This window comes from Panicum virgatum, chromosome 8N (assembly GCF_016808335.1).
Source record: "Panicum virgatum strain AP13 chromosome 8N, P.virgatum_v5, whole genome shotgun sequence".
In the NCBI taxonomy this organism is placed as follows: Eukaryota; Viridiplantae; Streptophyta; class Magnoliopsida; order Poales; family Poaceae; genus Panicum; species Panicum virgatum.
Window position 1 is genome coordinate 41598273 of NC_053152.1, and position 70533 is coordinate 41668805.

At 47.4% G+C, this 70533-nt stretch overlaps 5 protein-coding genes and 2 long non-coding RNA genes across 49 annotated transcripts in view; 4 read left to right on the forward strand and 3 right to left on the reverse strand.

The window, feature by feature from the left end:
* Nucleotides 1-868, reverse strand: part of LOC120685956 (protein ROOT HAIR DEFECTIVE 3 homolog 2-like) — a 6928-nt gene extending 6060 nt beyond the window's left edge. The window contains exons 1-3 of the mRNA XM_039968105.1: nt 697-868; nt 431-497; nt 210-312 (exon numbers count right to left, since the gene is read on the reverse strand). Of these exons, the coding sequence (XP_039824039.1) occupies nt 210-312; nt 431-497; nt 697-853 (327 nt within the window). The 5' untranslated portion in view covers nt 854-868. The remainder of the gene's footprint in view (nt 1-209; nt 313-430; nt 498-696) is intronic.
* A 4766-nt stretch (nt 869-5634) lies between these two features.
* LOC120685295 lies at nt 5635-9497 on the forward strand. Of its 42 annotated transcripts, none has more exons than XR_005679500.1 (7): nt 5638-6207; nt 6292-6382; nt 7447-7501; nt 7572-7636; nt 7810-7858; nt 8061-8155; nt 8857-9070. XR_005679500.1 is itself a non-coding variant. In XM_039967124.1 (6 exons), exons 2-6 carry the CDS (start codon nt 6298-6300, stop codon nt 8106-8108), a joined length of 333 nt encoding a protein of 110 aa, XP_039823058.1. In that variant the 5' UTR covers nt 5635-6207; nt 6292-6297; the 3' UTR covers nt 8109-8731. The 42 variants fall into 42 exon arrangements, 2 of the variants coding, with proteins under 2 accessions (XP_039823058.1, XP_039823059.1); XR_005679499.1 differs by having other exon boundaries at nt 5640-6207; nt 8068-8155; XM_039967124.1 differs by lacking the exon at nt 8857-9070 and having other exon boundaries at nt 5635-6207; nt 7779-7858; nt 8061-8731.
* A 6652-nt stretch (nt 9498-16149) lies between these two features.
* Nucleotides 16150-18421, forward strand: LOC120686089 (E3 ubiquitin-protein ligase SIRP1-like). The gene is made up of 2 exons (XM_039968248.1): nt 16150-16699; nt 17538-18421. Exons 1-2 carry the CDS (start codon nt 16461-16463, stop codon nt 17896-17898), a joined length of 600 nt encoding a protein of 199 aa, XP_039824182.1. The 5' UTR covers nt 16150-16460; the 3' UTR covers nt 17899-18421.
* A 19591-nt stretch (nt 18422-38012) lies between these two features.
* Nucleotides 38013-39623, forward strand: LOC120686364. The gene is made up of 4 exons (XM_039968565.1): nt 38013-38530; nt 38835-38936; nt 39032-39160; nt 39258-39623. Exons 1-4 carry the CDS (start codon nt 38299-38301, stop codon nt 39443-39445), a joined length of 651 nt encoding a protein of 216 aa, XP_039824499.1. The 5' UTR covers nt 38013-38298; the 3' UTR covers nt 39446-39623.
* Nucleotides 39624-39749: 126 nt separating this feature from the next.
* LOC120686363 (protein LIFEGUARD 4-like) lies at nt 39750-54225 on the reverse strand. The gene is made up of 4 exons (XM_039968564.1): nt 53807-54225; nt 53546-53659; nt 40417-40574; nt 39750-40306 (listed from the first exon to the last, which is right to left on the reverse strand). Exons 1-4 carry the CDS (start codon nt 54132-54134, stop codon nt 40109-40111), a joined length of 798 nt encoding a protein of 265 aa, XP_039824498.1. The 5' UTR covers nt 54135-54225; the 3' UTR covers nt 39750-40108.
* A 4038-nt stretch (nt 54226-58263) lies between these two features.
* On the forward strand, nt 58264-61372 carry LOC120686672. Of its 2 annotated transcripts, XR_005680306.1 has the most exons (5): nt 58264-58838; nt 58912-59082; nt 60217-60305; nt 60897-60950; nt 61023-61372. It is a non-coding gene; the product is annotated as an uncharacterized LOC120686672 (long non-coding RNA). The 2 variants fall into 2 exon arrangements; XR_005680305.1 differs by having other exon boundaries at nt 58264-59082.
* A 3222-nt stretch (nt 61373-64594) lies between these two features.
* On the reverse strand, nt 64595-66196 carry LOC120686266. The gene is made up of 3 exons (XR_005680113.1): nt 66031-66196; nt 65431-65574; nt 64595-64798 (listed from the first exon to the last, which is right to left on the reverse strand). It is a non-coding gene; the product is annotated as an uncharacterized LOC120686266 (long non-coding RNA).
* Nucleotides 66197-70533: the final 4337 nt, after the last annotated feature.

Below are 70533 nucleotides of genomic sequence, written 5' to 3' on the forward strand. Positions count from 1 at the left end.
GCAGGTTAAATGCTAATAGTACTACATAGGAATCCAGCTACTTAAAATTTGGAGATCCATCGGCAGGTAAGGTACAAGGAACACAAGAACATGCTATAGAGTAACGTACATCTACGCCATCAATTGCGCATGGAAATAAAAAAAGGATAAAACGGAACGAAAAAAAAATAAAACTCTGCTCGGGAGCATTTCTGCAGATAAAGTTTCACCTGCCCTCTTTCCCTCCCATCCGTCCCCTCCAGATCCAGGACAACAGTGAACGGCTCAATCCCAACGGCCTTGGAGATCCAAATCCCCTTGGTGGTCTGGTGCCTGCCGTCAACCAAACAACAGCGAACGAAAAGAAATTCAGCTGACGAACTCGACGATTTTGGCACGGCCAGCCGCGCAGTGCAGTATGTCTGTATCTGCGTTGGGGGTGGTCGGTTACCTTCCTTTCAAGGCATCCATCTCCCTGAAGTTCGTCCCGAAGAGATGGTTGAGCAAGGTGCTTTTCCCTGGCCGAGGAACAGAGCAGCCGTCAGCTAGAGGTTTTGAACTTAACAACTGCTTAAATCTTAAACAAAAAAAAAACTGGCTGAAACGAACGCAATCTGCGAAGCAGAGCTAGAGGGCTTGACGAAGTAACCGAAATCGAGACCGCCGCGATCACCCCCGGCGAGAAGGTGCGAGGGGAGGCGGGCTGGCGAGACGTACCGCTGCCCTGGGGCCCGAGGATGGAGACGACGGCGTAGGAGAGGCCGCGCCCGGGGAGCCCCGCGGCGGCGGCGAACCGCTCCACCGCGGCCGCGTCCATCTCGCCGCCCGCGCCCACCACCTGCGCCGCGTGGCACTCCCCGCCGCTCGCCTCCATCGCCCCGCTCGCCCGCCGCAGGCCCGAAGCAGAGCAGCGCAACGGCTAGAGAGAGAAGGAGAGAGCAGAGGAGAGAGAGACAGGTGTCGCGCCGCCGCCCGCCGCCGTTGGGGGTTTTTCTACGTGGTTTTACGGAAGGAATAACAGGGAGACGGCGGCGGATGGATTGCGACGGAAGGGTTGGAAAAAAGCCGAAAAGGGACACGACCGCACTGTCAAGGACCCCTCGAGTGGCTTCCGACTTCCGAGCCATCGGGTACGTGGCTACGCACGAGAATTCCGTTTGAATTGTTCGTTGGATCGTGACAAAAATTCACCGAATCATCGGTAACCAGGATTTTTCGAAACTTAAATTGGATAAAAATTGACCCTAGCAAAAAGAGACGTGCGATGGACTGAATTAATTTCAACTGGAATAAATACAAGGGATTGAGAGAGTTGATAGGTCCGTAGTATGACTTAACATGAGTGCTTAGCCTTGAAGAAGAAGATCACGTGCACTATAACAATCAAATTAACATAAATTACGGCTTCCATCCCTTTTGAAATAAAAAAAGTTACTAGCAAAATTCTGACCTCTTTATTAGTTGTTGACGCGAAATCCGGCTTTCCAAAAATTAGGGTTTTGCTAATTTTGATCGTCAACATTAGTCTTTAGGCTAGTGCAAGGGGGCTTATAATATTATTCTCAGTCCGATTGATTCATATCCTTTTAACCTAGCTTATTTATTTTACGATGACAAACCCACCGCTCATGCACATTTGGAAGCTGATCAGGTGTCCTGCATCAGTAATGATCCAAAGTAGATGCGGTTATGTAGCATGGATACCATTATTTCGTTGAGAAATTTTGAAACTTTCTTATGTGCCCTGCCTTACAGTCTTGCATCCAATGGATTTTCAAAGGCTTCAAAGGTTCATGTCATGTTCTTTAATATGTGCCATATTTGGATTCAGCACTACATATGATATTCTTTAGTTTGTAGGGAGCATCAGCATGATATTTTTTATGCTAAAAGTCTAAAACTTTCGGAGACCCACTTTTCAAGGAGCATCCAAAAACTAGTTTTTTTTTTGTGCGTGACTGTGTGTGAGAGATAACAATTCTCATGCTATTGATACTCAGGCTATCTAACGAGGCTTTGGTGGTGCTCTCGGCTGTTACGGCCCAATACTTTCGCGGGCCCTCTACTTCTCCGATGTGCTGATGCTGGGCTGTTCTGTTGCTCCAATGCTTGCCAAAAAGCGCCATGGTGAATTGTGAAATACAGTACAAGTACTAGGCTTGGTTTTTATGTGCTCTTTTGTGTTGACGTGAGATCTGCGTGTGATGTTCCCTAAAAAAGGAACTGCGTGAGATGCTAAAAAAAAAAGAGAAAAACCTTGCTACGTGATATATCATCCTATCTTAGTTTGCTATGAGCTGCGATATGCTGATACTGTGTACTTTTTTTGGCGAGAAAAGTTGAGGTTGGACATCCTTGTTTTGGCTCAAAATTTAGTTGAGGGCTTGTGCCCTTTGCTCACATGAGTCGCATCTACGTTGGCTCGGCCCTAAATACATACATATTGCATTTCTTTGAGAAGAAACCATTACCAAGTGCTACATACATATATTGCGACGCCGTTACCTCGTCAACGAACATGAAACGAAAGTCAGAATACAAAAACTAATTGTCGCAGATGTGCCCTTAGCAAAAGACGAGATGCAAGGGGGGCCACTAAAAAATAGAAGATGCAAGAGAGGGACGTTGTGATACTATATGGAGATCTTAACTAAAACACCAAACCCAATTACGTGAGATGGTGACATACATTTCGTGTCGTACTATCAAACGTCAAAATGATCATTAATTTCGAACATAGTGAGTGTATCCGAAGCATATATGAACATATCTCTGCTAGCTGATTTGGTTAAATAGCTCCGGAAGCACTCATCAAGTCCTGAATTTAATTTTTGCTAAGGTTATACAAATTTCCTCGCTGGTCAAAGACGATTTTCTCGAAAATCGAAGTCGTTTCCTCTTAATAAAAAATGGCAAACACCGTCGTACCCTCCGGCCGAGTTTTAAATCCGAAGCCTATTACTAAAGAGATAATTACCGAACACCATCTGTCATTGGACAGTCAACGCCGCGTACAGCGACGTAATGCTGTCCTGTAGCACGAGGACGGTTTTTGCTCGAGATTAAACCACCATGAATTAAATAATGAATACTCTAGAACAAACGAGAATTGCAGCCATGGGCAGTAAAAGAATCACAGCCGTGGACGAGGGCTTAAGAGCATTAATAATTGTAAGAAAAATGACCTCATTAGATTATTATTTGTGATTTTGGTGATTGAGTGACAACATAATCAATGAGACTAATAAAGTTTGTGAGATCACATTTATAGGATTTTTAGGTTCCATGAATGATGTCCAAACCATCTCCAAGACGTCCAATGCACTGTCGAGACGAGATGTCTAATACACCGTCGAGACGAGGTGTCCAACCCACCGTAGAGATATGCCGTGACAGTTGCAAGGGAGAATAGTTGCACCGGATGCACCCTTGTCACCGGTCTAACAAGTGACACCACATCAGCTGTCAGAGACCCAACGGTGTCAGACCCGGGACAGCGGGACTGCTTATAGACATAGAATATTCTAGAGTAAGGGATAGCTCATGGATGTACCTTACCTCTTTTGTAACTACTCGAATAGACATAGAACTAGCTGCAGTACAAAGGAAACTACCCAATTGTGTTGTAGTAGGACTCCAACTGTCCTCGGCTAGGACTTTCCATGTAACCCTGTCTCCCCGGATATATAAGGGCGGGCAGGGACCCCCTCCAAACAATCATCAACACCTAAGGCAATACAAACCACACAGGACGTAGGGTATTACGCAAACTCGCGGCCCGAACCTGTCTAAATATTTGTGTTCCTTGTACCATCGAGTTCTAGAGCAGTCGATCCCTACCTACAAACCCTACTGCTAAGGATATCCCTGAGCAGGCTTGGCGGTAAACACCGACAAACGGCTACCCCATGGCGCAGAGTGACCGGATGCACCGGTGCTATACCTTCGGATACACCGGTGCATGCGTAGAAAGTTGGGTAACGGCTCTAAACGGCTAGTTCGACTTGGAGGCCTATATATATGTGATCCCCCGGTCATTCGAAGTTTGCTGGAGTTTAAGGAAGTCATAGACACACTCAAGAACATCTCCAAGCCATCCAAGAGCTTAGTGTTCATATCTTTAGCCCTTAGCACACTTTGAGAGTGTTATGTAAAGGTTAGCTCTTTAGTGAGTGAGATTGCAAAGCCTTATGCCCATGTGCTGTGGTTCTTGAGTGAACCAAAAGAAGATTTCGGTGCGCCGGCACCTTGAAGCTTGGAAGGCTCGCCGGCACGTCATCGACCCTTCGACTTGGTGTGGAGCGGCGACGACAACCTTTGTGTGGGGGACGTGGAGACTTCCATCCTTTGTGGAGAAGCTCCTTAGTGGAACTCGGAATCAAGGTGACCGTGGTTGAGTCCGCGAAAGAGACTTGATGTCCTAGAAGCAATACTCTTAGTGAGTGCTTCAACAACGTGGATGTAGGTGTGCCTTTGTGGCTAACCGAACCACGGGATAAACACCTGCGTCGAGAGTTTGCTTTCTCCTATCTCTCTTTAAGCTTCCGCATTTCATACTAGCAATTTGTGTGCCTTTACTTTTATAGAGTACTTTCTTGATAGGAAAGGTTATAGATTGCTAAACTCTTTTGGGATATGAGTTTTCATACTAGAACAACCTTAGTTGCACATCTAGATAGCATGTTTTAGTTTAATATTGTGCAAATTAGTTGGAGCCATATGTTAAGGTTTTAACTTGCCTAATTCACCCCTCCCCCTGTTAGGCTAGAGCGCGGTCCGATCACGTTCAATAATACAGCCAACAAGCTGGCTGTAAGGATTCTTACAGTCTTCTTTCAGCCCACCTATATAATAGTTAGCTCTTCACAATTAATATATGGTCCACTTGTCTCTCTTATAGATTTTTTTGATTTTTGTGTCCAAGTCGGCTGTAAGTTTATAGCCCGCTTCTCTTCTCTTCTTTCCTCCACCTCATTATTTAGCCGGTTTACAGCCAACTATAATATTTGCTCTAAAAACAAAGGTATCCTGCCGTCTTCGCAGCTGCGAAGACTGACTTGCCCCTTGTTTAGATGCAAAATTTAAAATTCCAAAACTATCACATCGAATGAGAATCTTACATATATGGAGTATTAAATCTAGACGAAATAAAAAACTAATTGTATAGTTTGTTTGTAAATTACGAAACGAATCTATTGAGCCTAATTAGACCATGATTAGACACTAAATTGCTACAGTAACAATTACAGTAAATATGCACTAATGATATATTAATTAGTCTTAATAAATTCGTCTCGAAGTTTACAGACGAGTTTTGCAATTAGTACTGTGATTAGTCTATATTTAATACTTTAAATATAAAAAAAATTCTCTTTCAAAAACTTCACAACATGCATCCATCCTATAAGGGAAGGATTAAACATCGCTAAGTCCACCCAGAAATTTGCACCATGCAGAGACAGTCAGAACATTGTGTACCCACGAATTTGTACCCAGGAAGACACCTCCATTGACATCTATGGCTACGATCTAATCTCCTGATGCTTCAACGCTTTGGATCATCCGGCTTCAACGCAACGCAACGCGCGCCTCCCTCCCCCGTGCCCCGCGCGCCTACCACCATCGGCCGCGGTTCGAATCCCACCGACGCGGTTAAAACGAAAACGAAAAAAAAACAAAACTTCCCAACCCTCGGTCGACCCCGGCCTCCACCATACCGCATCCGCCGCCCGCCGCCCTCCACCCTGCCGCGGAGCCGAACGCCGCCGCCGCTCGCAGCATGCCGTAGAACCGGCCGCCGGAAGCGCGGGCCGCGGAGCCGACCGCCGCCGCCGCTCGCAGCGCGCCTCAGATCCGGCCGCCAGAGGTCCACGCGCCGGCGTGCCGCGCAGCGGCAGGCCCCGACGCACCAAACCCTAAAGAGCTGGCCCCGCCGGCGCCGCCCTGGGGATGGCGCCACACCACATCGCCGCCTCCTCTCCGCCTCTCGCCTCCTCCCCACGCATGCCCATGCTCCACTCCGCCTCGTGATCGGACCGGCGCGGATCTTCTTGGAGATTTGGGGGGTAGTTTGGTTTTGTTGCTATTTTCGGAACGCCACGAAGCCGGCCGCCGGACAACGCCCGCCGCACGCCTGCGGCTGACGGCGCGGCCGCTGCGCCGGGCCGCCGCCGTCTGCCCCAACGCCCGCCGCCAACTCTATATCCTCAAGCGCCGGCGGCATTGGAGGTGAATGGTTTCTCCATGCAATCCTCACTCTCCTACCTCTCCCATCCCGATCTGAATCCTATATCATCTTGTTCCTCTTCTCAGATCCGCATGCGGGAGGCCACGGAGAGGGCGAGCATGGCATGGCTGGGGCGACCTCCAATCCCTGCCGAGGCTTTCTTGGATTTCCCTCCCTGTGCGTGGATGAACTGTCGTTGGTTTTCCCATGTAGTTGGCGCAGCTTCTTGATTGATTCTTGGTGAAACCCGGTTTGTGCCTGGTTGAGTCGGAACTGTGTCCCCAGATTCTTGGTTTCAAAAACCTAGGTTCTTGATTGATTAGCCTTTTCCCATGAGTGGCGTTAAGATTGTGTGGCCCGTGGTGGAAATTCCTGTTTATTTGGAGTTGAATCAGGAACAAATTTTTAGTTATGGAACCATAGCCCTTCGATTCGATTTAGGGATCAAGGCCGAGGTTCTGGTGGCTTGCAGTCGCAGACCACTTTGTGTTGGTGTTTTTTTTCCTAGATTGGTTTGGTCGTTATCCCCAAGATTGCATGTTCTGCTGCAATAAATAGTTTTAACATTTAGGCCATTTCTAGCTGAACTGAGATGGTGATCTCGCAATTGCATTATAATTAGGCTCTCCAGTTGATTCACATATTCTTTCTTATGAGATTGGCTTGATAAATGAAGCATGAATCTACTATTATTGGTGGTTTGTTCGTGTGCCAGTGTCATCAGTCATCACTATTGGTGGTTTTTCATTGGTACACCACAAGTTCATACAGAATCTGATAGCGAAGTGAGAGAAAAGAGGGGGAGGGGTGGTAACCGGAGCAGGTTTCAGAAAGAGCACCTAGCAGACTGACATTCAGCCCAACTAAGCCCCTTGATTGAAACATAAGCAGATTTAAGAAAGACCACCTAGCAGACTGACATTCACCCCCATTGCCTATGTGGGTCACATAATCAGTAATTGAACACTAGGCACCACTGTTGCTTGGCTAGCTCATTTTTTTAATTCTGAAATATATCACCATTGGTGTTCTACATGCATGTGAATACATGGTATTTAATTTCATAAAATTTCAAGAGCTACCATTTTGCTTACACTGGTGCATAATTGTTACAATTGTTACATACATGATTTGTCAAGTGCTTGATTATCTAAGGTCTATGTAGGGAATGTGCTGCATTACCAGAAGATGGAATCCGTATGCAATGTTGCCTCAATTCAGTGTATTTTTCTCTGCTGCAGTGCTTAAAATTTTTGGTATGAAAGATGTCCCTTTGGAGCTTCTGCCTGTTGGACAGTATGTAACTGATGCATGTACTATTATATTAGCATCATACTACTATTGTTGACTGTTGCCTGTTGGACAGTATGGAGAGCTTTCTCGAAATTGAGCAGTTTGGAGAGTCTCATTCTACCATAAATCGGCTCCTAGGTAAACTCATTCATCCTTGGTAGATTATCAGATTAATCAAGCTATACCTGATGTTTTGCTCTACAGTTTGGAGTTATATACTTGCTGGTTGTTTATTTATTTTTTTAAGCTTGACTATTTTTTTTTGACAAACACTTTTTAGTATTTCAATTTTTCTGTGCTGTCCATGCTAGGAGCATTGTCCTAAAAGAAAAGCAAATGCATCTGCCAACCGTGTCGCAGGTGCGCCCCCGAGATCCAACAGCTACGCATCCTCCCTGCCATCTGACGTTGCTGACGGAGTTCTTGGTTCAAATCTTTTATGAATTCAGTTAGATGCAGCAAAAGATTACACTCAACCGTACTCTGAACAGCTATAAAAAGAGTTCAGTAAAGTAGTGATGAGAAGATGAGACCTGCACTAAAATATTCTTAATTGTTGAAGTTTACAGGGTCCAAGAGCAGAACACGGGTTGTGACATGGGCCACATGAATATGAGGAAGACATTGACAGTTCACCCTTGACTTCAGTTAGATGCAGTAAGATAACTTCTATATTGTGCTATTTTTCTAATGCTCTGTGAACAAATGCCAATCATAGATATATAGTGGTTCTTTCATTTTGCAGTGATCAAGACATGCTTAATTCTTGAAACTGGATAGCTGCATGTATTAACCAGCTAATCTTTGTTTTTTTTGTCCCAAAGTGTTCCGGCATCTATAGTATTATTAAGAATACTGCATTTGGGCCTCCAAGTATAGTCTGCAATTTTAAAATGAAACATAAACTTAAAATTATTCTGTACCATTTGCTTTCATGATTTAGAGCTGAGAGAATGGCAAGCCGAGAAAATATTTGTGGCTTGTTATGGTTGACATGCAATTCCAAAGTTGTAAATACAGTTAGGGACTGTATTTTTTCTTGGTTATATTTCTTACCATTACTTCTTAGTTCTTACCTTGGAGAGTTGGAATTGAATTACAAGTATAGCCACTGAGATACATAGGTCAGTAGTATCAAACTTGAATGTCTGTATACTTCTCTAAATGCACACAGATAGCCAGCATTTACAAAGATTATCCAAAGACAAGAAATTAATAATGCCTTTTACTAAATGTTCAAGTGCATATGTGCGTGATCTCCATTCTGCCCTTATATAGATCTGATAGCTGAGATTATTAAATGCTGGTCTGATGAATGAAAAAAAAAATCTTATTATGAAGTTATTTGTTTGTTGTAGTGGGGTACTTTCTTATTTGTGCTGGTGAAAAATTGTTCATTGGAGTAGCATGGGATGGTCATCAAGGAGAAATATGTCATGGTGCTATCTAATATTCTCTTATGGATATCATATCAAAAGTTGGAATGATATGTTTGTTTTGAAAGTTAGGCGCTTGACCATCACAGCCCTGTATGCATTCTTTCTGAGTATAATTATGTGATGTTGAGTATAATTCTGTGATGTGCACTTAAATATGTTTGTTTTTTTAACCCGTAGCGTTAGCACGGGCCAACTTACTAGTCTAAACAAGGCGTTGGATTGTGGAGCCGGCGGCCTGGTGCTGACTTGGCTCCAAGCTTCGGCTGGCTGCCGGCTTCAGTGAGCTCCGTGCACATGCCGTGCAGATCCATCACTACAGCTTCGGCGCCGCTCGCTCGCGGTGGTGGGACCAATTAAATCGGCCGTGCAGCTTCACGCGGGACCCGCGGAAGCTTCGCGCTTGGACCCACCGTTTGCCCTGCTCTGGGGTACGGATGCTCGGCGTCGGGGTCACGGCTCACGGTTTTGCGATTGCAGCTCGCCCTATCCACAGGGCTGGATGCATCTAGCTACCCGATGGTATTTTCAGATTATATGAATCAATGAATGATTAGATGGTATAACACTCTAGTCAGATTAATTACCTCCTATCTATACCTTCTGCTTTCTTTTTATATTTCTCTTATTCTAATTTTTTAAATTATTTCTAACCTATCCCAACTTACTTAGGATAAAAGACTATGTCGTTGTTGTTTATAACTTGCCCACTATCTGCGGGGTTGCAATGCTATATCGAAGTATTTTAATCACTCAAAATTCTTTCTAGTGTTAGGCCTGGTGGGTAGAGAAGATGGATTTATGCGTGCATTAGTTCAAGGGTATCTCTTATGGTAAAAGTGAACATTTAGAATTTGATTAGTTCGCTTCCAAAACCTTGGCATGTAAAAATATAGCCGGTATACAAATTATGTCACCTATTTGGTAGAAGACTAAAAAATTGTCAATATTGACAAGGTTTTGGTAAAAAATTGGCATACCTATATTTTGGTATGCCAATATTTTAGCATCCAACCGAGCAAGTCCTTAATTATTAAGAAAGCTAAACTATAACTTTCGGATATAGTTTCCATATAATTTTTGCAATTATAATCTGGTATCTTTGTGGCTACACGTGGAATGCTTTTCGATATGTATTACATGGCACAAGATCATAATGATTGGTGATGATATTTTGAGTTGTTTCCCAACACTCTTTCACTCCCCCTATTCCATTAATCAATTCAAACATTTACTAGTAATAAGAGCATCTCAAAGAGTGCTCAATTTTCTAATTCTAATATATCTGTATTGGGACCTTGCTAAAAAAAATTTAGGCATGGAAAATATGCACCTCTCCAATAATGCTTTAAAATTTGCCAAACCAGCAAAAAATAGTAACGTACCAACAGTTTTATTTCTCGCGGAAAAAAAAGGCACGACACCCTTGCCCCTCCATCTTCCATCCACGTGGCCCTTTTTTCACTCACGGAGGGATTGGGAGTCCAGAGCAAATTTGGCTCAGAATAGCTCTTTTATTGGGCACGCGAAAAAATTGGAAACATATATTGGGCACTGTTGGACTTTTGTATTTTGGTTTTTTTAACCCAAAACTGATTATTAGAGGGATTTATTGTGCACTCTTGGAGATGCTCTAAGTTGGCAATGGCAAAGGTAAGGCCAAATGTTGCATTGGCATTCATAATGAAAAAATATTTATATGGCGGGGCGGCGTGGGAACGTTTTTTCTCCGTCCTTTCCGCCGTCACCGTCAGGCAGGCAGGTCCGGCTTGGACCCTCGGATGGTGGTCCGGTAATTTCGCCACGGTAGCAGCTGTGGGCGGACTTGGAAGCCGGCCGGCGGCGTCTTCCTCGCAGTTTCCTCCCGCGCCCGCGGTCCACCACGCCACGGTCGTCGTCTTCCTCCCTCCCTCCGCACCACCACCACCACTTCCTCCATCCTCCCGCGCGTCACCGCCACTATCCAACCGAACAAAGATCAACACCAGGAAGTTTCGCGGTTACTACCACGAGTCCGCGACAGCGACCACCACCCGCGGCCGATCGAGGCGCGCGCGCCACCCAAGCACCCAGCCGCCGCCGATCGAGAGGAGGAGCAGCAGCAGCCAGCGGGAGGGGAGGGCCGGAGGAGGAGCCAGCAGGGACGGATTGGAATGATGCTTCCGGGCGTGGAGCTCGCGCGGCGGCGGCGCGTGTGCTACCGCGGCGACGCCGCGTCGTCGTCGTCGGCCGCGGGCGCGGGGGAGCACCACCACCACCACTACCTCCACGTACACACGAGCGCCCACCGCGCCGCGGGGCCCGCGGCCGTGGAGGGCCCGCGCTGGCGGCGCGCGCCCGGCTTGAGGAGAAGCTGCGCGGCGCCGCGCTGCCGCCATCGGCGCCGCCATCCAGGTAATCGGTCGCCTCTGCCTCCCCCGCCCGCGCTCTGCTTCCAAATTCGGCGGGTAGAATAAATAGTGCTCGACTAATAGAATAAATAGTATTATGTAAAAGAAAATAAACCAAATCGTATTATTCATGTGACCAGCCGAATAGCCCCAAACATCCTGTTCGTTCGTAGCACCTCTTCACTGACAGAGACATCGCACGCGGTTTCACTGACTTGTTTCTGTTGGATAGTGGGGTAGTATTTAAGATCAGAACTGACGTCAGATGCCTAAAAAAAGAGAAAACCTTGCTACGTGATATATCATCCTAAATTAATTCGCTTTGAGCTCGAATATATTGATATTATGCACTTCTTTTTTGCGAGAAAAGTTGATATTGGACATTCTTGTATTGGGTCAAAATTTAGTTGAGGGCTTGTGCTCTTGCTGACATGAGTCGCATGGACGTTGGCTGGGCCCTACAAGACCATAGTATTTATCGCATCGAATTTTCGAACATATACATGAAGTATTAAATGAGTTGAAAAAATAATTAATTATACAGTTTAACTGATTAGGACGAGATAAATCTTTTAGTCCTAATTAATTCATAATTAGATATTAATTATCAAATAACAACGAAACGTACTACAATATTCCAACCCATACTTTTTCATCAACTAAACACCCCCTAAATGCATACTCTACATGTCACATCTATTTGAGAAGAAACTATTACCTCATCAATGAACGTGAAACAAAAGTCAGAATACAAAACCAAGGCCCATTTTAGTTTCCAAAAAAAATTTACATAGTATCCATTACGTCAAATCTTCGGACACATAGAGCCTAATTAGTTCATAATTAAACATTATTTATTTAATAACAATGAAATGTGCTACAATACCAAAATTCAAATTTTTTTCACCAACTAAACACACCCCAAATGTCGCCGATATGGGCTCAGCAAAGGACGATAAGATGCAAGGGGCCCACTAAAAGATATAAGGCTTCCCACTCCATAAACTCCGTAAACACAAAAAACCATCACATCGAATATTTTGACACATGCATGGAGTAAATGAAGTCTATTTATAAAACTTTTTGCATAGATGGGCTGTAAATCACGAGACGAATCTAATGAGTCTACTTAATCCATGATTTGCAATAGTGATGCTAAAGTAACCATCCGCTAATTATTAATTAATCTTGGATTAATTAGCATCATTAGATTCGTCTCGCGATTTATAACCCATCTGTGCAAAAAGTTTTATAAATAGACTTGATTTAGTACTTCAAATTAGTATGATTCCAACGCAAAAATTTTTTACGCTTGAACTAAACAGGACCTAAGAAGATGCAGATGGTGACATATATTCCGTTCGTACGAGCATAGAAAAGTCAAAAACCATCATTGGTCATTGGACATTCAACAGCCCTGTTTAGATCTTTGCCCGTAAACATAAAAAAAAACGTCACATCGAATGGCCCTGTTTAGATCTTTGCCCGTAAACGCAAAAAAAACGTCACATCGAATGTTTTGATACATGTATGGAGTACTAAATGAAGTCTATTTATAAAACTTTTTGCATGGATGGGCCGTAAATCGCGAGGCGAATCAAATGAGCCTACTTATTCCATGATTTGCAACAGTGGTGCTACAGTAACTATCCGTTAATTATGGATTAATTAGCATCATTAGATCCGTCTTGCGATTTACAACCCATCTGCGCAAAAAAAATTTATAAATAGACTTCATTTAATACTTCAAATTAGCAAAATTCTATCGTAAATTTTTTTTGCGTTGGAACTAAGCACGGTCTGATTGGAGTGCGACCCACCTTGTTTAGATGTAAAATTCAAAATTTCAAAATTATCACATCGAATGAGAATCTTATATGTATGGAATATTAAATCTAGACGAAATAAAAAATTAATTGCATAGGTTGCTTGTAAATTACGAAACAAATCTAATTAGTCTAATTAGACCATGATTAGATATTAAATTGCTACAGTAATTGCTATAGTAAATATATGCTAATGCCGGGTTAATTAGTCTCATTAGATTCATCTCGCGATTTACGGATGAAATCTGCAATTAATTTTGTAATTAGTCTATATTTAATACTTCAAATGTGAAAAAATTCTCTTTCAAAAAATTTACGAGGTGCATCTAAACGAGGACCCAGTAATGTAATGGACGCTCTAGAACAAACTACCATGAACGAGAATTGCAGCCATGGAGCATCTCCAACAGCTCTTCTATCTTATCTCGGATGGCTAAAAAAAGAAAAGATGGAGAAAAAACTCAATCCAACAGCTACTGCATCCTCCCCATTATCTATCTGTGCTCGCCATTCTAGACCCGCCGCTGGGCATATTTGCTAGCGCCGCACGCTCGCCATCCCGCTCCCGGCCCCACCCACCCACGCTCCCTATACCTCGCGCCGCCCGTCCTCCTTCGCTGGGCCTGCCCCAACGGCGCCTCCTCCCCGCCGGCGCATACTCCCTTCGCCGGCGCCTCCTCCCCCGCAGCCTCACGCCATCAGAGGCCGGCGTGTCGGAGGCCGACCGCAAGGCGGCCGGGACGGCGAGCGGAGGCCGCGGCGGGCCTGTCTTGTCGAAGTTTGGCGTGAGGGCGGCCGTGGCGGCGAGCGGAGGTTGGCGTGGAGTCCCCGGCGGGCGCATCGGAGGCCGACGCGGGGCACCGAGCTGAGGCAGCGGCGGGCCTGTCTCGTCGAATTCCGCCGCGAGGGCGGCCGTGGCTGTGAGCGGAGGCTGGCGTGGCGCGAGCCCCATTCGCAGGCGAGCACTGAGCCGCGCTTGGCGTGAGGGAGCTCAGTCGCCGCGAAGCACCACACGGGTGAGCGCCGCCGTGGATCGCACTGGCGGAGCCGTCATCGCGCACGGAGAGCTCTGCGGCCGCGAGCAAGCGCCACACGCCGACGCGCGTGGGGAGCTCCGCCGCCGGCCACGTTCGCGGGCCGTGCTGGAGGCGGGGCCGAGCTCGCGCACCGGTGTTGGAGGTCGATTTGCCGGCGGGAGATCTCGATTCGCCGGCAGGAGAGCTCGATTCGCCACCACCGCCACCCCTCCTTCTCCGGCGAGGGCTGCTACCCCTCGCCTTGTTCTCGCCGCTGCCGGCTGCTGCCGCTGCAGATGGGCGCGCCGTGAAGCAGGGGCAGGGGAGGGGGCGAGGCCACGAGGGGCCGGCCGGCGACGGCTAGGGTTCCGCTCCCGGCCGTAGTGGTTGCGCCGCCGCCATGTCTGCTCCGGCTCCGTCTTCTGTCGTGGCGTGCGCTGGGTCGTCGTCACCGGAAGCGTGGGCAAACCGAGGAGGATGAGGCGAGGGGAGCACATTTTAGCTAGACTGTTGGACTACTACCTAAAATTTGATGGTTTTCTATTTTTACAAAGAAGTATAATTTCTAAATCTAGTTAACAAAATAGAAGAGCTCTTGGAGATGCTTTAATAAAAAGGAAAAAAAAAGTTCGTGCCGTCTTCACGCTGCAAAGAACTGACTTGGATTGTGGAGCCGGCTGGGTGCCTTGGCTCCAGGCGCAAGATGATCTATCAGACTGTCACCGTCAGCGGATATCATCGTCGTCGGGGGGCTCGGGATATCATCATCCGCGGCGGCCGGCTTTGCGTTGCTGTGGTTTTGCTTCACCGCCGCTCACACGCGGTGGTGGGACAAACCGGCGGCGTGCAGCTTGGCGCTTGGGGCCTTTTGCCCTGCTTCGGGGTAAGGATGCGCGGTGGGGGTCATCACACGACACGAATTTGCGGTTGCATTGCACCCTTTTTCCCTTTAATTAATTCAGACCACGTTTAGATTTCAAAAAAATTTCAACAATATCCATCACTTCGAATCTTCGAACACATGTATGGAACATTAAATGTAGTTCGAAAAAATGACTAATTATATAGTTTAACCGTAAATGACGAGACGAATATTTTAAGCCTAACTAGTCCATGAAGCATGAACATTGATTGTCAAATAACAATGAAATTGCTCATAGTACCAAAACTCAAAAAATTTCGTGAACTAAACATGACCTCAAACATTTTGTAAGTTGGCAATGGCAAAGGTAAAAGGCAAAATGTTGCATATGCATATCATAATGAGAAAATATGTACTAAATTTATATGGGGGGCGGCGGGGCAACGTGTTTTCCTTCTCCTTTCCGCCGTCACTGTCAGGCAGGTCCGGCTCCGACCCTCGGAGGGTGGTCTGGTAATTTCGCCACGGTAGCATATATCCCATTTTGGGAAAAAGTCTATATCACCCCCTCAACTATGGGGTTGGACTACATAACCCCCAAACTATGAAATCGTCTATATCACCCCTGAACTTTCCAAAACCGGTCAAATTACCCCCTAAATCAGTTTTGAAAAATTATAGTAAATCACAGAAAAATCATAAAATAGAAAATCGAATTGTGTTAGACTCCAAATGAGTAGATCTACACAATGAACATATAATATGGTATGATTTAGTATATTTTTTTGCTGTAGCTTTAGATCTATGTTTTTCTTCATAGCTATAAAAAACTGTACTAAAGTATACCATATTATATGTTCATTGTGTAGATCTACTCATTTGGAGTCTAACACAATTCGATTTTCTATTTTATGATTTTTTTGTGATTTAATATGATTTTTAAAAACTGATTTAGGGGGTAATTTGACCGGTTTTGGAAAGTTCAGAGGTGATATAGACGATTTCATAGTTTGGGGGTTATGTAGTCCAACCCTATAGTTGAGGGGGTGATATAGACTTTTTTTTCCTCCCATCCTGCTAGTGCATCCTGCTAGTGGGAGACGTCATGGAGCGCGGCGTCGTCTTCCTCGCAGTTTCCTCCCGCGCCCGCGGTCCACCACGCCACGGTCGTCGTCTTCCTCCCCCCGCACCACCACCACCACTTCCTCCAGCCGCGTGTCACCGCCACTATTTATACCCGAACAAAGATCATCACCAGGAAGTTTCACGGTTACTACCACGGCTGAGGGGCGCACCACCTTAACCACCAATCACCCAGCTCCCGCGCACCGAGCTAGAGGAGCAGCAGCTAGGACCAGCGCCGAGGAGAACCCCGGGTCCCACCGCAGCCGACCGCCGGGAAGGAGGAGGAGGAGGAGCTAGGGACGGAAGGATGCTTCCGGGCGTGGATCTTGCGCGGCGGCGGCGCGTGCGCTACCGCGGCGACGCCGCGTCCTCGGGCGCGGGGGAGCACCACCACCACCTCCTCCACGCGGGCGCCCACCGCGCGGGGGCCGCGGCCGTGGCGGGGCCCGCGCTGGCGGCGCGCGCCCGGCTCGAGGAGAAGCTGCGCGGCGCGGCGCTGCCGCTGCCGCTGCCGCTGCCGCCGCCGGCGTCGCCGTGCCCGTCCAGGTCCGTCGCCGCCTCCCTCCTCCCTCCTCCCTCCCCCCTGACTGCTCACGCTCCCCTTCGCCGGAAACATACGTGCCGCGCCAAAACCAAGCGACTGGACTGGACAGAGCAGACAAGATCGCCAATTCTCTGCTCCGCACAAGAAACCTCTCAGCTCGTCGTGGCGAGCTTGTCGGATGCGACCATGGTGCCTGCCTGCTGTGCTGAACGCAACGGTTTCACTGAATTGTTTTAGTCAGATAGATGATCGAGCAGTTCAGGTCGAATCGAAGTTGCCGCTGCAAGCAGATATCTCATTTAATTGCAGATTTGCAGCAGTAAAAGCTCAGGCCAAGCCGGTTTGATGGCGGCATCGGCTGGAGGCTCCGGATGACGAGTTACTTCCATGTCCGTTGCTGTCTCAACTGTGCGATCAGATCAGTAGCAGAAGGTAGGCGTAACAGCACCCAGCACCACACATCACAGGATTTTTAGTATACCTACCGGCTACCGTTCTAGAGGAATCAATCATCTAGGGCCTGAATTATTGTGATATCGCCACTGCCTTCTCTTTTTGAGGACCGAATCTTGCATGTGCAAGCATGTGACGAGCGAGAACACCTTCCTGAATCTGTTCGAATCAGATGAAGGGGCAACCACAAGGACGCTGAGGTGATAGAAAGTTAGAAACTAATCTCGATTATATGAGAAGATCTGGGTCCCCTTTCGATCGCCTGATGATCCAGTCATCAGTGTGCTCTGTTTTCTTGAAGCACTTCTGGTATGATGCATGATCTGCTCACTGCCTGATGATGTTCTAACAGTTTTGTGCTGTCTTTGTGCGTGCCTACCGACGCAGGTGGAGCCGGTTGATGGGCGAGCGGGAGGGGAGAGCGACCTCCGGCGGTCGTCGGAGCCACCAAGACCACCAGCAGCAGGCCGAGCTCGGCGGGGCACCGCCGCCGGCCCCGACCTCCGCGGCGCCGTCGGGCGGCGGCGGCGGTGACCGGCGGCGCGCCGAGCTGACGCGGACGCTGTCGATGGTGGACGTGTGCGCGGTGTGCCTGGACGAGGTCCGGGAGCGGCGGCAGCGGGTGACGCGGCTGCCCTGCTCGCACAAGTACCACTCCGAGTGCGTCCTCCCCTGGCTCGCCATCCACCCGGACTGCCCCTGCTGCCGGGCGCTCGTGCCGGCCGCCGCCGACGCCCTCGCCGCCTAGCGCCGCCGCCGCCGCTGCTGCTGACGTGGACCTGTTCTGCTCCGGCCCTCCGGTGACGTGGCACGTGGCACGTGGCACGTGGCAGTCCAGCTCTGCTTGAGGCTGCAGCTATACTGCAAGTCTGCAACTGACAGGAGCTCTCTCTCTCTTTTTTTTGGTTGGTTTGTTTTAGACTGCAACTGAAAGTTTGTTTTTTTTGTTTTTTTTTGAAAAGCAACTGAAAGTTTGTAACATAGAGAACTGTAGATGCAGGGTGTACAGTGGTTGGAGTATTGGCAGATGAGCTTCTGAATCCTGATGCTGTGTCTCTGTTCAATTCCATGTTTTTTGCAGGAGCTGTGGTATGTGTTCGAATTTCTGGGAATAGTTAGTTTTGACACGTCAGCTAGTAGGGACACATGTAAAATAGTGGAAGAAATTAGTGGGTACATTTGAAATTGAGATTTCCTCACTAGTACGAACAAAATTTCCTATCTGCCGAAATTTGAACTTGGCAGTGAAATTTTTGGAATTTGTTCGTTCATTGCTTTGGTTGGACTAGAATTAGATTTTTCTGGCCCACGAACATCAAGCCCAACCCGCTGCCGTTCGACAATTTTGGAAATGAGGTGTCGATGGAAAGGAAACTTGAAAAAAGAGAAACACAAAAAAGAAAAGAGAGAAAGAGATACGGCATGCTATGATCCTGTAGAACTTGTGGCGAAAATGTCCACGGTGGAGGTGATGGATGTTCTAAATGTGGTGCCGTGGTTTTGCCTGAACTAGCAGCAATCTCCATGCGTGCCACCTTCACATCTTGCTTAGTCCAATGGTTTTCTTGAAAAAACAGGGGCATCGGTCAATGTAGGAGCTGCTCAGCATATGCTCTTGGTAACTCCCGTTCGTTGGATTGGGCACCAAAACGGCAAAACCTGTCCTTTCGACGTTGCTCCAGTGAAGTACTCGCTAGTACTGATGAGGTCTTTTGACTTTTGTCCCGGTTTCTAACAATATTTAATTCTGGTTTTGGAACCAGGACTACCAGCACGGGACTAAAAATCCTTTTGATCCGAGTTAGAGCAACCAACCCGGATTAACTATCCAGGACCTTTAATCCCGGTTGGAACCACCAACCAGAAGTAAAGTGTGATTTTTAGTTCCGATTGGTGGTTCCAATCGGGACTAAAGCTCCCCACTGCCCTCTAACCATTGGACCTGGGACCAAAGCCTTTGTTGATCCCGGGTCCAATAGTGACCGGGAGTAAAGTGTTGGACCGCAGGTCATTTCTGTAGTGACTCCCTCCATTTGAAATATTAGATCATTTGACATTTCTATATTCATAGATTTTAACATTTAAATATACATAACATTACGTAGCAAAAACTATAAATTTAGAAATGTCAAAACAATCTATAATTTGAAATGGAGGGAGTATATCTCAAAATATTCTGATTGGAAACATGACGGCTTCCTCGTGTCATTGCAAGAATGTTATTATAATATTCGAAAGCATACTGTTAGGTTTCATAAATAAACATAGTGCTAATTTTGATATGGATACTGAGAAAGATGTCAGACCTAACTCATAATTGCCTCTGCTTAATAATGGGTTTGTATCAAATCCGTGTGCATTTGATATGAACAATTCGAAAATTCAAATAAAACCAAGTGTTATCCAAATTCATCTTTTTTTTGCTCGTTTTTTTGTCTTTACGTGAGGAACGGATAGGCATTATGCAATTCGTAAGCATGCTTGCTTAAGACCACAAGCAGCACCTAGTTAAGCCCGCACTAATTAAGCCAAATCCAGCCTCCTCCTCTCCCCCACGCCACAAGCAGCACCGATGCCGATGCTGGCTGCCGTCACCTGCCTCGCGCGCCGCCGCCGCATGCACTGCCGTGCCGCGGCGGCGCCGGAGCTCGATGACCTGGGGCAGTGCAGCCCGGGTGACCACCGCCGCCGCTGGCGGGACGAGCCGCCGCCGGCCGTCGGCATGCCCGGGTGCGAGCACGCCGGGCTGCCACGCGCGCCCCCGCCGCATGCTTCAAGGAGGCAGGGACGGCGCCGGGTCCCGCCTGACGGAGGGTCGCCGGCGGCGCTGGGCTCCCGGCGCCGGCGTCAGACGGTGGCGGCGGGCGCCGATCAAGCGCCGACCGAGACGGAGGCCCGCAGCCAGCCTGGACCGGGCTCGTCATCAGCTGCTGCGTCTTTGAAGAAGGCGCCGGACGCTGGCCGCGTCGCGCGGCGCGCCGGGGAGGAGACCGCGAGCGCGCCGGCTCCGGAGGCGGCGCCGTCGCCCGTGCTCTGCGCGGTCTGCCTCGAGGAGGTGCGGGGGCGGGGCGAGGCGGCGGAGGCGGAGGCGGAGGCGGCGACGACGACGCTGCCGTGCTCCCACTCGTACCACCCCCGGCTGCGTGCTGCCGTGGCTCGCCGCGCACGGCGCCTGCCCGTGCTGCAGGGCCGCCGTGCCGTCGCCGGAGAACTGACCAGAGATCGATGGAGCATGAACGTAGGAGTAGAAGCTTCTGAAATTCTTGCATGCATGTAAATTACTACTGAATTAGCGTTATGGTTTATTATCTGGGAAAACATGCCATGGAGATTGAACTCGAAAGATTTTCCTTTTCGCGGTGTTTCTTCTCTTTCCGGGCAAAATATTAGTCCTCATCTCCATGGAAAAGAAAGATGTCGTGGGTTGCGATTCGCCTCGCGGCCGGCACGTGGACCCGATATTTCGCATGTACATATGACTAGACGTGTTATCGTGACCTTTTATATTCGAATCAACGGTGAGAATTGATCATGGATAGGTGACAGTACATAAGGTAGGCAAAAGTGAATCGACGGTTGGATATGCGATCACACGTGTTATCATGACCCCTCATTTTTTATTCAATGGTAAGATCGATCGTGGATGGGTGAAAGTACATCGGGTAGGTGAGGCGAATCAAAGATTAGACTTTTTTTTTTTGAAGCTTTATTGATCTTAGACAATGATATAAGATGACTCTATTTGATTTGCAGCGTGCTAGTGAATAGTAACACTTTGACCGCTAATTACGGTGTCAAACAAAGTCAGTTTACAAAACCAACTTCAGAACCCCCGCGCCAGTGACCCTAAAGAATCTAATGAGGTTTTTTACCGCGCGATTTGAGGATGGTTACTGTAGTATCACTGTAGCAAATCATCGATTAATTACCGTCATTAGATTCGTCGCGAAAAGTTACACATATCCCTAAAAAGATTTTGCAAATAGATTTCATTTAGCACAGTATGCATGCGAGATTCTAAGCGCTAGATAGCGCTTGGGAAACAAACAAGGCCACAATTATAATAAGATCCAACCCGACCTCTAAATAACTATGATATACACAGCCTATAGAGTAAAAGAAACAAAAAGGGCGACATGACAAAAAATTATACCGTAGTAAACTACAACAAACAATTTCATTTTCAACTCATTGCCTCCTTTATTACCATAGCAACACCTGGACTTCGAATAAAGCTCCCAAGACAACGTCACCAACGTGGAAACGGTACGCGCATGCACCGCCAATACAGTGACCCAACTAATTAAGGCCAGATCATAAATTTTCACCTTAGAGAGCAATTCTTCGGAATCCAAACAATGCCTTCAGTAAGACCATTGCCAGGTACAACCAGTTAAGGTCAGACCTTGAAATTTCTTCATGGCACCGAAGAATTAGTACTGAACAAGTAGCACATAGACAAAGTCACCTGATGGTGTCCCCCTTCTTGCCAAGCCAATGCTACCAAACGGACCAGACTTGGCCAACTTCAAACAGCCACAAACTCCAAGTCTAGCAAATCATCTGTAGCCTCGTCTGCCGCGAATACTATACTACAAAGTGTCCAAAATAGATACATGCAAAGTCCACCTGAACGAAGTGAAGATGGAACTCGTCTTCGGAGTAAGAGAATCCGCAGATTGAAACCAAGATGACACGAGCCTCTTGATTTGCGTGGAAGACACATGCGAAAATAGAATAAAGATGTCGTCACCAGAAGTAGTCGCGAAACCCGGAGCTAGCCTCTCCGTCGTCGAAGTCGGAGCCCTCACGACGAGAAACCGCGGGAGCACCGCCGCCGCCGACACAGCGTCTCCACCAAGCACGCGAAGCCGACAGGCGCCACCGCGCCATTAGGTCGCACCGCGCGCTCGCGGACGGCCGTAGCCGCGCCTAGGCACGCCTCCGGGGTGACCGTGGACGCCGCACGCCAAGCGCGGACGCCACCGCTGTCGGGCGAAGCCGCGCCCGGACCGCCAGCGCGGCCCCAGGCAGACCGAGCCGCAAGGGGACAGGAGATCCGATGGCATGCCGGCGGCTTGCCCGTGAGAGGACTCTGCCGCCGCATGCCCCCGGCGTACCGGAGGATCGGGGGAACGCAGATGTCCGGAGCCAGCCGCCGCGGCCGCCATGGCCAGGGCATCCCCCGAGAGAGCGCGACGGGGAAGATTAGATAGATAAAGAGGAATCAACGGTTGAGATAGATCTTGTAGTCACATGTACATGTAGTTTCACATTTTCTGCACGACCTCATCTATAAAGCTTATGCTGATAAGGAAAGAAGGATGACTCCTTTATACTCAATACTTCTCAAGTTTAGGATCTCTGAGGCCTCAAATATGGAAATAGAAATCGTCTGCAGTTAAATAGAAGTGTAGGCTCTCTCGAGGTCGAGGCCACTAGTTTTCATGCCATATTGAATTGTATGCACTAGTCTATTCAAAACACAATTTTAATTTAATGGAAAAAACTCTAATACTACAAATGTTGCCTTAAGCTATGATAAAGATTATTATTATTCCTACGGAACGAGGCCCAATTAACAAAGCACGAAGCCCCACCCACCAGGGGCTGGAGCGAGTCCGCCCCCAAACCCTTCCCAAATATGTAGTTTCACATTTTCTGCACGACCTCTTCCTTCTTGCGCCTACGTGGCTACGTGGTCGGCGACCACGTCCATCATCTATAAAGCTTATGCTGATAAGGAAAGAAGGATGACTCCTTTATACTCAATACTTCTCAAGTTTAGGATCTCTGAGGCCTCAAATATGGAAATAGAAATCGTCTGCAGTTAAATAGAAGTGTAGGCTCTCTCGAGGTCGAGGCCACTAGTTTTCATGCCATATTGAATTGTATGCACTAGTCTATTCAAAACACAATTTAATTTAATGGAAAAAAACTCTAATACTACAAATGTTGCCTTAAGATATAGATTTATATTCCTACGGAACGAGGCCAATTAACAAAGCACGAAGCCCCACCCACCAGGGGCTGGAGCGAGTCCGCCCCCAAACCCTTCCCAAATCCAAACGCTCCACGATCCCTTCGACTGCTAGGACTGCCGCTCATGGATCAAGATCATCCCCGCCGCCGACGCCGGCACCGCCGCTTCTCCGGCGAGGACCGCATCAGCGGCCTCCCTGACGAGCTGCTGCACAGCATCCTCCTCCGCCTCGGCTCCGTCCGCGCTGCGGCGCGCACCGGCGCGCTCTCCCGCCGCTGGCGCCGCGTCTGGACACACCTCCCCGAGCTCGTCTTCGACAGCGGCAGCTTCGAAGACGCGCCCCCGCCGGCACCGGCCTCGTTCGCGCGCGCCGTCGACGATGCCCTCGCCGCCTACGCCACCGACGGGCCCGACACGACCCTGGGCCTGGAGGGCCTCGTCATCGTCGTGCCCACCGCCGCCGGTGGTGACGTCCCGGCCGGGCGCGTCGCGCGGTGGCTGCGCTTCGCCGCCGGGCGCGTGGCCGGCGAGCTCGTCCTCTTCATGCCGCGGCCGAGGATGCCGCCGGACGAGACGGAGGCCGTCCTCCATCGGGCGGCGCTCGAGCTCCCCGCGTGCGAACGAGCGAAAACGATCGCGCTCCGCCTCAACCTCGGCTGGCGGCTCCGGCTCCGGCCGGCCGGCGCCTTCGCGGCGCTGACCTCCCTGACGATACTCTTCGCCCGCATGGACGGCGGTGAGGTCACCGCCCTCGTGTGCACGCGATGCCCGCGCCTGAGGAACCTGCGGCTCGGCGTCGTTCTGGTCGGCGATCGCGGCATCTCCATTCGCTCCGGCTCGCTGCGCTCGCTGAGCCTCAGCGTCGCGAGAACACGGCGGCTGGAGGTCGCCACCCCAGGGCTGGAATACCTGTACGTAGTGGGAGCCATTGGCGAGGCTCGCGTCTCTGCCCCCAAGCTTGCAGGGTTGGTCTGGTCGTGTGCCACCTACGACCCTCACCGCCACCGGTTCGAAGACGCCGGCCGCCGCCGCCTCCAGCTACTAGACGTCGGTGAAACTTCTGCAGAGGCAGTGATGCTGATGCAGAAATTCGATGGAGTTGATCAGTTAAGACTGGGAGTCTGTATTCCACCGGTGCGTTGGTGTCATCAGAATCTCCTCAAAGGAAATTGCTTCATTTTTTCTGATATAATGATCCAGTGATGGTTACTTTGTCTCTGCTCATGACAGGGAGTAGAGGCATACAAAAGCTTCTTGAATGACACAACCAAGCTGCCCAAGTGTCAGACTCAGACCTTGAGCATTACCATACCGTGGAGTTGCCATGGTTTGGCACCAGTCATGTTGCATCTCCTGAGGAGGTGTAGCAGCACAAAGAAGGTTTCCGTACAAATGTTTGATCTAAGTAGCTACTCGTCGGTAATTTCTACGCACTCTACCTTGTGTTGAGGGGCAGCTGATGTTATGAGTATGTTTGTTCAGTGTATTTAAAAAAAACAAAGGAAACTTTGTTGGTTACATGGGTAGCTGTTTACGTTCGTTTTACTAGACCTAGCTGAGTTTTTTTTTCACAAATTCTCCACTAGTTTTATTGTTGTTAAATTCTTATTTCCAGTGGCTTCGTTGCCCGTCATATTGCCCTTGTCGCTTGGAGGAGAGTCGCAGGATTGATGGCATTGATCTCAATTCACTTGAAGAGGTGGAAATCACGTCCTATAGAGGTTCTCAGGAAGATTTATTGGAATTTGTGGAGCAACTATGTAGATGCAATGCACCAATCCTCAAAAAGTTGTTCTTCAGTCATACAATGTTCTCTGCTCCTTCTTCACAAACCAAGGCTCTATTTGAGAAGATCCGTAGCATGTGCCATCCAAAAATTGAAGTCGAATTCTATGACTTTATGGATAGGGCATGGGTGCGTTTCGACGGTTTCGACTGATTACTTGCGGCTCATTAAAGTAAGGAAATATAATGTAATATGGTACACTCTTCCAGCTATTTGGAGGAGCAGAATTTAATTGTCCAGGACTTTTCAGGATATAGTCTGTCGGTGGTGACCGGTTTATTGAAAACTTTCGGACATTTTGAATTCATACCCACTCCTTCCTCCTAGCCAGCATGTCTTCTCATCTCTATGCATTTTGTTTTCAGATTTACTCCTCGTCAATCGACTAAAATCTTACTTATCCATCAATCACCAAGATTTACACTAAAAATTGAATGAAGATGAAGATTCAGGTTAGGGTTTGGGGGTTGGGGGGCTTACCTAGCATGTTATCTGGGTTGTCTGGGAAATTATACTATGATACTTTAGCAGCTTCTTGTATTTGAAATTCCCTGTACAGAAAGTCAGAAATGTTATTCAGCTTCTTGCATTTCAGAACTTCAGAAGCAAGACTGTCGTTCAGCTTCTTGCATTTTCCTTACAGGTTTCATCATACAGCTTAGCCCAAGAGAAATAAAAGATGCAGCTAGCTGATTACTCCTCCTTAACTCATGTGGAAATTTTGCTTCGAAGGAAAAAAAAAAAATCCTTCCTTTACAGTTTAAACCAGTCCGCAAGGCTAAATGCCATTTTTCTAGACTCTGTCAGCGTCGGCAAATCACGTGGATGACCCACTGGCACAGGCACAACTGAAACTCAGTTTTGTACAGGTTGGGCCTTGGTACACATCGTACCGAATTGACTGAGCCCGATTAAATTTGGCCCAGTAGATTTTTTTTTATTTTACGTGGTCCAACTCGGAACTGAAAATTCGCTGGGGTCATGAATGCTTGGCGCCATTGACTTTCTCTGGGGAGTTTCAATCTTAGCAGCTACTATTTTTCAATTCGAATATATTTTGATTCTCAAAGTGATCCCCCCTTTCTAAATCGTATCCATTTTTATCCTAAATTAGAATTTTATAGTTTTGACCAAGTCTATAGAAGAATGTATCAGTGTATAATACCAAATAAATGCTGTTCCATGGTTAAAGAAGCTAGTTTGATGTTGCATATGTAGGTGTTTCACTACCGGAAAACCTAGTTTGCCGTGTGCCGAAATGTTTGCCATGGGCCAAACGTCGGGCACACGGCAAAGGCATGGTTTGCCGTGTGTCATGAATACAGGCATACGGCAAAGGTTCAGCACACGGCAAAGACTATATATGCCGTGCGCCAGACCAAACGGCCCACGGCGAATCTCGGACACACGGCTAAACATGAATCTTTGCCGTGTGCCTAAAAGAAGACACACGCAAAGATGGCGGCCAGTCACGGCGTTTGGCTGACTGTCCCCTTTGCCGTGTGCCTCAATAAAGCACACGACAAAGATTCTGTTTGCCGTGTGTTTTATTTTGAGCACACGGCAAAGGTGTACCAAAAGAGTTGAATTTGGACTCCGAAAATTTTTTGGTATAATAATACAGGACATTTTGCTCAATGCTAAACTTTGGTAATTTTTTCGATATATTTGCTATATTTAGGTATTTAATGTCAGTAATCGAATTTTTTATGCTTGTACTGGAAGTGTTTTGATTAGTGAAGTACAATGTATATAAAATTGATAGACATAATAGCGAGTCCAATGTGAGCATGTGTGGTAGAAACGGAAGTAGATTTTGGAGATCTTTGTAACAAACCATGATCCGGAACGTTTCCCGAATCATTTTAAAATTCTAATAAAAGTAGACAAATTCAGAAAATTATGAAATTTGTTGTGCTGTCATTATTTCATGTGTAGATACTATGAAAAAAATTTGGAATGCTTCGCATAAGTTTGCCCGTACAGTAGTTATGAATCGAAACATCTGCACAGAATATCCATAGAGTCGAGAATGAGTCGTATAGGTTTGTACTCAATGTTACGAACGAATTGGCGGTTCGTTTCGAAACTTTTTCAATTTGCAAAACACAGCTTAGGTAGTTTAATGGCATAATTCGGTTAATTTTTGGATTATTTTGCTAATTATTAAAAAAATTCAAGTAATCAATAGCACATGATCTATTGAACTTGAGCTTCAACTGCATAAAATAATAGTTCTTTTTCTAATACAATCAAAGAGAATGAAATGTTGAGTCAGATTATCATGGTACGTATAAAATTTGCAAAAGCTGAATAACATAAAATATTGAAACAAATTAATTGAAAACGATGTATTTGTTGATATTAAGTAAATAAACCTTACAATCACATAAAATAATAGGTTTTTTTCGTTTGGGTACACGTTAAGGCATTGTAAAGTATAGTGACAATTTTTGTTAACTTTAATTTGTATGTATTTTGGGTAGGTACAGCTTATAGAAATTGTTTTAGAATAAAAGTTTGAAAAATTATTTGCCGTGTGCCGCACGGGGGACACACGGCAAAGGAGCCCTTTGCCGTGTGCTTTAGATCTTGGCACACGGCACCTTTGCCGTGTGCCAAGATCTAAAGCACACGGGAAAGGGAGCTCCCAGTCACTTAGCCGTTGTCGGCCGCCCGCCCGCTCTCTCACTCTCACTCTTTCACTCACACGCTGCAGTCGAGCCCGCCGACTCCCAAGCCGCCGCCGCCACCCCCGCCGCTGCCGTAGTCGACCTCCGGCGCCGCCGCCGCCCAAAGCTCGGGCTCCGACAGCCCCACCGGCCCGCGCCGCCTGCCTCCGGCCCCGCCGCCGCCCGCGCCGCCTGCCTCCGGCCCCGCCGCCGCCCGCGCCACCCCGACCTCGGGCCCGACCCTGCCGCCCCGAGCCCCGAGCCGTCCCCGACCCCTCCGCTCCGAGCTCGAGCCCCGACCCCGCCGGCCCGAGCCGCGCCGTTCCGAGCCCCGGCCGCTCCCCCGCCGCCCCGAGTCGCCGCGCCGCTTAGAGCCCCGGCCGTGCGGCCCTCCAGTGCCGAGCCGGCGCTGCCGAGCTCTTGGAGAGGCCGAGGCCGGAGCTCCCGCGGCGGCGAGGTCACGGCCTAGCTGGCGGCCGCCGCCCCCTCTGGAGGTAATTTTCAAATTTTTAGTTAGTTTAATTAGTTTCCTTAATTAGTTTATTAATTTAGTTAATTAGTTTTATTGTGCACTTTAATTAGTTAGTTGAATACTTAGTTTATTTAACTTAGTTTAGTTAACTTAGTCGTTTTTAGTTACTTTAGTTAATTGTTTATTTTATTTTAGGTAGTTTAGTTTATTTTAGTAAGTTTATGCAATTAGATTAGTTATACTTTAGTAGTTTGGTTTATTTAGTATGGAAATTCAATTAGTTTTTGAGAGTTTTAATTACGAATGTTCCTTAATTAGTTTCTAGAAGTTCACGTAACAATTAGGCGTCTCCCATTAGGAACAGATACAGATGGAGATATGCAAATCAGTGCATATCTATAACCGTATATGTTTCGAATTGTCCACGGTTTTTGGACAGTCCGAGAATGCGTAATGGGGTCGGTTTTCATGCTGTACTCCGATCCAGGACAGACTTTCAGCAGCACGTCCCCATTGTTCTTCGGATACACAATCTCCCTTTCGGGACGTGTATTTGGAGAACAGCGGGGAGGTGCTGCCGAAATTCTGGCCCGGATCGTAGTAGAGCATGGAAACCAGCCCCAGCTACGCATCCTCGGGTGGGATTAGGACCTATCATTACCTATTAGAAACTATAGACACCGTGTAGATGCACTCGGGGTATTTTATATTATAAAACTCGTTGACATGATAGAGTATAGATGACTGTGCGTGGATGTACTCCGGTTGGAAACAAGGGGGAGCTTGATCTTGGAATGGATTCAAAAGACCGAGGCTTTCTTGGATCGAGCATTTTCAAAGGTTAAAGGAGGCTCATGCACTTGGTGTCCCTGCACCAAATGTGGAAACACGCGTCGACAGAGACGGGAAGACATGACACAACATCTTTGCAATTATAGATTTACGAGAGACTATACCCGGTGGACCTACCATGATGAAGCCAATCGTATGAGAAACAAGATTGTTAGGCAACACATTGAAGATCGTGATGCTGATGCCGGGGTAGGAGATATGTTAGATGACTTTCATGAAGCACACTTCGTGGGAGAACGTAGGGAGGAGGAGCCAGAGCCAACCGCGAAGGCGTACTATGACATGTTGACTGCAGCACAAGAACCCCTTCATGGGCATACCAAGGTTTCACAACAGGATGCCATTGCCAGCCTGATGGCCGTGAAGTCCCAGTTTACCCTGAGTCGAGATGCTTTTGATGTTATGTTGACAGTTATTGGCACTCTGCTTTCGGAAGGTCACATTCTTCGAAAGAGCATGTATGAGGCATAGAAACTCCTTCGTGCATTGAAGATGCCGTATGAGCAGATACATGCATGTCCCAAAGGATGCATCTTGTTTAGGAAAGAGCATACGGAAGCAAAATACTGTCCAAAGTGTGAATCCTCTAGGTTCATAGAGGTAGAGACTAGTGATGGTCAGAAGAGACAGCTCGCGGTCCCCGTGAAAGTCTTACGATACCTTCCGCCCATACCGAGGATCCAACGGCTATTCATGACCGAGGAGTCCGCGAAACAGATGACATGGCACAAAATGGGAACTCGATACAATCCTGATAAGCTTGTACATCCATCCGATGCTGAATCATGGACCTACTTTGACGGGATTCATCAAGTCAAAGCAGATGAAGCTCGTAATGTGCGTGTTGCCCTAGCAACTGATGGCTTCAATCCATATGGAATGTCGGCTGCACCTTACACTTGTTGGCCTGTGTTCGTTATTCCCCTCAATCTCCCTCCAGGCGTGATTTTCCAACGACAGAACATATTCTTGTCGTTGATAATTCCTGGACATCCGGGAAATAATATGAGTGTCTACATGGAGCCCCTGATTGATGATTTTCTCCATGCTTGGGAGGAAGGGGTTTGGACATACGATCGAGCTACAAAGACAAACTTTAGAATGTATGTTTGGTACCATTATTCCCTTCATGATTTGCCAGCGTATGGGATATTCTGCGGCTGGTGTGTTCACGGAAAGTTCTCTTGCCCAGTATGCAAGGCAGCTCTGATGTTCATATGGTTGCGGAAGGGTGGAAAATATTCTTCGTTCGATAAACATCGACAATTCCTCCCTCTTGACCATCCATTCAGATGCGATAAGAAGAACTTCACGAAAGGTGTCGAAGTTCTGGACCCTCCCCCTCATATTATGACAGGTGTTGGTGTTCATGCTCAGTTAGATAGTCTTGTGGCCAATGCAGAAGGTGGTTTTGAAGGATATGGTGAGCAACATGCCTGGGCACAGAAGTCGGGATTGTGGAGGCTTCCCTACATGCACGATCTCTTCCTTCCACATAACATTGATATGATGCAGTCTGAAAAGAATGTCACTGAGGCACTATTCAGAACACTCATGGACATTGCAGAGAAGACAAAGGACAACATTAAGGCCAGAGTGGATCAAGCAACATTATGCGATAGACCGAAGCTAGACATGAGGCCTCCTGGGTCAGGCAAGGCATGGAAAAAGCCTATGGCCAATTTTGTCCTGACGAGGCCCCAGAGGAGGGAAGTGCTAGAATGGTTTCAAACCTTAATGTTTCCTGATGGGTATGCAGCGAATCTGAGGAGGGGAGTCAACTTGTCTACTATGCGAATTAACGGGCTTAAGAGTCATGACTACCACATATGGTTAGAGAGGCTTCTTCCGGTGATGGTTCGAGGATACCTCCCTGATCAAGTCTGGCAAGTGCTGGCAGAGTTGAGCTTTTTCTTCCGCCAGCTTTGTGCTAAGGAGTTATCTCTGACTGTTATTGAAGAAATGGAAAGAATGACGCCTGTGTTGCTCTGTAAGTTGGAGAAGATATTTCCATCAGGCTTCTTCAACCCGATGCAGCATATGATTTTGCACCTACAGTACGAGGCACGAATGGGGGGGCAGTGCAAGATCGTTGGTGCTACTCAATTGAGAGATGTCAAAAAGTCCTTCAAACTAAATGTAAAAATAAATGCAAAATTGAAGCTTCCATCGCAGAGGTATACATTCTAGAGGAGGTGTCAAACTTCACATTGAAATATTATACTGAGAATCTTCCTAGCGTGCATAATCCACCCTCATGTTACAATGCTGGGGAAGCTGACTCGAATCTCAGCCTTTTCAAAGGGCAACTCGAAAGTGCGAGTGTTGCGAGCATCAAGACCTTAAATTTTGAAGAGTGGCGCAGTATCATGCTATATGTGTTGACCAACTTATCCGAAGTGCAGCCGTACATACAATAAGTTCTCTGCATTCATTTAGTTCTCGAGTACTCCCTTTACGGCATTCAACCCGTTCGTTTCTCTTTCGAACAGGGAATTTCATGTGCAATTCTGGCATCGATCAAGGATACCTACCCTCCAGGAAGCTGAGACCCTTCTTAGACAGGGTGCGGGAAATGGAAGGCTTGATTTTATTTTTTGGTTCAAACAAAAGGTAATGTCTACGTCGTGACTCTTTTGTAGTATGAATTTACAAGTTGCTCGGGCGTGTACATAATTTGGCCTGCTTGAACTTGTAGACCCAAACTGATGCCTCAGTGAATGCCGAGTTGCGTCAGGTTGCCAATGGTTGTGCCTATAGGGTCAAGTCATTTGGAGCTTATGATATGAATGGATATCGCTTCCACACAACAAGTCACGAGTAGAGTCGACCGAATAGAAGGACCACAAATTCTAGAGTGTTTACGCCAGGAGACGATGGGCTCGAGTACCATGGAAGAATCAAATAAATATATGAACTCATGTTTCATGGGTCGAATCCTCAGAAACCTTTCATATTCAAATGCCATTGGTTTGATCATCATGCTGTGAGACGGACTCTGAATCTTGGGCTAGTTGAAGTTCAACAAGCGTCCGTGTATCCAGGAGATGATGTCTATATTGTGGCTCAACAAGCTACGCAAGTTTATTATCTCTCATATCCGTGCCAAACCGACAATCGTCTCAAGGGTTGGGATGTTGTGTACAAGGTATCGCCACACGATAAATTACTGTCCCGAACAATGAAGATTACAACATAGATCCAAACACATATGCCGGTGAGTTCTTTCAATAAGATGGGCTAGATGGGACTTTTCAGATAGACTTAACCGAAGCGATGGGAATGGAACTGGACAATGAAAGAATTGATAACGACGATGCAGGGGATGAGGTTCACAATGTCAAGGACTTAGAATTACTAGAGCGATTACGCTTAGACAATGACAGTGATGATGACAGCGTTCCTCCTATGGAGATCGATGGTGATTATATCGACACACGTGATAGCGATGATGAGACATATGATCCGGCTAGTCCGGATCATGATGACTATTTTTAATACATGTAAGAACTATACTAATTAATTTTTTTTACTATTTTTGTTCGTTTTAGTCATTGTACTTACTTTATATACTAATTGTACTACTTTTAATGATATCTACTAATTAATTTACTCATTTTAATTTCAGGAGATTGTTCGGTGATGGCGGGGCGCAACAGAAGTCTGATGAGGTCACTCACAGACCTATTGGGCGGTAGATCTACCGAGGCAGGTGAGTCCTCCCAGAGGACTCGACAGACATGCAGGAGAAGTCGGAGGAGTGGAGCAGGTTCATCGACGTGCGATGCCGCTGAGGGCTCCGGCACGGCTGTAGGAGGGAGGGCTGGGAGGAGGAGCAGGAGCAGGAGATGTGCTCCTCTTGTGGAGGAGGAGGCGGAGGTGGCGGAGGAGGAGGAGGAGGAGGAGGAGGCCGGTGCTGAGGAGCACGAGCAGGAGCAGGAGGAGGAGAAGGAGGAGGAGGATGGGGCAGAGGAGGAGGAGGACTTGGGCGTACTTGCTGTCTGGCAGCGAGGCCCCTCGAGGCTCCCGGATCGTCCGATACCTCTAGAGCACCGACCGGTCCTCCGACATGACGGGAAAAGGTAAGTAAGTTTACAAGATTTCAATACGTTTCCTTTTGATATATTCAAAATCATAATTGACACTAATATTATCTCTCAATAACTTGCGCAGGAACTTTGAGATAGTTGTTCCAGGTGTTGCTCACAACCGCATGGCCAATGGCATCCTGGGACTCCTCTGCAAGCGACACTACCCAGGCGCCATGGATATTGCTGGGGTACGTCAGCCAGCCTCTTCGTGGGAGTACTACATCGCTGCACTGGATGGACCAGATGAGGAAGGCAGGGCATTCAACAACAAGGAGCACCGGGTGTTGAGTGAACTATGGGTAAGTCTTCATGGAACTACATTTACGAATACATCATATTCATTGCACCGGGTTTTGAAATAATGACTTTGTTCATGTTTTTGTGCAGGATTTCTACAGATGCGAGGAGGGAATGATGCCCAGGGCGATGCAGGTGGCTAGCAGAGCTTGTTACAAGCTGGTGGCGGATATGCTTTATGAGGCGCGCATCCAGGCCGTCATCGACTACAAGGCCAGGATCACAAAAGTGAGGACCTACAAAAGACCTGCGAGAGACATCAGACTCACCCGGGAACAATACTTGCGGGTAAATACTCAATCTTAAGGAGTTATCAACTATGCTCCATTTGTTCTTCTTAAATGTATTAGATATTGATGATGTGCAGGTGCCTCCGTGGTGAATTGCCAATGATTATCCGTGCTGGGAAATGATAGTGGACCGGTGGTGCTCGCAAGAGTGGTTGGAGATGCACGAGGCTGCCTGGCAGCTGCGTTTGCTGATGCCAGGTGCATCGCACCATCAAGGCAACCGTAACCTCAAGGCGTACGCGACTAGATATGTATGTGAATTAATTTCTTTATTTTAATGCTCAATTCTGCATAATTTCTAATCATCTTCTTTTTTTCGCAGTCGGCATCACATGGTGGTGTGCCTTGCACCCAAGTCCAGGCATACTGTTTGGCCCACAAAGGAAAGGCGACGTCCGATGTCACCTTCAACCCGCAGGATCCGCCCGAAGTGTACAGCAACGCAAGCGTCCACAGCCGCCTCAGTGGGTACACCTCGATGGCACAAGAAGATCATGGACCGGAGTTTGATGCGATCAATGAGCCCATTAATGGAGAAGTCGTCATGAGGGCGGGAGGAGGCTTGAAGCATGGACGGTACTGGTTTGGCGACAGCTTAGTCGACACGGCGACTACTCCCACTCTCTCGCAGATTCGAGCCAGGAGTACTAGCTCAAGCCCTGCCATACGCCCACGGCCAGACACTACACAGACTCAGATTGAGGCTGTCAAGGTTATTTTTGTTTCATCCGTCGTTCCTCCGTTTTTACATACGTTCGCTTTGAATTCTAACCCTAGGATCAAATCTTTTAGACTCAGATGGAAGCAACCTTCCAAGCACGGCAGGAGGCGGCAGAGGAGAGGTGGAGGGCCGAGCGGGACGACATGCAGCAAAAATTGGATCAAGCTCTAACATTTATGCAAAGCCTGGGCTCGGCGATGGGTGTTTCGCCTCCACAATTTCCTCCGGCCCCACTTGTTCGTCGGGCAGAAACTCCTCGTACCTTAAGTGGTTTTGACTCCTATCGAGTTTCATTTGTCTTAGTGACTTAGCATTAATCTAGAATGACTTAAGAATAATGCCTTATGATATATCTACAATGACTTACAACTTAAGCTAATGATTGTAGTTTCATTCTTATGTAACTAAATTATTATGCCTAAATTTGAATGCTCGTAACTTAATTCTTATATAACACATGCAATATATATATTCGTTTATGTGCAGAATCAGTCGGCGGCATCCAATGATGGGCCAGTGAATCCTGACTTCTCACCTCCGGTGCAGCCGTCTCAGCCGCCTCAGCAGTTTGTGTGGCCATCGCCTCAATGGGTGGCTTGGATTCAGCAGCAGCAGCAGCCGTCACCACCGCAGCAAGGTTGGTCGCCGACGCCTACATGGCCGCCCCCGCCGATGTGGCCGCAACATCCGCCACCGCCGCCGTCGGCCCCGTGAGTTGTATGGACTTTATTTCTAGGGACATATATGCTAGCTTTACACTTGAACTTGTATGGACTTGATTTGTATGAGCTTGTATGAACTTGTATGGACTTGACTTGAACTTGTGGTTGTCGATGAACGAAACAAGAGTTTATTTGCATCTGTGCATTTCTGGATAATATCAAATGCCTGCGATGCTTCTTGGGATACATGAAATGCTTATTGTGATATATATAAAATGCTTGTAATGCTTGGGATACCATATACGTAATAAACAAAAAAACAAATAGAATCTGGGCTCTTTGCCGTGTGCATTTACCATGGCACACGGCAAAGAAGCCCGCAAACAGTGCCAGCGACCATTATTTGCCGTGTGCAAATACCTTGGCACACGACAAAGATTCAGTCTTTGCCGTGTGCCAGGCCGGGAAAGCACACGGCAAAGATCCTTGCCACATCATCTGGCCGGTCGCCCGAGAAATTTTGACGTGGGTCACCCTTGGCACTCGACAAAGGCTTTGCCGTGTTCCCCAGAAGTTGCACACGGCAAAGGCTGGCTTCGCCGATGCCTGTTTGTCGTGTGCCCTTTGCCATGTGCGGCACACGGCAAACCCTTTGTCGTGGGCTTTTAAGGCTTTGGGCACACGGCAAAGGGGGCGTCTCCCGTAGTGTTTGTTTCTATAAACTTGGTAAGAGTCAGACAAGTTTGACTTAGTACGACAGTAAAACCAAATATGATTAGGAAGATATTAATTAATTACTTTTTAAAACAAATGGCATTTGATGTTTCGCGTTGCCAAATTAAACATGCTGGAAGCTACCGGCAAGTCAATGTTCCAGCATGTGACCAGGTTTTCTGTTAGAACGCCCGGTAATTTGACCAACGGGGAGTAGCTAGGTCCTTGCCTAAGCTCAAGGAAATCCCTTTCGCGCTTCAAAATTTATATATTTTCTCTTGGAAAACTTCCACGAGCTTTAAATATATATTAGCATCTGACGCATGGAAATCCTGCTAAGATCTTATTCGGTTGTTCGCGATTTATTCCGGATAAGGAATAATAGGTATAACAAGATAAGAGATCAGAATTTATTTCGAATAGGAAACTAATTAAAAAAGTAGACTTATAATCTCTTATTTTAGCTATCGTGAGTTTATTTTATTTCAATCAGTTTATGATCCAGAATAAATTCTCATACCTTATTGTAATCATGATTTTCTTATTATACCCATTAATCTCAGTCCGGAACAAATCTCATATAACCGAAAAAAGTCTAAGAGTAAAGTTAATAACTTAGCTTGCTGCTGGCTGCAAGTATCCTTGTAGTCTACCTCTCAACCTACTCGTATAATGGTTAGTCCTTCAACATTAATATATAGTTCACTTGTCTATCTCACAAGTTTTCTTAATTATTGTGTCGAACCCGACTGTAAGCTCACAGTCCGATTTTCCTCTCTCTCCTCCACCTCAGCATTCAGTCTACTTACAACCTGTTGAGCTAGTATTATAGGTGGGTGAGGAGCCGATGAGATCCTACGTGGGAGCACTGTTCACCTAAACGGCCATTTAGTTAGTTCACACACCGTTTAAACACTATATAGTGGTACACCGTTTGCATTTAATCGGTTGTTTTGACCATTTAAATGTTCATTTTTCCAGTTTAAATACCCATTTTGCTCGAATAATAGGCTAAACGGTAGGTGACTAACTGTTTACCGTTTATGAAACACTGCGTGGGAGAGAGAAAGTAGAAGAGAGAGTGGAGCAGGCAGCTGGTAAAATGCTCGTTAGGAGCCGGCGGAAAGACTCGCTCTCTCACTGCTACACAATAAATGCTAGTAGGACCTGCCCTAACAAGGCGACTTGGCAGCCTTGCAGCCGGCGTTGGGCAAATACCATAAGAGCAAGGTCAATAATTTAACTTGCTGCTAGCTGCAAGAGCCTTTGCAGCTTATCTCTGAGTCCACTTATATACTGGTTTAGCTCTCCACCATTAATATATGACTTATTTATTTTTTGATTCTTGTATCGAAGTTGGCTGTAAGCTTTAGAACCTATTTTTTGTTTCTCTCCTCCACCTTAACATTCAGTCTTCTTATAGCCCATCATAATAATACTTGCTCGTGTTACTCTAAAGGGAATCGAATTACACGCAGCTCAACCAGCTGCTGCGTGTTACTCGTTGGTTCGTTCATTCGTCAGACAAATCGAGCAGTTAAAGGGCCAACCAAATAAACATAAACCTTCTCGAAGCAGTAGCACCGCACCCACCAACCATGGCGATCGAGCGACAGACAGATCCGGCGCCGCCCATTCATTCCAACCTCAGCCCACAAGGCTAGCTAAATGATAAAAAAACGGGCAGATTAACCTTTTTCCAGCAGCGAAGAAGAAATCAACAGATAACAATAATATATACAAGAACACTAGAACAGCATAATTAATCCCGGGGAATTGACCGCATTCTACACGAGGGACACGGCACGGCACAGCTAGCTTCAGAGTAGTTCAGTTTAGTCGCCTGCATGTGTCTTCTAGATGAAACGGAGCTGGTAGCTCCCGACCGACCTGACGCCGCCCGCGGCCAAGAACACCGGACACCAAACGACGCGGCAGAGGCCAGGGCCCTGTTTGGTTGCAAGTAGCGTTAGTTGCGCTACGAGAGAATCTTGTCTGTATGAAGCACTAAACAAAGTTTATTTGGAAAATCTTTTCACGGGTGGATGTAACTTTTCGCAACGAACCTAATGACGGCAATTAATCCGTGATTGGCTACAGTGATGCTACAGTAACTATCCTCTAATCGTGTGTTGAAACACCTCATTAGATTCGTCTCGCAAAGTAGCGCGGATTGTGAAGTTAATTTTGTAAAATATATTTTATTTATACCTCTAATTATTTGTCAAAAATTGCTACATTAGCTTGCGCTACACAAACCAAACACGGCCCAGAACCCGTCAGGTTCCGATCTCTGTTAATCTGAAAACACAAAAAAAAAAAGGTTCCAGTCCTCTGAACTTGCGATCGCTCGTCAAATCTGACGACTTGCTCTCCCTTTTTATCTTCCACGCGAGAGCATGGGTTCGCAAGCCTCACCAGTCACCACACGACGACGCTTCCAGCTCTCCGAGCGCCAGCTAGCCAGCAGCTGCGCCGGTCGTCCTCCCTCCTCGCGGGAGGCCAGGAGGCGGAGGAGCTCGCCTCGGGCGCGGCGGCTCGACCGAGGGGCCGGCGCTCCTGTCCTGGTGTTGAACTGACCCCGGCCGCCGGCGTCCGGCGACGAGGGATGGGGCGCGGCGCCGGGCTGCTCGCCCTGCTGGCGCCTCTCGCCGCCGCGATGATGCTGGCCGGCGGCGCCGCGGCGGCCGGCGAGTGCGGCAGGGCGCAGTGCGGCATGGGTGCGTGCGCCGAGTCCGAAGACTACGCCTTCGGGTTCGCGTGCCAGTGCCGCCCCGGCTGGAGCCGCTTCCACCTCGGCGGCATGCAGTTCCCCTACCTCCCCTGCGTCATCCCCAACTGTAAGAACCTCCCCCTCCATCTCTGCTTCTCCAAGAACACGCAGGCTTGATCGGTGGCGTTCCAAGTCAACCCTGGCGCGTCGAAGTCCTCCTCGCGCAACACGTGCTGCGAGTCGGTCTTGGCACGGGGCTTTACTTTTTTTTTCCTATTCCTTCGGAAGGGCGATTCTGCTGACTCGGCAGCAGCGGCCGTCGGTGGAAAACTTGGAGAGAGAAAAAAATGAAGCCTTTGGCACGTGTCACGCGGTCAGAAATGTGAAGTCAAGGTGCAGCTAGCTTTGACTCCTTCTCCCTCCTCTTGCAGGCACCATCACCAACAGCTGCGACGGGTCGTCCCCGCCGCCGGCTCCCTCGCCGCCGCCACCGCCGCCGCCGCCGGGGCTTCCCAACTTCTCCATCTTCGACCGTAATAGCTAGCTCCCTCCAACCATGTAGTGCTACTGATGCCAGCTGAACCCAACCCATGGCTGAAGTGTCTTCTTCTTCCTTTCGTTTCGCCAGCGTGCCTGATGCAGTACTGCGGCGACGGCGGCGCCTGTGAGAAGGTAACCGACTTCACCCACCGCTGCAGCTGCCGCGACGGCTACGCCAACCTCCTCAACGACACCTCCTACCCCTGCTACCGCCAGTGTAAGCGATCGGCCCGCCTCCATGACCTCTGCTCTGATGAAACGCTCAAGCCTATGCCTATCTAACCGGCCTCGTGTTCTGGTCTCCGACCACGCAGGCTCGCTGGGGTCGGACTGCAGGGATCTCGGGATCGGCGTGATCAACGGGTCCACGCCGTCCACGTCGCCGCCGGCGCCCTTCTCCTTCACCGTCAGGAAGTCCGGCGCCGGAGCCGCCGCCGCGCCCGTGGGATGGCTGCTCGAGCTGCTCATGCTCGTGTCGTTTCTCTGGCTCCAGGCGATCTGAGCCCGGCTTTTAGCTCTTTTTGTTAAGAATATGCCATACGATTTGTCTTCAGATTAGGCAGGTGCACTATCATACAGTACAGCCAAGTTTTATTTCCGATTGAATTGCGCCAGTGTCATGTAAAAAATTGTATTGAGAAATAAATGAGCAGCAGACACTACACTACCCTGCATTCCTACATTCTAGGGGATCCACCGGAAACGCTCTACACCAGAGCAGCAACGATACGAAACAAACAGAACAGAAGCAGCAGCAGCTGCTGCACAGAAGCAGCAGAGCAACCACACTCAGCAAACACACAAGCTATAGGAGTAATTTTGATCTCCATTAAGGTTTTCGATCGAGGAGCGCTTTGGATCTCCATTAAGGTTTCAGAACCAACAGCGGACTAACAATCAGAGCCATTCGGTGCCGAAGCACGGAAGAGCGGGATATCTCAAGGTCCACGATTATCTAAGTGCAACGGGTCATATATACCGCAATCTCAGCTAGAGCTTGGCTAATTACATATCAATCTCCAGCTCCATAGTGCTACTGCTACTATTAAGTACTTGGTAACTTGAGGCAGCGAGAGTTGCGAAGGTATGTGAAGTGATGCAGCATGTACACGCGACGAGCGAGGTGAAGTCAGTGTGGGGGTGTTGAGGTGAAACCGGCGATGGATCACTGGAGGGAGAGCGACATCTGGGCCATGAAGAGGTTGATGACGTCCAGGTAGAGGGAGATGGCGGCGACCACGTACTCATTGTAGGTGTGGCGCTTGAGCAGCATGTGGGTGTCGAAGATGATGAAGCCCGAGAACACCAGGGTGGCCAGGAACCCGTAGATGGTGATGCCGACCCTTCCCACAGGGAAGAAGATCTGCGAGGTCCAGTGGATTACAACATTACACTGTATGCCAAACAGGAGGCACGGAGAAAGATGGATCTGGTGAGAAAGAGGAAGACGGCGTTGTCATGGGGCAGGCAAACCTGGATGACGAGGTACACCAGCAGCACGTTGAGGCAGGTGAACAGGAAGGGGAACATGAAGGTGAAGTCGTAGCCCTTTTTCACAGCCCAGAAGGTGAAGAGGGTGAGCCCCAGAACAGCAACTGCGGTGAGGATGGCAGCCTGCAGAACCACTCTGCCTGTTGATATTAACACAAGAATTGCACTTCATCAGCCATGGTATAAAAAAAATACACGGCTTCCTAAAAGACATAATGCACTAGTAATAACTAGAGAGTAATTTAAAACATTTAGAATGCCTGAAAGTTGGGCTGATAAGATTTCTTCACTTTTACAAACCAACAGAAGAAAGTTAGATTTATTTCAGATATAGAGTCGTCCAATATAAAGCAATGTGCCATGGATTTCACATTTTCATCAGAATCGAATGAATATGCATGAAAATTGCGCAAGGTTTACTTGATATGAAGAACAAATCAGAAAAAGAAGTTGGATTCAATTCAGATCATCTGTTTTTTTAATAACATAAGAAATGAGAGACATGGATTCCCTCACAACAAAAACACAAGCATTCAGCACTTAAAACTCACAGGCAACAAATATAACATAGCCCAGTACTTGAAGATGGTAGTGAAGCGCCCCGACCCGAAGATCAAGGCTAAACCATGTATTAATTACCGAATAAGGTCTCCGGCATAATACATGTTACATCAAGTGGAGTCCAGAGTCATACAGAGCTTTATTTAACACTGTCGGTACCCCAGGACTGGGGTACCCCCTCTTGCTGTGTCTAGGCAAGGATCTTGTAGTTATCCTTAACTACATCCAAACAGCCGGACCCCTGCAGTCCGGCATCCTGTTCTCCCAGCAGCGGCCTGGACCGATCCTCAGTTGAGATAGGTCCGGGGACACCACGTGTCCCGGAAAAGGCAGGAACTCGTGCCTAAGCAGTCGGGGCTCCGGACCTCCCCGAGGAGACCGGACCCCCGCAGGGTCCCGGACCCCTCATGGGGTCCCGGACCCCCTATATAATAACCGGACCCCTCGCTAAGGGAAGAGTTCGACGCCCCGCGTCGGGGTGGTCCGGGGCCGCCACGTGTCTGCAAGACATGGCCGTTTGGGTTTCCATGCCAACGTTCACCCACCATTGCATTTATTGCAGTAGGTGAACGTCTGCATTGATATGACAGAAGCTGAGGCGTCTCATTGACCATGGGATATTATTGATCGCGTATTACCAAGGCAGTGGAGCCGCTGGCGCCGCCCATACTGCGTCTACCAGATGGATACGACGGCTCAGCTTCGCCCATTATGACGCTACATAATAGCCTCAGCAGGCCACGCCGCAAGCTACGCTACTCCAACGGGCGCCTAGTTGACGGGACAAGAAAAGACCCCCCTGAGTCAGGGGAGCAGCAGTAAAGATTCGCTACCACTGTAGCCACAGTCACGTTGGGCCCACCTGTCGGGGCATCAACGTTCTATGTATCCGCTCCCCCTTGATCTATAAAAGGGGGGGCGCCGCTAGAAAACCTCAGGCGGGGCAAGAGCCAAGGCCAGCAGAGGATAGGTTCATACACACTACCAAGAACAATACATCTCCCAGTGGACGTAGGGTATTACGCTCCGGCGGCCCGAACCACTCTAAATCGTGTGTTCTTGAGTCCTTGTCCCAGCATAGATCCAGCCCCATCGCCTAGTACTTCCCCGAGTACTCCCTCACTGGGAATAGGCGGGTGCGTTCCGCCACCCGGCTGTGGGTACCCCTAGAACCCCACAACAAACACGTACATGAGGAGTAAAGTGACAACACAAAGCTACACAGAACAACCATATGATAACAACTAGCATAACGACATGGAGGACTAGCTCTTCATCCATCACGGCTCCACTCGATCAGCTTGGGTGCGGACACGATCTACTCGTAGTCTTCTGGCACAAAGTCAGGATCCTCTGGAGAAAAATCAACAGGGGTGAGTACAAAAGTACTCAGCAAGCTCCACCTCACCCTACGGGAGGGGAATGACATGCACGACGCACATTAAGCACAATGCATTAGCAATGCAACTAATGGCACGCAACTCTTCCCGACACAACCCACAATAGGTAGCTCACTAGTTGTCAGGACCACACCGTAGCCTGTCCATACCGTGGACACGGACCATTCGAATGGATTATACACTCTGCAGAGGTCGTACACTGTATCCACACGCTCGGCTGCCCGAACGGACAACCGACATAGCCGACACCCAGCCGTGGTCACGCCCCAGCCCGGCCGCACAAACCCTCGGGCCCTGACCCCAATGGTCTATACCCGTAAACCATCCCTGCGACCATCAGGCTAACCAGTGGGATTAGGCTAAGTCCGGCCCATACCGGAAACTGTGGTCGTACTAAAGTAAGCTAGGTGAGATGTCAAAACAACTCGGTCCTTAAGGTTCACCAGGGCAACAACCATCCTTCAACATGTCAACTCGAGCCTACCACCACGGTAGCACTCACCTGCCAGTCTACCACCACGGTAGCGCCGGCTCCAACATACCCAGCTGCCCTGGTCTCAGCCAGATCCCTTCGTATCTTATTCTCAGCTCTGGATATGCATGACTACTCAGATGCATGCATGAGCACACTCAATCACTCAAGTACTGGTATATGTGATCGATCCTAGACCCAGGTTACAGCTAAACGTCCTCACATGGATGCAACCGCTCACGTAGGGGTCGATGAAACTTGCCTTCGCTTGCGTACGCGTCGGCGGCGGCGGCTTCCTGCTCGTGGTACGGGTCTTCTGGCTCCTTGGCAGGCTCCTCCTCGGTCACTCCGTGATCTACGGGCGAGAACGGCACAACCGGCAAACAACACAAGCAAACAATAAAATAAGCTCAAATGGAGATGAAAATAGGAGGAATAGATAATATATGATTTGAGGAGAGTTTAGGAAAAAGAGTTTCGTGAAAAGGAGTTGATATGAAGGAGATATTGAGTTTACAGTATTGATTGGTAGAATGATTTGGATTAAGTGCTCACGGCCTGGTGGGAGTTTTGGGCCTTTATTAGTGGAGTTAATGGTCGGGGGAGCTGCCTGCCATCTCACCTTGGCGCGGAACAGCTCGAGGAAGAGGATCAATTGTTGGAGCCTCGTTTCGTGAGTGAGCTGGGCTCGGAAGGAGTGGTTCAGCTGGTGGAGCGAAGCGGCTCGGTGTGCTTGGGCTGGTGACGGGGCTCGTCACGGCCTTGCTCCTTTTATAGGCGAGGAGAGCAGCAGCGGCGTTGCGCAAGGATGGGCGACGGCGTGGGCTGCGGCAGCTTGTCGTCAACGCGAACAGTGGCAGCACTGAAGGCGTGAGCGCCGAGGCGGCAAAGCCGGCGAGGACGCTGCAGCGGCGTGGGCGAGGTGGGGACGCGGGAGTGGGCGGCACGGCATGATGCCGGCGGCAGTGCGCGGTCCCGTCGTGGGGCCGGCGTGTCGCGCGTGCGCGAGCGAGAGCGAGCGGGTGAGGCGGTTCGGCAGAAAAAATCTCGGCCGGCACTGTGCGTGGCGACCCCGATCTTTAGGGAGGTGAGTGCTGCCATGACGGGTCTTTTCAAGGTCAATGGTGTGGGTATTCTGTGGCTTCCAGGGAATGATGAAGTTATGGCAAAGGAGGTAGGCGCTGTCATGATTGTCTGAGAATTATGACATGGTACGGTGACTTAAGAGACTTTTATGGAAACGAGATGATTTTTGTCATAGGTGTAAGCATGCGTATGCTGGTTACTGGAGGGAACGAATGTACTAATGCAAGGCAAGAATATAAAATAGTTTACCTAATAGTTATGTAATACCTCGTATAACATTAGTATTATTTCACCTTACTAGTTTAATTGCATCCTAAGTTTTATTTTAGTGATTGCTGGAATTTGAGGTGGCCCTACTAAGTTAAGGATCTACACCAACTCACTTCAGAGTCGGTCAGCTTCTAGTTACTTAGTGTACCGGGTCCTTTTGACGGCAGAGCCGCCTTTTGCTTTCGGGAGGCAGAGCCTACCAACAGATGAAGCTGGCTTCCGGGTGGCAGAGCCAACCTTCGATGAAGCCCAGACCCTTTTGTGATCCCGGGTGGCAGAGCCAACCTTCGATGGATCACAACTTATACACTAAGTACTTAAATTTAACCGGGAGACTAACACTTATAAAGACGCTTACCTTATTGAAGCAACAAAGGAACACACCTAGCACACTCTACCTATGCTCACTTCTACCATGCCCTTGGATGTGTGTGGGATGGAGTGGAGTAGTATGGCATGGCAAGGGGTGGCACCCTCCTTATATAGGCACCCATACCCTCTTGGATGAGTGACACTTGTCACAATCTAGGAAGCTCCCTACAAATATCTAAGTTCCCTACAAATATCTAATTCTAGAAAATTCTAAATTTTACCATGACAAGAAAATATAAAACTTCTTGTCTTCTTATGATTCTTGTGGAACATTCTAGAACCTTGTCATGGTGAACAAAATTATGCCATTATTTATCCTTATTTTTATAGAACCTTCTAGAAGCTTACATTATAAATTTCAACACTCCCCCTTAATCGTGATGAAAACTGGGATGTTACAAACCTACCCCACTTAGGTTGAATCTCGTCCCCGAGATTCAGCTTCACCACTAAAGAGACTGGGAAACTCGGCTCGGAGCGCGTCTTCTCTCTCCCAAGTTGCTTCTGCTTCCGAATGCCTGCTCCACTGAACTCGGCAAATCCTGACTTCTGAGTTGCGGGTTCTTCGCGTCACAGTGTCCAGAATTTTTACTGGTACCTCTTGATATCTGAGATCATCCTGTAGGTCGATTGTCTCTGGGGCCACTTGTTCTTCTGGTACTCGCAAGCACTTTCTGAGTTGGGACACATGGAATACATCGTGTACATCTGACATCTCTGCTGGCAACTGAAGTTTATAGGCTACCGCTCCCACTTTCTTGATAATTGGGAAAGGTCCAATGTAACGTGGAGCCAACTTTCCTCGTACCTGGAATCTGCGTGTGCCGCGAATTGGGGAAACTTTAAGGTACACATAGTCTCCAACTTCGAAGGTGAGAGTACGTCTTCTTTTATCGGCATAACTTTTCTGGCAGGATTGAGCTGCCTTTAGATTCTCTCTGATTTCTGCTATCTTGTCTTCTGCTTCTTTAATAAAATCTGGGCCCTCAATAATGCGGTCACCGACTTCGGTCCACATGAGAGGTGTGCGACACTTCCTCCCGTAGAGGGCTTCAAACGGCGACATCTTTAAGCTTGACTGGTAGCTGTTGTTGTAAGAGAACTCTGCATATGGCAAACTGTCTTCCCAATTTTTGCCATAAGTAAGAACACAGGCTCTTAGCATGTCTTCAAGGATCTGATTAACTCTTTCGGTCTGGCCATCAGTCTGAGGATGATAGGCTGAACTGAAGTCCAACTTTGTACCAAGTGCTTCATGTAGCCTGCTCCAGAATCTCGAAGTGAACTGGGTGCCTCTATCTGACACAACCCTCTTAGGTACTCCATGCAGCTTCACAATACGCTCAATATATAATTTGGCTAATTTATCACCTCCATAAGTGGTACGCACTGGGATGAAGTGTGCCACTTTAGTGAGTCGGTCAACAATCACCCAAACTGAGTCATGACCGCTCTGGGTTCTTCGTAGACCGGTGATAAAATCCATACTAACTTCATCCCACTTCCATACTGGGATCGGCAATGGCTGGAGTAATCCACTAGGCTTCTGATGCTCTGCCTTGACTCTTTTGCACACATCACAATGAGCGACGAATCGAGCGATATCCCCCTTCATACCATTCCACCAGTACTTCTCCTTAAGGTCCAGGTACATTTTCGTAGTGCCGGGGTGAATGGAATAGGCTGAGTTATGGGCTTCATCCAAGATGGTCCTGCGGAAATGACCTTGCTTAGGCACACATAATCTCTTCTTGAACCACAAGACTCCATCTTTATCTACTCTGAAATCTGGGGCTTTTGCCTTCACTGTTGCGACCTTTAATCCATACCAATCTTTTATCCTCCATCTGAGCTTCCTTTATCTGGTCATCCAGGACGGGATGGACACTAAGGTTATAGTTGCAAGAGCGGCGTACAACCCTTAGGTTCAACTTCCTCATTTCTTCACTCAGCTCTGGGGATTGTGTGACTAAGTGATGGCAATATGCTTTACGACTGAGCGCATCAGCCACCACATTAGCCTTTCCAGGGTGGTAATGAATTTCCAAATCATAGTCTTTGATCAACTCCAACCATCTTCTCTGTCTAAGGTTGAGGTCTGACTGGGTGAAAATGTACTTCAGGCTCTTGTGATCCGTGTAGATTTCACACTTATTCCCAATCAGATAATGTCTCCAAATCTTGAGGGCATGCACCACTGCAGCTAACTCCAAGTCATGGGTGGGGTAGTTCTGCTCATGTGCTCTCAACTGTCTTGAGGCATACGCTACAACTCTTCCTTCTTGCATAAGCACACAACCCAATCCTTGTCGGGATGCGTCGCAATAAACGACAAAGCTCTTCTGATTATCTGGCAAGACTAGCACTGGGGCAGAGGTTAGTCGCCTCTTCAACTCTTGAAAGCTTCTCTCGCAAGCTTCAGACCAAACAAACTTCGTGTCCTTCCGGAGTAACTCAGTCATAGGCCGGGCTATCTTAGAGAAACCTTCGATGAATCTCCGGTAATAGCCGGCTAATCCCAAGAAACTCCTGATCTCCGAGGCTGAGGTTGGTTGCTTCCATTCTGATACTGCCTTGACCTTTTCTGGGTCCACCTCAACACCTTCAGCTGTTAAGACATGACCCAGAAAACTGACTCTCTGCAGCCAGAATTCACACTTGCTAAACTTGGCATACAACTGGTGTTTTCTGAGCTTTCCCAGCACAATTCTGAGATGTTGTCCATGCTCCTCAGCACTCTTAGAGTAGACCAGTATGTCATCTATGAATACCACGACAAACCGATCTAACTCTTCCATAAACACCTTATTCATGAGGGTCATGAAAAAGGCAGGGGCATTAGTCAGACCAAAAGGTATCACTGTGAACTCATACTGGCCATAACGGGTCCTGAAGGCTGTCTTGGAGATGTCCTCTTGTCGCACTCTGAGCTGATGATAACCTGACCTTAGATCTATCTTGGAGAAGAACTTAGCTCCCTTCAGCTGATCAAACAGGTCATCAATCCGAGGTAGAGGGTACTTGTTCTTGATGGTGACTGCATTCAGATCACGGTAGTCCACACAAAGTCTCTTGCTTCCATCTTTCTTCCTCACAAAGAGCACTGGGGCTCCCCAAGGAGAAGCAGCGGGTCTAATAAATCCCTTTTGTTGAAGCTCTTCAAGCTGCTTCTTCAACTCGGCAAGCTCTGGGGCTGCTAACCGATAGGCATTCTTTGCTATAGGCTTAGTTCCAGGGACTAAGTCAATAGTGAACTCTACATCTCTTTCTGGAGGCATACCGGGTAATTCATCTGGGAACACATCTGCGAATTCCCGAACTACTGGCACATCTTCTGGGGATTCTGCTTGGATGTGGTTCACCATGGAGTCTGACAGGCTAGGCTGGATTTGGCATGTGACTGTTAACCCTTGGCGGTTGGTGACTGTCACTGCTCTCTCAGCACAGGCTATGTTTCCGCGGTGCTTGGTGAGCCAGTCCATACCGAGTATGACATCTATCCCTTTGGAAGTAAGGACTACTAGGTCGGCAAGGAATACTACCCCACTTAGGTTTATAGGGATATCTAAGACACCTAAGTGGCAAGGTATATGACCTCTAGGGGAACGGGTTATTAGTGGCCTCTTAAGGGCTATAGTAGGTATATCATGCTTTTCCACAAAGTGGGAGGAGATAAAGGAATGCGATGCTCCAGAATCAAAAAGCACTGAGGCTAGAGCTGATTGGACCAGAAACTCACCGAGAATCACTCCTGGTGCATCCTCTGCTTCTTCAGCATTCACATGATTCACTTTTGCCTTGCCGAAGGACTGTTGCTGGCTCTTAGCTGGTGTTGCATGGTTGGCTCCAGTCGGCTGCTTTGGTCCTTGAACAAAGTTGGAGAAAATAGAAGGGGCGGGCTGATTGAGATACGGACAGTTGGCCTTGTAGTGTCCGGCTTCGCGGCAGTGGAAACAGGTCTTCACATTGGTTACTTGACTTCCGCCAGTCTGTTGGGTACGGAAGGAACTCTGGGTCTTCATAACAGGAGCTGACTGAGTGGGCTTCTGGAAAGAACCGGGCTGCGCTTTGAATGAAAAGGTACCCTGGCTCCTTGGGCCTGAGTGAGCCGGATATTGGGTCTTCTGGAACTTCTCCAACTGCTGGGGCTTCTTGCTTTCAAACCGACGTTTGCGCTCACTGACTTCTGCCTTTCTGTTTCTCTCAGTGGTGATGGCCCTGTTGACCATAGCATTAAAGTCACTGTGGGTGGTGACTTCAACCAAGGTCCTGATTTCAGGGTTAAGCCCACCAAGAAAGGCTTCTTGCTTCTTCTCGTCATCATTGATATCCTCTGGTGCATAACGAGACAACTCTGTGAACTTATGAAGATACTCTGTCACAGTCATACCACCTTGACGAAATTTTCTGAACTCATCCCTCTTGAGCTTCATAACACTGCTGGGAATGTGATGTTCTCTGAAGATCTTGACAAAGTCAGCCCATACCATCTCATTAGCGTTTTCATTTATTTCCCGGTAACTCTGCCACCAAGCAAGGGCTGGTCCCTTTAACTGCTGTACTGCGAGCAAAACCTTGTCTCTATCATCTGCATGGACCACTTCAAGCTTCATTTCAATTTCTCGCAGCCAATCATCTGCCTCCATCGGGTTATCAGATCCTCCAAACTTAGGTGGCTGCAGGCGGTTGAAATCTGCAATTCTACTGCCATTGCCATTATGATGCATTGCAGGTCTATTGTTGCCAAGATTGCCTTGAGCTTGAGCTGTGAGAGTGGTCACAAGAACTTGAAGGAGTTGGTTCTGCTGCTGCAGTATGGCTGCCAAGTCAATGGGTGCTGGGGCACGGGGAGGTAGCGGCGGTAGTTGTCCATTTTCTGGTGCTTCTGGGGCTACATTCAGAGGGGCTTGGTTTCTCGGGTTGACCTCGTCACCGTCTTCCTGAGCATGGAGTCCCTGGACTCGGCTCGAGCGACGAGACATCTACGGTCAAGGAGGGCAAGATTAGGTGACTCCCCTAGTATAATGCTAGGGTATATTTGTATATATAAAATATTTTGTACCGCGCAATGCACACAAACAAATCACTCAAGCACCACACAAGCATTCATTCAAACAAGCAGGGATACATGACACGACGGTTTACAATAACGCGGCTCGACTTTTAAGGGTCGGCCGGGACGACTCGACTACTGAACCCTACAACACGGTCTTCGGGGTCACTGTTTCCGGGATCTCGGGGAGATGCGGGAGACGTGGGCGGCACTGATTCACAAATCCTTCTGCGTGGTTGGGATGAGGAATATAGCGGAATTCCCTCTAGGATTGGCAGCTCCGCGGCAGTCCTGGGATGGCGTTCCTTGCGCTTGGCACGGTCCACTAGGTAGACACCCCTAAGGAGCTGACTGTGGCGATCTGCCTGCTCCCTAAGGTTCTCTTCGGCCATGGCAAGGCGGCTTTCAGCTTCGGCTGCTCGGGCTTCTGCCTGGGCTACGGCCAGTTTAGTCCTACGCCAACGGGACTCCGCTTCCTCAGCACGCTGGATTAAATCTCTCACACGCTGATGCAGTTGGTCGCACAAATCGTCGAGGCTAAGCAAATAGCCAGACATAGCGACAACTGTGGGGTTCTTCTCTGTCCCTGCGGGGCTCTCCAGGTTGCGGATCCTCGCCGCCCAAGCAGGACGGTTACGATCCAACGGGGGAAAGTACTTCATGGGGGTGGAACCCAAGTGCCATTCAAACATCTGGCACAGGTACCGCAGCGCCTTGCGAGCTGCAAGTTGAATGGTGTCAGGCATACGGGCTCTAGTGGCGGTGACGCTCCAGGGTTGCATCTCCAAGTACTTATCACTGGCACCAATATGGATAGTGACCTCACAACTTTCGGTGCCATGCTCCACGAACTCGCGACCCACGTACTCCGGTCGTTCCGGAATACCAAGTCGCACCGTGGCAGCATAAAGCACCCTGGGGAATCCATCTTCGTTGATGCAGTAGGTGGTGGTCCAGTCATCCGCCATCTGATTTTCAAGGGTAGGGTTAGCATAACAAGGATAAAGTTTAAGGAGTAATATATTTTCAAGGATTGACCATCCTAGGGCTCCTACGGTCATCGTTTACTACCGGTTCGCGTCCTACAGCCAAGCATGGCTCTGATACCACCTGAAGCGCCCCGACCCGAAGATCAAGGCTAAACCATGTATTAATTACCGAATAAGGTATCCGGCATAATACATGTTACATCAAGTGGAGTCTAGAGTCATACAGAGCTTTATTTAACACGTACATGAGGAGTAAAGTGACAACACAAAGCTACACAGAACAATCATATGATAACAACTAGCATAACGACATGGAGGACTAGCTCTTCATCCATCACGGCTCCACTCGATCAGCTTGGGTGCGGACACGATCTACTCGTAGTCTTCTGGCACAAAGTCAGGATCCTCTGGAGAAAAATCAACAGGGGTGAGTACAAAAGTACTCAGCAAGCTCCACCTCACCCTACGGGAGGGGAATGACATGCACGACGCACATTAAGCACAATGCATTAGCAATGCAACTAATGGCACGCAACTCTTCCCGACACAACCCACAATAGGTAGCTCACTAGTTGTCAGGACCACACCGTAGCCTGTCCATACCGTGGACACGGACCATTCGAATGGATTATACACTCTGCAGAGGTCGTACACTGTATCCACACGCTCGGCTGCCCGAACGGACAACCGACATAGCCGACACCCAGCCGTGGTCACGCCCCAGCCCGGCCGCACAAACCCTCGGGCCCTGACCCCAATGGTCTATACCCGTAAACCATCCCTGCGACCATCAGGCTAACCAGTGGGATTAGGCTAAGTCCGGCCCATACCGGAACCTGTGGTCGTACTAAAGTAAGCTAGGTGAGATGTCAAAACAACTCGGTCCTTAAGGTTCACCAGGGCAACAACCATCCTTCAACATGTCAACTCGAGCCTACCACCACGGTAGCACTCACCTGCCAGTCTACCACCACGGTAGCGCCGGCTCCAACATACCCAGCTGCCCTGGTCTCAGCCAGATCCCTTCGTATCTTATTCTCAGCTCTGGATATGCATGACTACTCAGATGCATGCATGAGCACACTCAATCACTCAAGTACTGGTATATGTGATCGATCCTAGACCCAGGTTACAGCTAAACGTCCTCACATGGATGCAACCGCTCACGTAGGGGTCGATGAAACTTGCCTTCGCTTGCGTACGCGTCGGCGGCGTCGGTCAGCTTCTAGTTACTTAGTGTACCGGGTCCTTTTGACGGCAGAGCCGCCTTTTGCTTCCGGGAGGCAAAGCCTACCAACAGATGAAGCTGGCTTCCGGGTGGCAGAGCCAACCTTCGATGAAGCCCAGACCCTTTTGTGATCCCGGGTGGCAGAGCCAACCTTCGATGGATCACAACTTATACACTAAGTACTTAAATTTAACCGGGAGACTAACACTTATAAAGACGCTTACCTTATTGAAGCAACAAAGGAACACACCTAGCACACTCTATCTATGCTCACTTCTACCATGCCCTTGGATGTGTGTGGGATGGAGTGGAGTAGTATGGCATAGCAAGGGGTGGCACCCTCCTTATATAGGCACCCATACCCTCTTGGATGAGTGACACTTGTCACAATCTAGGAAGCTCCCTACAAATATCTAAGTTCCCTACAAATATCTAATTCTAGAAAATTCTAAATTTTACCATGACAAGAAAATATCCAAACTTCTTGTCTTCTTATGATTCTTGTGGAACATTCTAGAACCTTGTCATGGTGAACAAAATTATGCCATTGTTTATCTTTATTTTTATAGAACCTTCTAGAAGCTTGCATTATAAATTTCAACACTCCCCCTTAATCGTGATGAAAACTGGGATGTTACAGGTAGATACAGTAAGGGTTCTGCAAGATGATCCGGACCCAGTTGTTCTATCACAAAGTAAAAAGTTAGAGATCATGTAACAAAGACCAACTCATGCATCTTCATCAAAATGTAAAAGGCAACATATTATTGATGACTGCCACCACAGCAAATGTGGTGGTTTAAAACTAGTATACTGGCTGACCTGATACTGAATGCATGTAAAAACATGCAAAGGAGTGATAGTGCAGATAAATCTTAAAAAGTATAGGACAAGCCAATGGTAAAAAGTAATTTTTATCTTATGCTAAAAGTAACTGTTGTGCAACTCACCCAAATGATGCCACGAGAAATGAAACAGGACCTGCCAATGGACTTAATACAGGACATTGACCATTGCAAATAATTACTCTGTATGGCGACAACAGTAAGAAATCAATGGTGTAAATTGCAAACATTGCAGGAGCTGTCCATGACACAGAAAACTATCAGCATAGGCAAACAAGACCTCGCCATGCAAGAATAGTACATTTATATGGTGCAGTCACAGGATTTGGTTAAAAAAAAAGTTGACCCTGAGCTGATGCCCATCCTACCACTGCCAACAACTAAAGTCTAAAGATTGGGTGAAATTGTACTCAAATTCCACAAAGGTCACAAGTCCACCCTGAATTTTTGCAGGGAACAGAGTAATTTAACATCTATCTGCTGGCAGCAGAAGAATACCATAATTGATAAGAGTTGCATACTAGTAGGCCTACAGATGATCATCCATTCCTACGTGAAAAAGTAAAAAGAAGCCCCAATCTTCTTCTCTACCAAAACCCCCCAGAGCCCGAAATCTGCTCTGTTCAACAATCTAACTGACAGCTACTGCATCCCCCCCCCCCCCCCGCCCTCTCCAAAAAAAGTGCAGGATCACACATCCCTAACTAAAGCAGAAGATGACAGATTGGCCCAATAAATCACCAGAATTTCACCACCCGCTGCACTTGATCTATCCACATCACAGCAGAAAGCGAAGACACGAGAAAAGGGAGATGGTGGAATCACGAGCCCGTACCGAGGCTGGTCGAGGTGGTCATGGCGATGCTGAGGCTGCAGCAGAGGGTGAAGACGCCGAGCAGCACCAGGTTCGTGGGGTGCTTCTCCCGGTACTTCAGCATGGGGAACATCACTGCACAGCAGATCAACCGCAAGCGTTATACCCATTACCCAGCGCCACCCGCTCCGATTTCCGCACCGCAGCCGAACCAAACCAAGCACGCGGGGGCGACGGAACCGGAAACCCTAGGGACGGGAGGGGAGGGGAGGGGGCGCGCACCGATGAGCGGGGAGACGAGGATCCCGATGAAGACGGGCCAGACGGCGGCGGCGGGCCCCGTGGCGAAGAAGCGCGGGACGGCGCGCACGAGGCAGGCCGCGACGGAGACGGCCGCCGTGAGCGCGAACTGCAGCGCCAGGATCGCGTAGACCTTGCGCACGAACGCCCAGCGCAGGCGCGGGTCCTCCTCCTCCGCCACCTTCCTCCCCGCGGGCTTCGCGGCCTCCGCCGCCGCCTGATCCGGCCCCGCTTTCCCCGCAGCCACCGTGGCGGGCGCGGGCACGGCCGCCTCGACGTCGCCGTCCTGGGGCTTCGGCATCGCCGGCATTCCGCGCGATCGGCTAGGGTTTCGCGCGGCGCAGTTGGGGGTTTTCGGGGGCGGGGGTTTGGGGGGAGCGCGGCGAGGTAGGCAGGCGACGCCGCCGCGGTGGGGAAAGGCGGCGCTATATACGGGCCGCGTCCCGCCGACGCACGGGCCCACCTGGCAGCGAGACGGGCCGGGATCTCCGATCCCCCGCGGCTGTTTGGGCCGGTGGGGGTCCGGTACGTAGCGTGGCGACTGGTGGGGCCATGCGTTGACGGTGGCCCCACCGGTCAGGGAGATGCAGCAGGGGTGGTGTTGGGCAGCTGCTGTGCGGATTCGATTCGGGCGATCAGGTGGGCCAGCGGGGGGTTTATCCGGAACCGCGTCAGTGGCACGGGGAGGGAAGTGGGGGCCCGCCCCGGCACATGCGCATGTGCTGGCTACGGTGGGGTAGTGAGGAGGAGGAGGTGCCACGCGTTGACGCGTGGGTGGGCGGTGGAGTGGTGGCTGACTGGCTGCCGATTCACCGGTTGCTTCCTTGCAGTTGCAGAGCTTCTTCCTCCGATCCTTTTTCATGCAAAAGTGGTAGTTCGATTCACAGCACATTTTCACGTGCTTTTCTTCCCGTTTTCTTGCCGTAGGGATTCAGGGAGTTTATGGAAAATTCTCCAGCCGAGGTAGGGGTCTAATGGTACTTAAAAGAAAACAACTTATGATCTGTTGTAGATGTCTAGATATCGGGACCGAGAGGAACTTGCTAATGTGCTAAGTATGAGTGCTCATCAAGTACGTGTACAACCTATTAGGAAAGAAGATTTGAAGGAATGAGACATGACATATAGTTGGTAGTATGGACCACTGAATGGAGCGAAGGTGGCCAGAGGGTGGGTGCAGAATCACGCGGTTGCTTCCCTTGGGTTGCTTCCTTAGTTCTTTGAACTCTTTTTCACACGAACAGCCCCGTCTTGAGATTTCAGGGGCCCGAGGCGAGATTTATAGTATAGGCCCTTTAATAATAATAATAATAATAATAATAATAATAATAATAATAATAATAATAATAATAATAATAATAATAATAACAATAACAACAACAACAACAAATAAAACCACTAAACACTTAAATTGTATAAGAATATTAATATCAAACAATCTATATACTACCTCAGAAGTTTCTTCTAACATCTTTAGATATAAAGTCAGTCGGTGATCATATTATCAATATTGATTTCATCCAATAATTTTCTTCTCGATGAATAAAATTGCCAAACCATTTAACCTTTCTTGAGACATTATGGACCTCAGATAATTTCTCAATAGCTTCAACTTTGTAAATGTTGTTTCAGCTAATGCTACAATGACTGGCTTAGTTGATAAGATCCGATAAGCAATAGAAATACCTAATAGCTTCTGAAGTCCTGATTTGCTAATTCCCGCAATTTAGTTGTTGGCTGATCCTGTCCCTATCTACTCACTGATTCTGATTGTTGCCCTATGTGGTAAAATTAAAAGAAAAAACATGACAAGATCGATCAGTAAGTAACCTAACTAGTTGATTCATAGGAGAGAGATGATTATGGAATTAAAACTAACATCAATAGATGTCAGATGAATAAGACTTGACTTGCCCGGCGTCCTGGTCGGCTGGTCGTGGCTTCTGGCTTGCCATCGAGCGGACGTCGGCCTCGGTCCTCGGCCCAGCAGCTGGCGTGGAACTGCAGAAGCCGGAAGGTCAGACGCCGTGATCGTGAGGGCTTCGGCACACTCATGTGGGGCAAAAGGAAACGATCGATTGGAATTCTGAAAAGTGATTATGCCTAAGCCTAATACATACTAGCAGATGCCCATGTGTGGCACGCACATATTTAAAAATCCAGAATAATAATTTTATATTTATAGTTAATGCTTACACGTGGCAATGATATAATTTTTTAAAAAGAATCAAATGAATATTTACTGAAGAAAGAGTCCAGCTTCGTGCACTTGTATTGAAAATGTATGGTTCTCTCACAGAAAGTTCAGTAGCAATTGCTCGTCATTAGCTTAACTGAACTCTTGTGCATTCCACGCCCTTAAACTGAATTCATGCAGCCAGTCTTGGATGCCTTGCCCAAAATGTTTCGCTAGTGACATCAAATCAATACACATAAAACTTTTTTTAGCTACCGACAATTTTCACTTTGTTATGATGTGTGCACACCCTTCGCCTCACGTATGTTTGTAGTGACCGCCAATTGGAACCCACTTCTGTATATACCAGCTATAGCTAGAGAAATGATTTCAATTTTCATTCATGAATCTCAAACCTCGTTTACACTACTGGGGCCATGTGTCACAGGAAGTAGAACAGAAGCCTTCTTTTTTTTTTTAAAAAAAAAGAGCCTTTCTACCGCTGAATGGATGTCTATTCAATCATTCTATACTTTATGTAGCAAGAATTAATTTGAATGATTGGTTCCAAACATTAAACAATATGACCACAATCATCTGCTATGCTTTATGTAACAAGAATTAAAAAAAAATCAATTTTGTATGGACCTCGAGGTCGTGGATCTCGAACCAGGTTCGGCTCAAATCAGCAACTCCAAGCCCCATATGATAGAGGCATACAATTTGCCTCAAATAATATTCATGCTCCATGTACATATTCCAAATTCCAAAGTATGCAAACGAATTGTTGGATGTGTTTTGTGCAAGTACAAATTGGCACAACAACATTGGAATATTCATGCTCCATGTACATATTCCAAATTCCAAAGGCGGCGCCATATACGGGCCGCGTCCCGCCGGCTTGCGGGCCCACCTGGCAGCGAGCCGGGCCGGGATCTCCGATCCCCCGCGGCGGTTTTGGGCCTCGTGAGCGGAGATGCCGAGATGACGCGTGTCGACCGGCCACCGGTGGGGGTCCGGTAAGTAGCGCGGTGACCGGTGGGGCCACGCGTTGACGGAATCCCTACCGGTCAGAGAGACGTTGCGCGTTGGGTGGGGCAGTGGTGTCGGGCAGCTGCTGACCCTGCTGTGCGGATTCGATTCGGGCGAGCAGGTGGGTCAGCGGGGTCTTGTCGGGACCGCTTGTCAGTGGCACGGGGAGGGAAGTGGGCCCCACCCCAGCAGATGTGCATGTGCTGGCAGGTTGGAGTGGTGGCTGACTCGCTGCCGAATGCCGATTCACCGGTTGCTTCCCTTGCGGAGCTTCTTCCTCTGATCCTTTTTCATGCAAAAGTGGTAGTTCGATTCACAGCACATTTTCACGTGATTTTCTTTTCGTTTTCTTGCTGCAGGGATTCAGAAAAAAAAATTCGAGAAGGGGATTTAGGAAATTTACCGGAAAGAGTTGAAGTCTTCATGGGAATAGGATGGTACATTTTCCTATTTCTCCAGCGAGACAGCGGCCCATTAGTACTTAAAAGAAAACAACTTAACAGATAGATATCATGACCGAGAGAAACTTGCTAAGGTGTCTAGTGCGAGCGCTCATTAAGTACGTGTACAACCTGCTGGGAAAGAAGATTTGAGGGAATGTGACATGACTCGTAGTTGTGGTGTGGACCACTAGGTGGGCGGCGGAGGTGGTGAGAGAGGAGGGTGGGTGGGTGTAGAATCTCATGCGGTTGTTTTTTTTTTGCGTTTAGTTCACCTATTTTGGATTTTTGGAAGAGAATCTTTCAACATTTGAAGCATTAAATGTAGATTAATAACAAAACTAATTATAGATATTGTCTATAAACTACGAGACGAGTCTAATGAGCCTAACTAATTCATCATTAGAGCATGTTTAGTGTAGATTTACGGTAGCAATTTAGTATCTAATCACGATCTAATTAGGCTCATTAGATTTGTCTCGCGATTTACAGTCCATTTGTGTAATGCGATTTATTTTTCGACTATATTTAATACACCATGCAGACGATTTACAAAAAATTTGGATTTTGGGATTTTGGATTTAAACACGACCTTAGTTCTTCAAACTCTTTTTCACACGGATAGTTTAGTTCAACCAGTACCACATTCTACTTTATTTTCTTTTGCTCGGCTTTCTTTTTTTTCCACTTTGGTATCTAGGAAGGATTGTACATTATGCCCACTGTGAATGCCGTATCTATATCTTATCTTAACAATCGAAACCTGGGTTATTTCGCGGGCGGATAATCGGTCCACGTCGCCCGTTAACCCGCTAACCGTTGGATCGGGGTAGTAAGCGGCGCCATCCGTCCGATTGCGGGTTGGTTCGGGCATCGACCCTGCTCAGCCAAACCGGGGCGCTCGCGAATCCTCGCGAACCTGTGCTTCTCCTTCGCCTCTCCGCCACCCTCTTTCTCGCCTGCGCGCCGCCTGCAGCACGACCCGCCGCCCTCCGCCGACCGCCTGCGAGCAGCTGCGCTACCCGCCGCCCTCCGCCGACCGCTCGACCGCCTGCCGGCTTCCGCATCGGTGGCCACGGACCTCGTCCGTTTGTCCCTCCGCTCCCCAATCGATTCTCCCGAGATTCCGTCCCCTCCGCCCTGTCGGCCTCCCTCCTCCCCTCACCTGCCGTACTGCGCCGCCCGCATCCATATTCTCCGGCCAGTGGACGGAGACAAGACAAAGCCCGTGTGAGGCTGTGCCGCCCACACCTCCCTCCACATGGCATCATTGGCATGCCGCTACTATCCTCACCCGCTCTTCGACCGCTGCGAGCAAGGGCCCCTCTAATTCCCGCATCACCGAGGTCCACGTCGTCGGTTGTCGGTAAGGCACCTCTTATTTCTTCCTCAACTGATGCAGCACAGCTGCCCCTCCTTCCCTCTCTCGTACAAAGCAGATCAGCAGGGGAGCTACAGCTCCGTTCCAAGCAATCCCATGGGTGGTCCTTGGTGTTCCTTCTCAACAAACGCAGCACACCTACTGCTCCTACCCTCTCAAGTACAGGCAGATCGGAAGGGGGAGCTACAACTCCATTGCAAGCAGTCCCATGGGTGTTGCGGTCTCCTCTGTAATGCCCCCTAGATACATTCTCCTCTCCCTCTTCCTTCAATAGATATTAAGGTCACCAAGATGTAGGGTTGGAGAATGGGCATTTTTTTTTCAAATGCCATAGAGCTGAGTGGAATTTGTGCAAAATGAGTTAGTTATGATACGAATAGATGAATCCTATTGTTTCAGAGTTCAATCGATTACCTTTTGAAACCAATTGTATAGGCAAATATGAGAACACTCATGGCCTCTTCTCTTCATATACAGAGGCACCCCCACCCCCACCCAAATCAATATTCAGGATTTAAATGCATGTGCTACTTTAGAGATGAAAATAATCCAATCATTGGTCTTCGTATCTTCTCATATGCCATCATTCATGAAATTGGAACAATCATGTATATGTCCAAAGTTAGTTCAAGAAATGTAAATTCTAAAGTTGGTTCAAGAAATGTATAGTTCCAAAGTTGGTTCAAGAAATGTATAATACACACAGAGGCACCTTATTTGACCCTCATGCAAAAAGAGCACAATGCATATTTGATTTGACAATATTTATGAGGCTTCCATATATGCCATGTAGCTGGAATTTACGCTCCAAACACCTAACTTGCCAATTACAGAAACATGTATCTTTGTTCCAAATAGAAAAAAATTTGCATGTCAAGTTTATGATAACCAGAGAACTATAAATTAAGCTCTGTACTCCGTAGCCAAATAACGATACATCAACTACAAAAAGAAGGTTGCATATTTAAGTATAATTCATCTTTGCAACCTTATATAAAGACCCACGTACAAATTCAATGTGTAACTGAAGAGGTCCTTTTCTTCCACCTTAATGTCTCTTCTCAACCTTTTGAAGTAGAGTTCAAAGCCTAAACATTTTATTTGAACTGAAGAGGCCATCTACATTAGCACTTTCAGTCTTAGTACGAAGTATGATTCCTTTCACTTGCAATTAAGTGTTGAATCTCATTCAACTGTTACAGCCATGTACATATGCATCGCTGTGCTTTTGAACTTCTGTGTAACATCAACGATACACATTTCAACTAGAAGCAATTGCTTGCCTCCTAAACAATATTGATTGTTGCTGTCCTGTGATTGGTTAACCATGTTCTACATTAGTTGAGACGTGCCTGTCATGCAGAATGGCAAAGTCATTCCACTTCTGAACAAATTTCTTGGGACAAAGGAAAAGCGTTTGCTGCTGATGGTGAGGGCATAGAAAACCATTAGGTAACAGCTCTATATCTCGTCTATAGTTTGCATATTCCCTACTCTTTTCAATTTCATCTTTTTTTTGAAAGAGTAATTATGAATTTAGCTTAACTCTACCCTTTTATTTTATACTTAATGACATGTACTGACAACCTGTATTGCAAACTAAATGTATAAAACTTTGCCTTCATGGCTATTGCTAAATTGCTGTGCCACTTTAATCCTTTCTCCATTTATTCTCAGGCCCTAACAACCTACTTGCATATCTTGATTGTTTAGAGCGGTCACTGTTGCACCAACAGACACAGTGTTAGAACATAAAAAAAAAGATTCTGAATTAGACTTTATCTACACCTATATCCCGTACTTACAATATATATACAGAGAGAATCCAACCACTGTTTCCTCTACTCTGTTATATTCTTACATTCCGTATCCAGGGTCACTCTATTGCAATACCAGATACAACACCTATATTGCAATAACAACTAAAAAAATAGCAAAGATTGTCTACATGAGAAAAATGGTCTTTGCTTCCGATGAAAGCACCTGGCACGTTGATACTTCAATTCTTCTTATGATATACTGGCTTGATCTTGATGTTTGCAGGTTCTGTGATCCCCTTGCATGTGTGCTCCTCCACCTGATGTCGTTGGGCCTGAGGTAAGCAGCCACACCCTTTGCTCATACAAAAAAAATATATACGAGTTACACTCCTGAATTTGACCTATACAGAACCATGGGCATGGGCGCCAGGGAACACAAGCTGTGACGAGCAAGTCAGTCCGCCGCACCAAGACCCATTGCGTGATTCTCTGAAAGATTTTCATGCTTCAGTAGTTCACACCTCCAGCATATTTATTTATTTATTTTGTAAAAAGGGACCTTGAAGTTGAAGTGCTCATATAACGTTAATATGTCCTTGGACCTCCTAAGGCCTAAGCTAATGTCTGAATGTACCACCAGAAGTGCCCATGCGAATGAAATAGACCACCACAACTGCCCATTCGAATGAATTAGAGACCATAACTGCTAGCAACCATTGGATTACTTCAAGTACAGAAAATTCCTCGTACGAAAGTTACGATGGCTTCTCTACATGCATGCAAGTGAATGAATAATATTCATGTGTCCATGACCTTTTAAATTACTCAATTGAAACACATGGAGTGTTACCACACAAAAGTAGAAGTTTATCTAACATAGTACCACTAGCCAGTCACCAAAGGCTAGAGCGCGCCAAAGGCGCGCCATAATTTCTAGTACTATATCTAAAAGCTCCAAGAATTGGAGATCCCTCATGAATTGAGGCCCCACATGGGACCCGTGTGCTGTTTAGGTGGGCCCCATATGGGACCTGCGTGCTATTTACGTGGGACCCACGTGGGACCAGGGTTTTATTTCCCAACCGGTTTCCGGTAACCGCCGGGCTCCGGTTCCGGTTTACCGGACCGGTTTGACCGGTTACCGGTGGAAACCGGTTGAATTCAAATCCAAATTCAAATAAATTCAAATTTTCCCGTGCAACCGGTTCCGACCGGTTTACCGGCCGGTTTGACCGGTTTACCGGCCGGTTTTACCGGTTTACCGGTCGGTTTGACCGGTTTGAAATTCAAAAGCTCCCGTGCAACCGGTTTACCGGCCGGTTTTACCGGTTTACCGACCGGTTTGACCGGTTTACCGGCCGGTTTGACCGGTTTGATCGGTGGGCCTTCATGGGCCGGCCCATTTTTTTTCTTTTTCTTTTTTGATTTAACTTTAAATTCCCACAAACTATACTAAATGAATGAATTTTTGAGAAAATTTGACACCATTAGATTCATCACACCTTGAAGTATTTTTAGGAATTTTTTGGGAATTTTTCATTTTTTGAATTCAAATTTAAAATTTGAATTTTGGCCGGTTGGGTACCGGCCGGAACCGGAACCGGACCGGACCGGTTTGACCGGTAACCGGTCAAACCGGACCGGTTCCCACCGGTTAGGTTAACCATGCGTGGGACCCGCGCAATTTGGGACCCACACTTTGGGGGCCCACTTAGTGGGACCCACACCATTTGGGACCCATGCACATTTAGTGTGACCCACTTAGTGGACCCACGGTATTATTAGGTGCCTCCATCATTTGAAAAAAAGCTCCAAGAATTGGAGATCCCTCATGAATTGAGGCCCCACATGGGACCCGTGTGCTGTTTAGGTGGGCCCCATATGGGACCTGCGTGCTATTTACGTGGACCCCGTGGGACCCGCGCAATTTGGGACCCACACTTTGGGGGCCCACTTAGTGAGACCCACACCATTTGGGACCCATGCACATTTAGTGACCCACTTAGTGGACCCACGGTATTATTAGGTGCCTCCATCATTTGAAAAAATCATCGATGGTGATTTCATATAGAAAATATAAATAGCTCCAAGAATTGGGATCCCTCATGAATTGAGGCCCCACATGGGACCGTGTGCTGTTTAGGTGGGCCATATGGGACCTGCGTGCTATTTACGTGGGACCCACGTGGGACCCGCGCAATTTGGGACCCACACTTTGGGGGCCCACTTAGTGGGACCCACACCATTTGGGACCCATGCACATTTAGTGACCCACTTAGTGGACCCACGGTATTATTAGGTGCCTCCATCATTTGAAAAAAAGCTCCAAGAATTGGAGATCCCTCATGAATTGAGGCCCCACATGGGACCCGTGTGCTGTTTAGGTGGGCCCCATATGGGACCTGCGTGCTATTTACGTGGGACCCACGTGGGACCCGCGCAATTTGGGACCCACACTTTGGGGGCCCACTTAGTGAGACCCACACCATTTGGGACCCATGCACATTTAGTGTGACCCACTTAGTGGACCCACGGTATTATTAGGTGCCTCCATCATTTGAAAAAAATCATCGATGGTGATTTCATATAGAAAATATAAAATAAATTTATCTTTTCCTATATATGAAAATAATAACTTTGTACACCACGTTCATCTATGATAGATCTAATACTTTTTGTAATTTATTTCCCGTACATAAATTCAAAAAATAGGATCGAATTATTCTTTCATCACTAATTTTATACATTAAACTGTCAGCTATTTTTACTCACACCTAAAAGTCAACGGATTTCTAATAAAAAAAGTTATACTGTGCTTAGATGACCATTATGATAGCATAAAATATCTAAATTTAATATTGAATTGAGTACAACAAGATATAAATTTATGTTTCATCATTTTTTCAAGTTAATATCTTTCGGATAGACGCGCATCGCGCGTCAACCTGCCTAGTTTATTAAGAATGCACTAGTAGGAATTTCACGGAAGGTGGTTTCATAGAGGTTGTTGCTCGAAACATGTTCATATTACGTGGTTGATCTCAATTCAGTCCGCTGTCTAGAAAACCTTTTCACCTACTAAACTCCAAGTTCATTCGACAAGAGAGAACCCGGTTTTGAACAAACCTGACATAATCTCGAGGTTGGGCGAAATCTGCTGCTTCAACGCGGGCCTTTTTCTTTCTCCTCTCTCCAAAACTGAGAATTCGATGATGATGCAATGGTTTCTGTGGCGCGGGGATCTTGCACCTCCGTGCACTATTCACGTCGTAATACCGAGCTACTGGTTAACTAATTATGTGCGGGCATCGTGTGATCGGGAGCCACAGCACCAACGAAGCACGTCTCTTGGGTGCTTCATTTTATACCCCTACTCTTACAATGTCGATCCGTTTTGCGATGGCATGTTTCGTTTGACTGGTGAGCTGGCTAAGCTAGCAGGCTCCGACCCTAGGACGCTAGATGGGTCATGAATGGTAACGCACATGGCCTGCAATCAGGGCCCCTTTGGGAGGGCTTCACGCGGACGGCTCCGGCGGCACTGTAGCACGGAGCTAAAACGAAGCAGCTTTGCCTGCGGGAGGAGTGAAGCCGCTGAAGCTGCGGGAGGGTGGCTTCACCGGCTTCGTGCTACAGTGCCGCTACAGTGCGCTACAGTAGACGAAGCCGGAGCCGGTGAAGCCGTGCCAAACAGGCCCTCAGAAGCGTGTGCATCCCGGCCTTGCTGCTCTTCTTCGACGTACGGCCGGCTCACACCACACAGCGGCAATGCAGCACCCTCCCATTGTTAGCAGGGGGCGGATCTAGCGTGGGGGCAGGGGGGGCTCAAGCCCCCCTACCCCCAGAAACTCCATGGAAAGTAGAGGCAAGAAGGAGGGAGAAGAAGAAGAAAGGGGGGCTGGAGGAAGAAGAAGGGAGATGAGCCCCCCCAGGGCAAATCGTGGATTCGCCACTGATTGATAGGTGGTATGATAGAGGGAGTTTGCACGCACGAAACTTAGCATTAAGTTCTAAGAAGTGGACATTGCCGCTGTGTGGTGTGATAACTCAACATAGAAGTAGCAACTAATAAACAGCTGCATATCTAATAGAAGTGGACATCTAACAACACTCGGCTGTCTCTGCAGAGCACGCGAAGTTCATGCTGCAATAATCCCCCGCTCAAGACCCAATAATCACCGGCGTCTGCAGAACAAGTATTCCACCAGTTAGTATTGTATGTCCAGAAATGAACGTCATTACCGGACTGTATAATAAGTCAATGCCTTCTACTTCACCCAAGTTCATGCATCATGTTGTAAAATGGATGCATCACAAGCAGGAAACTCAAAATTACCAGAATACCACCAAGGACGCACTGGTGAGGTGCCCTACAAAGATTTGTACGTAAAATGGAAGTATCATTCGGACAAGTAAAATTTAATACTCCTCCAGCAGAAAAATTGCAAACAATGCCCATGGCAGAAAACAGCTTCAAACATTCCACTCTTGAACCATGAGTAGAACTGGGCAACGCACTCCAGCCATCCGTACCACGTGTTACAAAACTGTTATGTTAAATAGGCATCTCAAGCATTCTTTGAACAAAAGTACGTGTTGTTTTATTGATTTAACCTTCTAATAATCCCACTCAATCTACCAGACAAAACTAACCTTGCATGACAACATATTCTATTTTTATTTAAAAGATTTAGCATATATACCCCTGCCTTATACTGACAAAAGCGTAATTTACTATTCTAGTGAATAAGCAAAAGATCATGTCACTATGCATATACATTTTAATTAAAGTAAGAACAAAGAAAACAGTATTATACCATGCTAGCTTCAGCAAAAGCCCCACTTGTCCGTTGTCTTTTTGGATAATGATTGTGATCATCAGAAGCAGTGACCTCCATTGGGTTCTTCCTTGGATTCAAGTCCTGGGGCACTGCCTACATGACTTGAATGCTTAGTTGTGCCTGACAAAAAGTTAAAATCAAACTTATCAAAGATCATCTTATTAAGTATTATATACCAGGGCGTAATGCCAATTGAATCAAATTTGTGATCATGTCTTCACCAGTTAGCATTTCAAGGACCAAGAATGAACAAAATATTTGGAAGTAATAAATAATATTGGTTTATTAAGTAGGTGCAATCTTAAGAAATTTTTATCAGGTGTGCAAGCTGAGTAGTTAGTCGCTCACCGATTCAAGTTCATTTTTAGAACTACCACAAACATAGATGAGCTCCCTCCGTTTTCAAATAATGAGATGATCAAAAGCCGCTTCCCATAATTTTATACTATAGAAATACTACCTAAAAATCATCAACAAACAGAAACAACATACCCAAAGCAAAATCTACATACGGAGTTTGGAGGAAAACAACTTTCTAGACTAGAGGTTAGGTTGATGTAACAAGTATGAATTTACCTTGCTTCCCACTTGTCTGAAGTGGACAGTTCTGATGGAGCTCCTGATGTTTACCAGCTTTCAAACTTTCATCTGAAGGCCAAATGAGTCCATTAAGTTGGCGCAACACAAACAAACAAACATACACAATCAACCCCAAAGAAAGAAAAGTGACAATGGAGACATTAGATCTAGGACAATGGAGACATTCAACCGTGGATTATGACACTACTACAGAAACGCTAATTTGTCCCGGTTGGGAAACCCTTGTTGTCCCGGTTTCCCAACCGGGAACGCCAGGCTGGAACAAAAGGGGGGTCCTTTTGTCCCGGGTCTGGCAACCGGGACAAAAGGTGCTACCAGCGCCACGTATTGGAATTCAATTAAACTTATGTATTGGAATTCAGTGTGTATGATCTCCACTAATATATATATATATATACTTATATAATATTTGTCCTAGATAGTTTCATATATAAATTAATTCACTTATATATATATATACACATACACATATCTATACATGTGAATTCATTTACATATGAAAATGTCTAGGACCAATATTATATAAATATATACACACACACATATATATTATTGGAGTGCTTATATATATAATACATACATACTCATAAATAGAAATTTAATACATACACACACACATATATATTTATTTACAAAGGTATATTCGTTCTTAATTACATATATACACGTATATTATCATATTTGCTGTGATTGTCAATATTAGATAGTCTATCATAGTAGAATTCGCCTTTTGGATCGAGGACTTGCTCAACAATAAATCCGGACAATTGTTCTTGAATCGCCATAATCTTTTCCTCCTGTATGAGTTTATCGCGCATCTCCTCGACCTATGGAAAAAGGGGATAATTAATTTCGACTAATTAAAATACGAGTTCAAATATTAACAAGTTTTTTACTTACTTCCTCCTCCCAATCTGTCCAGGCCCTTGGAGGACCTACCAGACCATGGATGTTCTCGCATACATAGTATGCGCATAAATTAGTGCCTTGTTTCTGCCTCATACACTTTAAGAGAGAAGAAATTATCTGGTATTTACATGAATATATAATAAAACTAATGAATCGTGCAACGAATCATCCAAGTGCATACCGCAAAATCTGTCTTGATCTTCAATTCCTTGTCAAATTTGCCTGAATGATTTTTAGCGAATTGTTTCCAAATCCTGTGCATGATTAGAACAATTATAGTCAAGTAACAAAGTGATTCAAATTATCGGTCATCGACGGAGTAGTGGTAGAATTACTTTTTCATCATGCTAAGAAGATTTTCGTATTGTTCTGGATTTCTCCTCAATGAGTCCATAACCACGAGTAGGCTCTTCTCGAGAATTATGACAATTAGGACCCAGTGTTCACTGCAAGATTATACGGAAGGAATCACTCACACAAAGTTGTAAGGAAACAGTATCATTTGCTTGTTATGATGAACGCTTATGTACTTGAACAAGTTTTGGTATAGCTCATCGGAAGTGTCGCGTAGAATCCTCCAATTACAAGTAATTGGGTCGATGAAGCCGAGGTGAGAGTATCCCTTTCTCCTGCAAGTTTGTATCTCCATTCTACATGATACCGAATAAATCAAGGGATCAGTATGTTGAGATCATGCAAAACAATATGTAAGGAGAGTAAAATACTTACAGAACCCACAAGCCGACCATAGAGATGTCGAGGTCCTCCTGATGGAATAGTTGGTAAATTTCTTCCCAGTTTATCCATATAATGGCCTCCCCCCGTAAGAAATCGTTATCTTTAACCTTTGCGCCCTGCATAAAGATGCAATCGGCCATCGCACGCATGTAGTGCTGGTGCAGCTTATACATTTGCGTTGGAAGCACGGACACTACTTCGGGGGTACAAGAGTTTTGCCCAGCTCATACGTCCATTTGACGACCACATCGGCCTTTGGAATATCTTCTCCCCCTGCAATCTGAGCCGCCGTCAGGTTTGATTCTTTCAAAAATGTAACAAAGTCTTGTTGTTGCGTCATCTGTCCCACTACGAGAGGCTCTATTGATTGTTTCTTTTGGGCTCCGAGCTGTGGAATGTCGGACGATGACGACTTTGATTGTCTCTTCATTTTCTCAGTAGTTTTGATAATTGTGCATTCGTAGTCTGAAGGGGGATCTCTCGGAATAAATTTTCTCTTATTTGCTTCGCATATTCCCTTAAAAAATTTCAAATCTATCGGATTTATCACTTTCTCGGGCTCCGGCTTCGGCTTCGGCTTGAAGTGCTCTTTAACTCTTTCTTGAGTTATCCGATCGCATTCTTCAAGGATCATGTCCCACGGTTTAATAGGATCCTCCTTGGTTTTCTTCTCCTTTTCCTTCTTCTTTGGAGGCTCCTTAGCCGGTGCAGCTACCTTCTTTGCCGGCGGCTGTTTCTGCTTCTTTGCCGGCGGCGGAGGGGGTGACCATGGAGGCGACGGTGACGCTTGAGTGTTCATCGGCGCATGAGATGATGGTGATGGAGAAATGTGCCGGTGAACCTTGCCGAGACAGTGCTGCCCTTGGGGAGTTTTGCGGAGATGCCGGCCTTGGAGAGGCATGCTGAGATGCCGGTCTTGGTGTTTGATCATCCGACTTTAGGACAATGTAGCGCTTATCCCATAGGATGTAGCCATGAATGGCTTCTGCTAGTGTCCTCTCCCCATCGCCTCCAGGAATATCAAGCTCGAGCATCTCCCAACCCTGGCACACCTGCTCCACGCCAACTCTTGTGTATCCTGGCGGAATTTGCTGCCCGTGGTACACATCGCCTGGTTGGGTTGGCATGGCGGTACCGTACGCAACAGTGAACATTAAGTTCTTAATGACAGTCTGCAGGTCACAAGGTGTCCGCTGGGTGATCTCATCCACTGGAAATCGCTGCGGGGCCGTCGGTTCAACTGCGGCCTGGATCCCCATTGGCTCTACGATGGCGACGTGTGGAAGCGCAACTGCTTTTCTGCTGAGACAGATGATCGGCTGCGACATTAGGCTCTGGAGGCACCGTTTGCGCTTGCTGTTGCTGGCTCATTGCTATGGCCACTTGGCGTTGAACCTCTTCCTCTAGTCTTTGATCGTGTGACATGAGCTGTTCCTCTAGCCTTCGTAAGTGCTCCCGTTCATCATTCTTTCTTCTCTATCGGCTCCTATATGATTCAATGTAATCCCTGAACCCATACTTCTATGGAACCACGCCTTTGCCTCTTGTGCGGCCCGGATGCTTTGGATTCCCAAGGGCGTAAGTCAGCTCGTCCCTCTCTCTATCCGGCTGGAATGTTCCCTCGACCGCTGCTTGTATGGCCTCCTGTAGTCTCTGGACTGCTCGCTGGATGTTTGACCCATAGATGCAGTCACCAGTCAATGGGTCCAAGCTTCCCCCATGACCATAAAACCAGGTCCTTGACCTTTCAGGCCAGTTCATGGTCGCAGGTTGGATGCCTCTGTCAAGCAGATCCTGCTCCATCTTCTCCCATTTGGGTATTGCAAGCTTGTAGCCTCCTTGGGCTATAGTGTGATGGTACACTTTCTTCGAGGCATTGTCTTTGGCCTTCTGCACCTTCTGAAGCCCAAGCTCTGAAGACTTGTATTCCACAAATGCATCCCAGTGACCCATGAGCTTTTCGAGTTCGCCAGTAAATACGGGTGTGGTCCCGGTCTTGATATATTTCTTCGTCAAAATTTTCTTGAATGATTGCAGCTGTTTGGCCATCTTACTCAGGGTCCAGCGCTTGCATATCTCTTCGGATTCAGCTGGAACCGTGAAGTTTTTCTTAAGCTCCCGCCAGCACCATTCTTTTTCTCTTTCGGGTACCGCATCCCGTTCCTCGCTTGGATTGGAAGATTTCCAGAGCCTGAAGCTGATCGGGATGTGGTCCCTGACAATACATCCGGATTGTCTTATGAATTTTTGGGCGGCAGCTTCTGGAGCGATCGGTTCGCCATCTGGACCAACAATAAAATATCCACTAAGTAATTCCCATATTATGACTATACTGAATAGATCTAGTCACAAGGATTCCAAAAAGTCCTTATTTGCCCCGATCGAGAAGGAGACTATGTTTGGATCGGACTTCGTTTAGCTGGACGTTTCTTTGGATCGTCGTATGTTTAGATAGACGAGTATTGGATGGGACAACAACGTTTACATGGACGAGGATTGGATCGGCGTACGTTTAGATGGACGAGAATCAAATCGGCGTACGTTTAGCTGGACGAGGATTGGATCGGCGTACGTACACACATACACACATACATACACATATACATACACACATATACATACACATTCATATATTTACAAATTAAATATAATTTCACTATACATTAACTCATTAAACAAATTAACACCTAATTTACATCAAATTAAATACCATAATTTACAATTTAAGAAATTCACACAAAAAAATTAACACATTAAACAAATTAAATTTACTAAAATTCATTATCAACTAATTTCATACTACATCAAATTAAATACCCTAATTTACCATTT

Coding starts and splice junctions, on each gene's coding strand:
- LOC120685295 (XM_039967124.1), top strand. CDS start 6,298: ATGCGGGAGGCCACGGAGAGGGCGAGCATGGCATGGCTGGGGCGACCT. Junction 6,383..7,446: donor TTTCTTGGATTTCCCTCCCT/GTGCGTGGATGA, acceptor TCTCTGCTGCAG/TGCTTAAAATTTTTGGTATG. Junction 7,502..7,571: donor GAGCTTCTGCCTGTTGGACA/GTATGTAACTGA, acceptor CCTGTTGGACAG/TATGGAGAGCTTTCTCGAAA.
- LOC120686089 (XM_039968248.1), top strand. CDS start 16,461: ATGCTTCCGGGCGTGGATCTTGCGCGGCGGCGGCGCGTGCGCTACCGC. Junction 16,700..17,537: donor GCGTCGCCGTGCCCGTCCAG/GTCCGTCGCCGC, acceptor CTACCGACGCAG/GTGGAGCCGGTTGATGGGCG.
- LOC120686364 (XM_039968565.1), top strand. CDS start 38,299: ATGGGGCGCGGCGCCGGGCTGCTCGCCCTGCTGGCGCCTCTCGCCGCC. Junction 38,937..39,031: donor CAACTTCTCCATCTTCGACC/GTAATAGCTAGC, acceptor TCGTTTCGCCAG/CGTGCCTGATGCAGTACTGC. Junction 39,161..39,257: donor CTACCCCTGCTACCGCCAGT/GTAAGCGATCGG, acceptor CCGACCACGCAG/GCTCGCTGGGGTCGGACTGC.
- LOC120686363 (XM_039968564.1), bottom strand. CDS start 54,134: ATGCCGGCGATGCCGAAGCCCCAGGACGGCGACGTCGAGGCGGCCGTG. Junction 40,575..53,545: donor GACCACCTCGACCAGCCTCG/GTACGGGCTCGT, acceptor TAATATCAACAG/GCAGAGTGGTTCTGCAGGCT. Junction 40,307..40,416: donor TGGTGTACCTCGTCATCCAG/GTTTGCCTGCCC, acceptor TGGACCTCGCAG/ATCTTCTTCCCTGTGGGAAG.